The sequence below is a fragment of the Lissotriton vulgaris genome, chromosome 2_1 (genome assembly GCF_964263255.1).
Source record: "Lissotriton vulgaris chromosome 2_1, aLisVul1.2, whole genome shotgun sequence".
NCBI lineage: Eukaryota > Metazoa > Chordata > Amphibia > Caudata > Salamandridae > Lissotriton > Lissotriton vulgaris.
In genome coordinates, this window is record NC_141687.1 from 1978984313 (window position 1) to 1979056401 (window position 72089).

The following is a 72089-nucleotide window of genomic DNA, read 5'->3' on the forward strand; positions in this document are numbered from 1 at the left end:
TTCACCCATCCTTACTGCCACTAAACTTGCTGTATAATGTTTTGATGAGAAATGTTACACCAATCGGACCACCTCCGACAGATGCCAACACTCCCCAAGTTCTTGAAGGACATAAAGACCTGGCTCCTTGATGGAGTCCTGTGAACTTCTGGGAGCTGCCTCCCCACCTCTCCCCCCCCCTTAGTTTCTTGAGACCCATTTTCGGGTGAGTAGCTGCGCTTTATAACCCCCTGATGGATTGATTGTATCAGAGGTTCTCTAAGAAGTTTTCACTTTGATAGAATCCAAATTTAAAACTTGACAAACATATTTCTTTTTAGAATTTTTTGGATTAATGCAGAGATTTTGTATATTAGTGATATTTGCTAAGGAGATATGTTGTATTCCTTTGTCGAATTACAATTGAAATGTGTTCTTCCCCAATCAGATTTTTATAAATATGAACTCCTATGCAATTTTATTTTTACTGCTGATTTCAAAGCAATACCATCAGCTTCTAAAGTTTATTAAAAAACTCACGACTAATCCCTGCACTTTTAAGACTATTGCGAACAAATGAAATCCTGACTTAGATGTCCAACTATTGCCAGACCAATGGAAATCTATTTAGATGAGAAATATCAATAGCTTTCTCCCAGCTTCTATTTTACGGACTAATGTCTTTCTTTTACAAAATTGTTTCTGGTCTCCAGCTAAAATGTTCAAAGCAAAATTACTTGACACACCAAACTGCTGGAATTGTAAACATATAAAGGGATCTATAAAACATATGCTCTATGATTGTTAATTTATTTCTGTTTTTGAAGTTTGGAAAATTGCTGGAAATGTTTTTAATCTTTAATTCCCCTTTTCATTCACTGTCATTATTTGTAAACACCATGCTCTTCCTTACCCACTTTCTCATGATGCTTGTGTGCTTTTTAACTGTCTTATATCTACAGCTGTTAAATAAGTTACATCACTTTGGAAAGTGGCAGTTTAAAATCTGTTCATGCTTGGTGGGACTACATCCTTTTTGCTTAGATGCGGATATTCCTCATTATTATCTCCACGTAAGGACTCTTCCAGGCTTGTTTCCACTACATAGCATACTCTTGTCTCCTATATAATTGCCTCTAATGCATTACAATATTCAGAATGTCCCTCTCTCTCTTTTCTTATTGTAACCCACATCATTTTATTTTATTTATTTTACATTTTTACTGATTTCTCTATTATGCTTGTAGGAGAGTAGGGTCTGCAATCCTATGATCACCCCAGATTTTTGCTTTTTGCTTCACTGGTTTACGACTTCTCTGGCTGTGGGCCTGCTAATCAGACCCACAGCCTTGCTGTTCTCTCACTAAATTGACACGTGTACCTTAGGTGCATTTACCAATTGGTACTGGGCCACCTTATCAGACCCTGTGACTCAGGGCATAGGTGTACCCAGGGCCTACCAGGGGCTGCAGCATGTATTATGCCACGTCTGGCTGGCCATCTAAATCTGACACAACTGGCTGCACGACAGCTGGGGCAAGGTGGTGTAATCACCCTTTGCTTTAGATATAGTATACCTATATCTAACCCTAAAACGGACACCCGTATTCCTGTCAGTCACTCCTATGGCAGGCCTTAACAATCCTGAAGGCAGAGTGCTTGGAATCGAGTGAGATGGTGCTCTGGCATGAGCTGAGCCCGTTTGCAGCTTGCGGAACCAAGTCCTAATAGCTGTTCCATGATAACGCATACCATATACTCTTAAGTGCATTATAATCCTCGCGGTTAAATGCCAACTCTGGTATCGCTTTATCAAAACATGTCGAGTAAGGTGTCATACGAATTGGAATACTAACCCCACGCCAATTCTGGCGACAGGGTTAGCATTCCACCCTTCTAGAGGGACACGACATGTATGTAACTGTGAACCCCGGTTAAAGTTAACTCGAGCCTCAGCATCACAAAATGGATGCTGCCACCACAGACACAAGTCTGACCTCCTGCTGCTGGGAGTCCTTCCAGCGAGGGAGGCTTGGACAAAGGGTTTCCTGTCAGGGGCGGTGCTAGCACCATTCCAGACAGGGTTTTGTGTATCCTGGGTAGACAGGGCTTTAGAGGAAGGTGACTGCAAGTGGCACCCGGGTGCTCACTATGCATCTGGGGGCTAGAACCAGTTCCAGGGGCACACCAGCCCCTGAGCTGGGGAAAGTCCGGCATGGGAGAGGGGTGTAACCACCCCCCTTCCTGGTCTCACCCATGGGCAGGACCTAGTCGCGTGCCAGTCCCTTTTCCTAGTATAAAGATAGGAGCGGGCCCCCTTCCAAATTAGATCATCTTTGAATCCTGAAACTACTTTCTACGAAAGGAACTCAAGACTTCTTCCTAAGATTTCTCCCTTGTGACTAAGGAGTAGTCACCCTGCATCTGCAGGCACCATCCAAGCATCGCGGTCTGCTGTAAGTCTCTCCTCCGGATCAAGAGTGCCCAGCTCGACGAGAACCGGCTTCCCTGGCACCTCTGACCTCAACCTGCATCATCAGCCCAGCTGAGATTCGTGGGTGTGACGAGACCTCGAGGGACCGGCCATCTTCAGGACTGCACGACGCTTGCCCAGCACGACCGCCGAGGGATCCTCAAGTGAGTGCTTTGGGGTGTGAGAAGCCCCAACCCTGAGCAGCTCCAGCACCGAAGTTCAGCCTCCCAGCCTCCACGAGATCTGCGTGGGGCCCTTCTGCTCTTTGCTGCTCACCGCGTTGTCTGGCTACTAGCCTGCTGGCTTGTGGCCTTCCCGACGACGAACGACGACATCAACACTGCTGGTCTGGTTGCTCCAGACTGGCCCTAGCTCTCCTCCAACAGAGGAGCACCCCGGACCCTCCTGGTCCACTCCAGACGCCATTTTGAGTCCACTGCGTGGGCTTGCATTTGCCAAGACTTGTTGCCCCAATCCTGGGTCCAGCAACGTCGACAGCAGATACCATCGTGGGACAGCTCGCACCTCCATCCTGGTCGCTGACAACGCCTCCTGGTCCGTGAGACAGCAGAGCCCAGCGTCGCCCACTCACCTGGTCGAGGTGACTCCATCCGGTGCCATCCTGGTGCACATCTAATCACTGGCTAGTGATTCAGAACTTGGTCCCCTCTGCTTACAGGTGTCTTCCATCTTCGATCCAGGCTTGGATCCCTCCGAATCTCTTCACTGGTCGCCTGCCAGCAACTTCTTCTTTCAGGCTCCATAGACTGCAAAGAGGATTCCCGGCGTCTTTCCAGACCTATGCAGCAGCAGCCCCTGGGCTAGGTAACCTCAGCATTTCGGTGCTCCAGCATAGCCTCACTATCCAAGGGTCCAGATCCTTTTTTGTTTCAGCTCTACCTAGTCAGATTCGTCCGATAACACTAACTTTGTAAATTCTAGAAACCATAGACTTTGTCCCGCATCCCGCGTGAGAGTGCACACTCTGCACCCGATCCCCTTAGGCCTCCTGCTTGTAAGCTGAAGGTTCAGTAGTCAAGTCCTAGCGATCCTAAAGTCTAATAGAGTAGTACTTACCTGCTAGTAATTTCGCATTCCACTTTTGAAGTATATGGTTTTCCGTGCCCCTCGGGCATTTGCGTAACTTGTGCGATTTTGAGTGTTTTCCTAAGAGCTTTGTATTGTGCTTAGCGCCCTGTCCTCATAAAGAGTCCAGGGCTGTTGTGTTCTAAATAAATATACTTTATTTTCATAACAACTTGTGTGGTGTCCTTTCACTTGGTGTTCAAGGGGTATATGTGATGGTATAACAGCTGGCTTAACACGCCCTCTAGAGTCTAGCCTAAAGACTGCTCTTGTCCACGCTACTAGGATAGCTGGTCTATCGGTTGACTTACAACCAATCATCAATAAGGGTTGTTTGGACTGATACATAGTGATCACTAGAATAGTGAGCACTGCATATCAGGCCAACTTCTCACATTGGTGAGCAGCGGTTGGGATTTGAGCTTGCTGTTGTTTTACCACACGTATCCTAAGAATATCATTGTGAAAGATCACATAAGTATTAAGGTACATATAACTTAGCTTAGAATACTCTGAGTTCTACTGAACCAGCTGTTGTAGTTCAACAGGGCCTAGCACACCCTGACTACAACTCTTAGCAAGGGATCAGTAGGCAAACAAACAGTGTAGGTAGGTGCATCACTTACACCACACTAGAAGCATGTCGGACAAAGGAGGGAACTCAGAAGCCCCCCTTGTGTCAGTGGACCCTCCACAGGTCACTTCACGATATGCTGCTCTTAGCTTCCAGGAGATGAGACAGATCTGTACATTGAGGAAGCTAAAACAGGGTTCTAACCCTACCATTCCTTTTCTGATAGGTCTCTTAGAGACTTATGATGCCAGGAGGACTGCCAACACAGATCCTTCTCATCCAGATGGGAATATGCCCCCCTTAGAGGGAACCCTTGGGGACCCTGACCTCCAAAACAATGGAACAGTGAGTGAAGGTGAGGAGGAGGATCAGGAGTTGTCAGAGGATGAGGCAGACAAGGGTCAGGGAGAAGTCAGTAGACTGACCAGGACCAACTTAAGTAGGCATGAGAATGGATTTGGGGGACCCCCAGGGCCACTCTCAGGCGGACTTAACATTGGGAATGGACGAGTTAGGTCTCCATCTTGAGGCTCTAACAGATCCATTCAAACCAATGGCTCTCAGACCTCTTCTCATAGAGGGATGTCATCCCCTAAGAGGAGAGAGCATGAAGCAAAGAGGAGGGAAGCCAATCTGAGGATTGAAAGGGAAGAACTTGCCCTGGCCAAAGAAAGGCTTGCCTTTATTAGAGAGCAAAAGTTAAGTGGGCTAGATCTCGCTGGTGGCAGCATTTTACCTAGAGAAAAGGACAGGAGTTTAGACACCAGACACCTGAGTAAGATAGTGCCCCCCTTTAAACAAGGGGATGATATCCACAAATGGATAACTGCTTTGGAGAGGGCCTGCACTGTCCAGTGCGTCCCCCAGAGTCAGTGGGCAGCTGTCTTGTGGCTCTCCTTTGAAGGCAAAGGCAGAGATAAGCTCCTCACTACTAGAGCTGAGGATGCTAACAATTACCAAGTCCTGAAAAGTACACTGATAGATGGGTGTGGTCTAACCACTGAGCAGTACAGGTTGCTGTTCAGGGATACCCAGAAAACTCAGTCTCAGGATTGGTCTGATTTTGTGGATTGTGCCACTAAGGCTTTGGAGGGCTGGTTTCTGGGCAGTAAGGTTACTGATTATACAGGATTGTACAATCTGATCATGAGGGAACAGATTTTAAACAATTGTCAGAACCAGTTGTTGCATCAGCACCTTGTTGATTCAGATCTGACCTCTCCCCAAGAATTGGGAAAGAAGGCAGACAGATGGGTCAGAACAAGGGTCAAGCAGAACCAGGGTCAGAACCAGGGTGGTCAGAAGAAAGCAGACCAGAAGGGTAATAATACCAAAGGTGAACAAAATGACCAGAAGTCTTCGACAGGTCCCCAACAAACCAAAGAGGGTGGGGGTCAGGCTTCCCAGAAGAAGGAGACTCAAGAAGGCCAGTCTAAAAGGTGGTGCCAATACTGTAAAAGTAAAACTCACTGGTTTAGTGAGTGCACCAAGAAAGGAGGGCAAACTCCTGCCACTGCAGCCCTTAAGGCACCTGCAACCCCTCGTACAGTCAGCAGTGGTAGTGCACCTCCCAAGGGATTAGTTGGGTTAACCTTGGGTTCTGAGGGGTATGACAACTTAGTTGGCACACTCACTCAGGCTGTCCTTGTCTGTACAGGGGATGTGGACATATCCCCTGATGCCAGTCCCAATACTTTGGGCAAATACAGACAGACACCTTTTATTAATGGCAAGATGGCTCAGGCCTACAGGGACACTTGTGCCAGTGTCACAATGGTGACACCTAACTTTGTGGATCCTGGACAGATCATGCTAGGACCAGAGTACCTAGTGACCAATGCCAGCAATGTCACTACCCACCATAGTATGGCAATTGTTGATTTCTCCTGGGGAGGGGAAAGTGGCCAAAAGAAGGTTGTTGTTAGTTCAGACCTCCCAGTTGAATGTTTGTTGGGCAATGATTTGGAGTCATCCCTATGGTCAGAAGTGGAGCAGAGGACTCACATGGAAATGTTAGGCTTGCCAGCACATGTGCTTGCTGTGACTAGGTCACAGGCCAGAAGATGCCCCACTGAACAGGTGCTGGATCCTGGAACAATGGACCAGACACCTTCCAAGAAGAAGAGCAGGAGGGTTAAGGCATTGCCTTCCCCCTTGCCCCAGGTTGTGGATCAAGTCTCAGAGGAGGCTGACCTCAAAGAGCTGAGGGAAACTGAGCCTAAAGAACTTGAACCTGATCAGGTTAAGTTTCTGGGTTCAGGGGGACCCTCCAGAGAAGACCTGGGGAAGGAACAGTTAGCCTTCTCTTGAACCCCTCAGACAGCAGGCTGCTGCTGAGGCTGCAGGGAACGCCACATGTGCCCACAAGGTATACTGGGAAGATGGACTCCTGTACTCTGAGTCAAGAGACCCCAAACCTGGTGCAACCAGGAGGCTGGTCATCCCCTTGTCTCTGAGAGGTTTCCTTCTCACCTTGGCCCATGAGATTCCCCTTGCAGGACACTTAGGCCAGAATAACACTTGGGACAGAATTGTCTCACACTTTCACTGGCCTCACATGAATGAAGATACCAAGGAGTTTTGTTGCTCCTGTGTCACTTGCCAAGCCAGTGGTAAGTCAGGTGGCACAACAAAGGCCCCCCTTATACCAATGCCTGTGGTGGGGGTGCCCTTTGAAAGAGTGGGGATTGACATTGTTGGTCCAATGGAACCCCAGACAGCATCAGGGCACAAGTTTATACTGGTGGTGGTGGACCATGCCACCAGGTATCCTGAAGCTATTCCCCTTAGGACCACTACAGCACCTGTTGTGGCAAGAGCCCTAGTTGGAGGGTTCTCGAGAGTGGCCTTCCCTAAGGAGGTTGTCTCTGACAGAGGTACAAACTTCATGTCAGGATATTTGACTGCTGTGTGGAAGGAATGTGGTGTCAACTACAAGTTCACTACACCCTATCATCCACAATGCATTGGGCTTGTTGAAAGGTTCAACAGGACCCTAAAAGGGATGATTCATGGACTACCTGAAAAGCTCAGGCGTAGATGGGATGTCCTGATACCCTGCCTTTTGTTTGCTTACAGAGAGGTCCCACAGAAAGGGGTTGGCTTCAGCCCTTTTGAACTTCTGTATGGGCATCCTGTAAGAGGACCCCTGTGTATGGTGAAGGAAGGATGGGAGAGACCTCCCAAAAAGCCTGCAACCAACATAGTGGACTATGTACTTGGTCTCCGCTCCAGGATGGCTGAGTATATGGAAAAGGCTTCCAAAAACCTTGAGGCTAGCCAAGAACTCCAAAAAGCTTGGCATGACCAAAAGGCTGTCCTGACTGTGTACAAACCTGGACAGAAGGTGTGGGTGTTGGAGCCAGTGGCCCTAGCAGCACTCAGAGACAAATGGTCTGGGCCCCACACAATCCTTGAGCAAAAGGGAGAGGTCACCTACCTGGTGGACCTTGGAACTCCCAGGAGCCCCCACAGGGTGCTCCATGTGAACAGGCTCAAAGCATATGTTGACAGGAAGGACATGAGCTTGCTCATGGCCACAGATGAGGGACAGGAGGAAGAGAGTGACCCTCTCCCAGACCTGCTCACTCAGAATCCTGATGATGGATCAGTAGATGGTGTTGTCTTTTGTGGCAGCCTCTCTGACCATCAACAGAAGGATTGTAAACAAGTTCTTCAATCCTTCAGACATATGTACTCTCTGACACCCAGTCAAACAAATTGGTGTACCCATGAGGTTGACACTGGTGACAGCCTGCCAGTCAAGAGTAAAATCTACAGGCAGCCTGATCATGTTAGAGACTGCATTAAGACAGAAGTGCAGAAAATGTTGGAGCTGGGAGTCATTGAGCCCTCAGATAGCCCTTGGGCTAGTCCAGTAGTTCTAGTGCCAAAGCCTCACACCCAGGGTGGTAAGAAAGAGATGAGGTTTTGCGTAGACTACAGAGGCCTCAATGCAGTCACTAAGACTGATGCCCACCCAATACCAAGGGCAGATGAGCTTCTGCCAACTACTTAAGCACATTTGACCTGACAGCTGGGTATTGGCAAATCAGGTTAGCTGAGGATGCCAAGCCCAAGACAGCATTTTCAACCGCTGGTGGACATTATCAATTTGTGGTAATGCCCTTTGGTCTGAAAAATGCACCTGCCACCTTCCAAAGGCTGGTGAATCAAGTTCTCACTGGGCTGGATGACTTCTGTGCAGCATATCTGGATGATATAGCTGTCTTTAGTTCCACCTGGGAGGATCACCTGGTCCACCTGAGGAAAGTGTTAGAGGCACTGCAAGCAGCAGGTCTCACTATCAAGGCCACAAAGCGCCAGATAGGGCAGACACAGGTTGTATACCTGGGCCACCTTGTAGGTGGAGGCCAGGTTCAGCCACTGGAGAGCAAGATACAGTCCATCAGGGACTGGGCTCCTCCAACCACCCAGACTCAGGTTCGAGCTTTCTTGGGCCTGACTGGTTATTACAGGAAATTTGTCAGAAATTATGGATCAATTGTGACTCCACTTAATGAACTGACAAGTAAAAAGATGCCAAAGAATGTTCAGTGGACAGCAAGCTGTCAAAAAGCATTTGATGACCTAAACCAGGCCATGTGCACAGCACCTATCCTAAAGAGTCCAGACTACTCCAAACCATTCATTGTCCAAACAGATGCTTCTGAGTTGGGTGTGGGAGCTGTTCTATCTCAGCTGAATTTGGATGGTCATGACCAGCCCATTGCTTTTATAAGCAGAAGGCTGACCCCCAGAGAGAAAAATTGGTCAGCTATTGAGAGGGAGGCCTTTGCTGTGGTTTGGGCCCTGAAGAAACTGAGGCCATACTTGTTTGGCACTCATTTCAAGATTCAGACCAACCATAAGCCCCTCTTGTGGCTAAATCAGATGAAGGGTGAAAACCCCAAACTGCTTAGGTGGTCCATTTCCCTACAGGGGATGGATTTTACAGTGGAGCATAGACCTGGCACTGATCATGGCAATGCAGATGGGCTCTCCAGGTATTTCAACTTAGAGCAAGAAGACTCACCTGGTCAAGGTTAGTTTATTGTCCCAAAGTTTGGGGGTGGGGGGTCATGTAGGAGAGTAGGGTCTGCAATCCTATGATCACCCCAGATTTTTACTTTTTGCTTCACTGGTTTACGACTTCTCTGGCTGTGGGCCTGCTAATCAGACCCACAGCCTTGCTGTTCTCTCACTAAATTGACACGTGTACCTTAGGTGCATTTACCAATTGGTACTGGGCCACCTTATCAGACCCTGTGACTCAGGTCATAGGTGTACCCAGGGCCTACCAGGGGCTGCAGCATGTATTATGCCACCCCTGGCTGGCCATCTAAATCTGACACAACTGGCTGCACGACAGCTGGGGCAAGGTGGTGTAACCACCCTTTGCTTTAGATATAGTATACCTATATCTAACCCTAAAATGGACACCCGTATTCCTATCAGTCACTCCTATGGCGGGCCTTAACAATCCTGAAGGCAGAGTGCTTGGAATCGAGTGAGATGGTGCTCTGGCATGAGCTGAGCCCGTTTGCAGCTTGCGGAACCAAGTCCTAATAGCTGTTCCATGATAACGCATACCATATACTCTTAAGTGCATTATAATCCTCGCGGTTAAATGCCAACTCTGGTATCGCTTTATCAAAACATGTCGAGTAAGGTGTCATACGAATTGGAATACTAACCCCTCGCCAATTCTGGCGACGGGGTTAGCATTCCTCCCTTCTAGAGGGACACGACATGTATGTAACTGTGAACCCCGGTTAAAGTTAACTCGAGCCTCAGCATCACAAAATGGATGCTGCCACCACAGACACAAGTCTGACCTCCTGCTGCTGGGAGTCCTTCCAGCGAGGGAGGCTTGGACAAAGGGTTTCCTGTCAGGGGCGGTGCTAGCACCATTCCAGACAGGGTTTTGTGTATCCTGGGTAGGCAGGGCTTTAGAGGAAGGTGACTGCAAGTGGCACCCCGGTGCTCACTATGCATCTGCCGGCTAGAACCAGTTCCAGGGGCATACCAGCCCCTGAGCTGGGGAAAGTCCGGCATGGGAGAGGGGTGTAACCACCCCCCTTCCTGGTCGAACCCATGGGCAGGACCTAGTCGCGTGCCAGCCCCTTTTCCTAGTATAAAGATAGGAGCGGGCCCCCTTCCAAATTAGATCATCTTTGAATCCTGAAACTACTTTCTACGAAAGGAACTCAAGACTTCTTCCTAAGATTTCTCCCTTGTGACTAAGGAGTAGTCACCCTGCATCTGCAGGCACCATCCAAGCATCGCGGTCTGCTGTAAGTCTCTCCTCCGGATCAAGACTGCCCAGCTTGACGAGAACGGCTTCCTGGCACCTCTGACCTCAACCTGCATCATCAGCCCAGCTGAGATTCGTGGGTGTGATGAGACCTCGAGGGTCCGGCCATCTTCAGGACTGCACGACGCTTGCCCAGCACGACCACCGAGGGATCCTCGAGTGAGTGCTTTGGGGTGTGAGAAGCCCCACCCTGAGCAGCTCCAGCACCGAAGTTCAGCCTCCCAGCCTCCACGAGATCTGCGTGGGGCCCTTCTGCTCTTTGCTGCTCACCGCGTTGTCTGACTACTAGCCTGCTGGCTTGTGGCCTTCCCGATGACGACATCAACACCGCTGGTCTGGTTGCTCCAGACTGGCCCTAGCTTCCCTCCAACAGAGGAGCACCCCGGACCCTCCTGGTCCACTCCAGACGCCATTTTGAGTCCACCGTGTGGGCTTGCATTTGCCAAGACTTGTTGCCCCAATCCTGGGTCCAGCGACGTCGACAGCAGATACCCTCGTGGGACAGCTCGCACCTCCATCCTGGTTGCCGACAACACCTCCTGGTCCGTGAGACTGCAGAGCCCAGCGTCGCCCATTCACCTGGTCGAGGTGACTCCATCCGGTGCCATCCTGGTGCCCATCTAATCACTGGCTAGTGATTCAGAACTTGGTCCCCTCTGCTTACAGGTGTCTTCCATCTTCGATCCAGGCTTGGATCCCTCCGAATCTCTTCACTGGTCGCCTGCCAGCAACTTCTTCTTTCAGGCTCCATAGACTGCAACGAGGATTCCCGACGTCTTTCCAGACCTATGCAGCCGCAGCCCCTGGGCTAGGTAACCTCAGCATTTCGGTGCTCCAGCATAGCCTCACTAGCCAAGGGTCCAGATCCTTTTTCGTTTCAGCTCTACCTAGTCGGATTCGTCCGATAACACTAACTTTGTAAATTCTAGCAACCATAGACTTTGTCCTTTATCCCGCGTGAGAGTGCACACTCTGCACCCGATCCCCCTAGGCCTCCTGCTAGTAATCTGAAGGTTCAGTAGTCAAGTCCTAGCGATCCTAAAGTCTAATAGAGTAGTACTTACCTGCTAGTAATTTCGCATTCCACTTTAGAAGTATATGGTTTTCCGTGCCCCTCGGGCATTTGCGTAACTTGTGCGATTTTGAGTGTTTTCCTAAGAGCTTTGTATTGTGCTTAGCGCCCTGTCCTCATAAAGAGTCCAGGGCTGTTGTGTTCTAAATAAATATACTTTATTTTCATAACAAATTGTGTGGTGTTCTTTCACTTGGTGTTCAAGGGGTATATGTGATGGTATAACAGCTGGCTTAACACGCCCTCTAGAGTCTAGCCTAAAGACTGCTCTTGTCCACGCTACTAGGATAGCTGGTCTATCGGTTGACTTACAACCAATCATCAATAAGGGTTGTTTGGACTGATACATAGTGATCCCTAGAATAGTGAGCACTGCATATCAGGCCAACTTCTCACAATGCTTATGTAGATTTTTTTAATATTCTTAATTAACTACCTTGCCTATATTATATTTAACAAGATTTTTAACAAACCACGTAGTTTCTTGTGTTTCTATCAATGTGGTTGTATTGTAGTTAGCACTGAGTTGGTAGCTTTCCTTAGGATGTAAAAGATTAGGTAACACATAACATAAAATGCATTCATTTGCAAATGTTTGTAAGCCAAAAATATGTAAAGCATCTGAATTTTCAAACGTCTTTTTTTGCTTCTTATTTTTTGTTTCTTGTGCTGCCAAAGCAAAGCAGATCCACACACAGCAATGCGTATTTCCTTCTGGTTAGCATTCTCAAGAATGTTTTTAAAAAATAGTTATGTGTGGCCAGCATGATTAATTCTGAAGAACTTAGTGGCCCAAAAGAGGAGAAGTTCATTTAAGGATAGACTGGGCTCAGAGTATGGTGGTTTCAAGTTCAGTGTTCCTTATTGATTTACCTCATGACAGTAACAAACCATCTGAGCTAAACAAGTTCACAGTTGAGATACCATTACAGAAGTACAGTTGAGTCAATTTGTTTCAGTTATATACTGTGTCTCTCTTACACCAAGTGTATGTCACAGGTTCGGGCTGTAAAAATAAAAAACATGTTAAGTCTAATCATGTAATCAGTAGCAGCCATCTTTTGATAACCTAATTAATGTAGTAAACCCAAGTCTAAGACTTGTGGTGAAGACAAGGGTTGTACTTAGCACACAAGATGCGAATTTTCATAATTAATCAGTGTGCTGAAATAATGAGGAGCTGCCCTCACGCTTGGTGCTACTTTTTCTCATGATCTCATCTTAGCTCACCTGCCTCCTTGAGAAACAATACTCATAACCAAGTGAGTCTTTTCCAAGAGTTTCCTATATTTTGCCACATATGTGTGCTCTGCTTGGCATCTGAAAGCTTTATCTCCCTGGTGGCTGCCTGAGAAAATGCTCGAGGAGTAGTTGCTTGTGCTCAGTTGGTATTCGCAGAACTCGCGGAGTTACATGAAAACTCAGCGAGATTCTGCAAAGTTCCATGAAAAGGGGAAAATTTGGCATGTTGCACTGCACACGCTGATTTTTAGCACCAGGAGCTCAATCCGCGCTGAAAAATCTGCGTGATGGCAACACACAGGGCACCAGAGAGCGCTGCTTTTCGAGTTGATTGTGGGGCAGCTTCAGTAGATTTTCTACTCGAGTGGCAGCTTTCTCACCGCGAATGGTCTTGACAACTCACGCCCACCCCCATTGGGGAAATCTCGCTGGGTTCCCTCCTTGTGTCTGGAAATTGTGCTAGGGGAGCCAAATCTGACTCGTACTCATTAACTTACTGTTGCTGAGGTGAATGCATGAAAAACTCCACTAAGTGGTGCTGGGCTCCCTTCGTATGACCGGAAATTGTGCTAGGGGATGTCAAATCTCACTCGTACCCATCAGTTTACTTTTGGCTGAGGTGCGCGCGAGAAAAACTCTACCAAGCGTCGGTTGGCGGAATTTGGCTGTAACTCAGTGTTATATGCATAACGCAAAGTGGGCACAGCAAAATGTATCGCCCGCCCCTAGTGCTCAGTTCTAGTTTTTTTTTACAAGAATATTAAGCAATGCTTTTTTCCAAATGTCAGATGTAGATGGAAGCTGGCACTATTGCATCTCTCCAGTTTATCTAATACAAAAACTAGGTTTGTTATACATGCAAAGCAGATCCATAGCTACGGCAAGCTACAGAGAACGAAAAAATCCTTCTCGGGCTTATTAACATATGTGCAAAAAGGTGAGGTGAACACACATACTTTGTAAGTCTGTCAAAAGCTAAGAGGGCCACATTAGGATTGATAATCCCTCCCTTCTGAGCCTAACCTACTGTTCTGCACCTTAACAAATTTAATGCACAATCAACACCCATATTAATACATGGCCTCATGTGATATTACATAAATATGCCCCCATGGAAATGAGAGAACACCCCCTTGTGGTGATGCTGGCTAAAAAATGTGCACCAGTACGATCCATGTTATAGAAAGAGCCCCACTAGAAGGGGCTGCACAAGCATCTATAGCTCCTTTGAAAATACCAAATTTCCCCAGGGACACAAGAAGTGGATGAAAATGACAGCTGTGTACCTGGGGTGTTATTTGTAATATCGTCCGTAGTTTATATATTTATATTAGCAGCTTTGAAGGAATTAAAGACTGACCCTGATTATTAACTGTGGATAACAATCTTTTCTTTATTGCAGCACACTGGTGACTATGAGAAATCGGCCTTTTTCTTGGTGGCACCCTGGATTGTATGCCTTTTTCTGGACCCTATATTTTTGCTGGCTTTAGAACTTTGTGCGCTTTATCCCTAAATACCAGTGGCAATGTGCATGTGCTCCCCCTTTAAACATGGTCAAATTGATGTATTCCTAAATGGTATATTTAACTTACCTATATATCCATAGTATATGGTGCAAAGAGTACCAAAGGCCTGAAAATTAAATCCCACCAATGTAGTGCAGCACCTGTTGTGCGATCCATTTTAGTATGTATGTATGTATGTATTGGCATTTATATAGCGCACTACTTACCCATAGGGTCCCAAGGCGCTTCGACCGCTGCGAAACCCTTCCTGGCTTCCCTGAGAGATGGTCCCTTAATGGGCATCTCCAGGGTGAGACCAGGCATCCCCGGCGGTCTGGTGGGGCCGTTAGTGAAGATGAGGTAAGATAATGCCCAGAGTTGCCGAGTGTGATCGCTGATCAGAGTGGGCACCGAGGCGAGAGAATTATCGAGTCCGCTGACCCTGGTCCAGAAACCTGCCGCGCCGGGAATCGAACCCTGGTCCCGGGCCGTCCTCTGCTCTCGGGTCTGCCGCCTCTAACCAGTGAGCCACACTACTTCACCTTTTAGTGGCACATTTTAGTGGCAGTGCAAACATGGCTCCAGGCCGACCATTGTAGCCTGACTGAAGCAGTGTAAAAACTGCAAATCCACCTGCCAAATAAATACTTTTCAAGGTCCAAACACCTCTTGTAAATATTAATAAGTCATCCCTTTGTAGACCGTGAAACCACATGGTATTAAAAAGTAGGACATTCAGAAATGTAATGTTAACAGGTCCTTACATTGGCTAGCACCCAAAAGCAATTTTTCACTGTGGCAGGCCTAACTTTGTAGAAAACCAGAGTATATGCTAAGATCGAATCTATGATGGAACAGCACATTCTATTGCAACATATGCCTTTACCATGCATGTGTTACAATGAATATGCCTTTACCAGGCATTCCTGTACAACACATTTTGTTGTAAAGGCATGTCTGTTAAAGGCATATGTGTGGCAAAGGTTTTCCTTGACCCCTGCCCTTTGCCCTCAACCCACTCTCTGTCACCCCCGCAGCCCTATTTAAAAATAACCTACCCCTTGCCCTGAGCCTTAAAACCAGACCCCAGTACAACCGTTTACCCCAGTCCTTGTTAAAAATACCCTACCCCTACCCTAGACCTCAGCATGACCCCCCCTCCCGGCACCCAGCCCTTGTGAAAAATACCAGACCCCTTTCCTTAGCCCTAAAACCAGGCTCCTACGTGACTCCCCCTCCCCACCATCCCGGCCTCCAGCATCTTTTTAACCTCCCACCCCAGCTCCAATTTCCCTTACCTCACGACTATGACGAAGCAGCTTTTCTCAGGCATGGCACATGTCATAAAGAGGAAGCAGAAGGCTCTCTCCAGTTCCTCTAAAGGTGCTAATATCCTTCACAATGTTGGTGCCTTTACCACCACGCATTTGCCCTTACCACCAGAACCACGCATATACCCTTACCATTCATACCTTTACAACATTCATTCGTTGAAAAGGCATGCAAGGGCATATGTGTTGTAAAAAAATGTGTGGTGAAGTCAGATTTTTAAATATTAAGAAAAAGTAAGTTTTAGAAAGTTGCCCTTTTCTTGCCTGGCCTGTACTCGGCATAAAACCCTGGCCAGATCCCAGCCAGTGATAAGCCTTTGAATTGGTGTGAAATGCCTCCCAGGAGCAAAGAAAAGCCTGAACCTGAATTTGCAGAGATGACTCCTCTGAGGTTGTCAGAATATGCTCAGGGATTTAGTGCTAGATGTGAAAGGACACTAGGATTACCCCCACCCCCTCCCCGCCCCAACACACACTCACATACATCCTTACAAGTCCACTTTAGTGTAGCTAAGACTTTCACTGTCTTGAAAATACCCAAACTGGGTAGAGTTGGCCCCAGGAACTTTTACCCCATTGGTTAGGGCATGCCCAGTAGTCATTACCATTCACTAGCTAGTGCAAGTATGAATGCTGTACCGCCAGTGACCCATCCAGAGTACTTCATAGACCTGCTGAAGATCAGAAAAGGACAGGACCTTCTGTCTGTGACCTGAGAAGAGCCCTGAAGAACTGGACCTGCTGACTCTTGTACAGGAGGATAAGTGGAATGGACTACGGGACAAATACATGAACTCCAAGGATCATAAGGATAATTTCTGATTGAAGCTACAGAATGTACAAGAGGCCCTTTCCTGGAGTGCCCATGTTGGGATGGAAATGACCTCCACAAGGTAAGAGACATGTACCCCTGCCTGGAGTGCCAATTGTGCTGTTGTCTGGATCCCTCATGCAGATTTTTTTGTCATAGGCAGACACGCAGACCCGGACCATGCGTATGTATCATGACATAGGCCTCTCTCATGGACTGCAGTTTTATTGGACCAGGAGGGGCACCCAAAGTGCTGCCCATAAAGTGGCGAAAGACTACTGCATTCACCAGGAGCTAAGCAAAATGAGTGTGGTGGTGGCAGCATAATGTGTAGTGATCAGTAGTAGTGAACAGGACCTTTTTACCCAATGTCACTGGAGTGAGGCCCTCAGACTCACTCACCTTTTCAAAAGTTCTGCTGCTGTGTGCTTAACTCACCCTTGGCCTACATCAGGTAGATGTGGAGTAATGCACAGTGCTGGAGTAGTGATTCTGCATTGGTTGTATGTGTGCCTAGGAAGGGTACAGTAAAAGGATGGAGCAGTAAACGTTTGGTTAGTACAAGTACTAGGCGAATGTATGCCTGAGAGGAATACATTACATTAGAGAAGTAGTGCTGTGCAGTGTGTGTGCAGGAACAACTTGTGCTGAGTGTATCCGTGCTTGTGTGAAGTACAATATAAAGGCTGAAGTGTTTTGCAGTCCGCACAAAGTGAGTGTATGTGCTTGCAGTATGTGTGTTTGTAAAGAGCACATCCTGTTTAAACATAGAAAAGCTTTAGTGCTTAACAATGTGCACAGAATGAATGAGTGATCATGATGCATGAGTACATGTAATGGTACAATTCATGGAGGATCAGTGCTGTACTGGAAGTGCGCTGTGAAAGTACACTGAGTGAATGTGACTTCAATGGTACATTGTATGGAGAACCTTGAGTTCCATTTTTGGAAGCCCAGGCCTGCCTGGTTTTCACATTAGGAGGAGATGAATCCTCCCAGACAGATTTGTGGGTATCTACAATCTTATGAGCTGGTTGTGGGGAGAGACTCCTTTAACATTTCAAAAGACTGTTCTTTGATTCAGTGATAGATCACAAGGAAGGTGCCTGGACAAATCTTAGGATGGAAGATGGGGCTGATAAGAGCTTTATAAAGAGTAGGACAGGGGTCTAAGATTAACCTTTTGATGCACATTTCACTGTGACTGACATGCAAATGTGAACTCTGATCACTCCCTGAAATTGTGCTGCGTACACTCGGCGTCAGAGTTGTGCTTGTTGTGACAGACATTTTTAATGAAGGAAGATGGAAAAGAGAAGTGCTCACTTCAATAGTAGAAGAAGCCCAACATAAAACTTTAAAGACCCAGACCCTAAACCACATTTGATGTCTGGAAAATAACTATAAGAAGAGGAGATTGAGTCCCAGAAAATGTGTCATCTGCCAAGAAGCCAGACTGGCTGTGGGATAACAAGAAGCTCTGCAACACTTCTGCCTGTGACAATGACTGGGGGCAAAAGCCTGGCAGTCTTCTTGCTGGGTGAAGGAACATCATCCAGGGAAACCGAGATCACCTTTCCTGGAGTCAGGAGCACAATTTCCTGCCTGCTTGTCAAGATCAATGCGCACTGTAAGGATTAGAAGAGCATTGGAGGGAGTTAGTCACACTGCGGAGACCTACCGATAGGAATCGCTGAGTGAGGCATAAGGAGAGCAATTGCACACTGATTGGGTTGTTACCAGTGTGCAGGAACAGTCCAACAACCCGTGTAGGCCAGGAGAGGTCTGCCGTGATCCCAGCCATGTGAGGTGCCCATCAAGTCTAGCCTGCAAACTGCACCTGACTGTTTTCCTGAGTATCACAGGGTGGCACTGAGGACGTTGCACCATCACAGGAGCTCCAGTCAGGACCTGGAAAATTCCCCTCTTCCCTTTTGTTACAGGAAGAGCAACTTATCTTTTGTGTCCTCAGAGGGGGAGCAGCTTCCATTGCTGGAAACCGACGGGCAGGGCAGCTCGACAGGAAGAGCATGTGCTGCCAAGTGCTGCTGCATCAATCTTGAACGGCTCGACTATGTCGCACACTGAACACCGCCATATCATCAGAGAGGGTAAGACTGAACCCTGGCCTTTGTGGCCCAAGGGGACTGGCTGCTAATGGTGCTGAAGCACCATAGGAACGTTTGACTAATTCTTAAAACGACAAAGGTAGAAGTCTTGAGTACCACCAAATATCTTGCATTTCCTGAGGTGTCGACCTATGAATGGGGAACAACCCTGAACATGTTACACAATGGAGTATGGGACAGGTATTTACCTGACAACTACTAGAGCCCTGACCTCAAGGGTGGCTGTGTTGTTGCATTTGAATGTTGCATTTATTTGCACGTGTAGAGTTAGACATAAAATGATACTTTTTCTTATAAAAGCAAGTATTTGGCTGGACATTGATTTATTGTTCATACTTTTTGCACTTTGAGTTATGAGTCATGTTCACTGACCTGAATCTTCAATCCCCTCAAGGGAGTTTTGACTGCTCGACCACAGCTACAACTGAGAGTCAAGTGAAGAAAGGGTACTTGATCCATTTGACCAGGATCCATAGTAGGTCAGGCCTGGAGTAAAAGTCCTCAACCACCATGGTTGGGCCCAGTAACCCTTGCATGCCTCATGTTCCTCTGAATGAGGTTCTGACAATCCTGCTGATCAGTGGCAGCTGGACCTGGACCCTGCGGTTGGCCTATGCCTGACACCCTGTGATTCTCTAAGTGCCTTCCTTGAGGTCCTGGATGTTTCAACATGTACTCCTGTGGTGGATTGGGACTAAGCATGGGCGAATTTTGCGAATCTGGCGTTTGCGAATTTTGCGGATTTGCGAACTCGCAATCCGCAAAATCTGCGAATTCTCGCGAATTTTCGGATTTTTTTTTCTGTTCGCAAGGATTTCTGCCAGTTCGCAAGGATTTCTGCCAGTTCGCGAGGGTTTTGTACCAGTTCGCAATTGCGAACTTACATGTCGGCTCGCAACGGTCACGATTATGTTGTTTCTACATCTGGTTCATCATCACAGGTTCCCAGCACCCTCTGTTTCACCCCTGCCACCCTCTGTTTCACCCATGCCACCCTCTGGTACATCAATGCCACCCTCTGGTTCATCATCACTGTAGATTATGGGGGGAAAAAGCAAGCACACCTGCCTGCTTCAACTGACATGAATTAATTTGGGGTTGATTTATTAATGTGTCACTGTTTTAAAATTCCAGACTGGCACCTGCTTCCTTATCTGTAATTTGCTTTCTATTGCAGTGCAATTTTTTTTCCAGGACCTTTGTGGCCTAATTGTAGCTATTCTATGAGCCTGCTGTGAGGGTCAGAGCAGGGTCATACAGTTGTTGCAACTAGCAACTGAACTCTGGAGGGGCCCTTGTCAGGAAGCACTTCAGGGAATGGTTACTAATGATGAGTTTGAACTTTTGAACCTGCTGAATGCTTTCACTTTTGCAAAACTCGTTTTTCTACAGAACAGCATTACAGCAACTGTAATGCCCCAAACAAGCTTATATGAGAAAGTTGATTTCTAATCCAAAAGTTATCCAAAGAAAATCAAAAGGCCTCAAATCCAAAAAAATGCAGGCAAATGTCAACCTGAGGAGTTATTCTGATAAAAATCATCATTTTCAGAAGGTCTATGCTGCTTGCTAGTAGATTTCTTGTGCAGAATTGCAATTTTTGTAATTTCGCGAGTCAATCAATCAATCAGTGACACTTATATAGCGCGCTACATACCCGTAGGGTCTCAAGGCGCTGGGGGGGGGGGCCGCTACTGCTTGAACAGCCAGGTCTTCAGCTTCTTCCTGAAGGAGAGGTGGTCTTGGGTCAGGCGCAGGTCGGGAGGGAGGGAGTTCCAGGTCTTGGCGGCCAGGTGGGAGAAGGACCTTCCTCCCGTAGTCGCTCTTCGGATGCGGGGGACGGCGGCGAGGGCGTGGTTGGCTGATCGGAGGTGGCGTTTGGGAGCGTAGAAGTTGATTCGGCTGTTGAGGTAGCTCGGGCCTTGGTCGTGTAGGGCTTTGTGTGCGTGGGTGAGGAGGCGGAAGGTGATTCTTTTGTTGACGGGGAGCCAGTGAAGGTCTCTCAGATGTCCGGTGATGTGGCTGGTTCGTGGGATGTCGAGGATGAGTCTGGCTGAGGCGTTCTGGATCCGCTGGAGTCTCTTCTGGAGCTTGGCGGTGGTACCGGCGTAGAGGGCGTTGCCGTAGTCCAGTCGGCTGGTGACGAGGGCCTGGGTGACGGTCTTCCTGGTCTCGGTGGGGATCCACCACAAGATCTTCCGTAGCATGCGTAGGATGTTGAAGCACGCCGAGGAGACGTTGTTGACTTGCCTGGTCATGGAGAGGGAGGAGTCCAGGATGAAGCCCAGGTTGCGTGCATGGTCTGTCGGTTTGGGTGCGGTGCCCAGGGCGGGAGGCCACCAGGAGTCGTCCCAGGCGGAGGGTGAAGAGCCCAGGATGAGGACCTCCGTCTTGTCAGAGTTCAGTTTCAGGCGGCTGGTCGTCATCCACTCGGCTACCTCTTTCATCCCTTCGTGCAGGTTGGCTCTGGCGGAGGCGGGGTCGTTGGTCAGGGAGAGGATCAGCTGGGTGTCGTCGGCGTAGGAGATTATGCTGAGGTTGTGTTTGCGTACGATGGCCGCGAGGGGGCTCATGTAGACGTTGAAGAGGGTGGGGCTCAGAGATGACCCTTGGGGGACGCCGCAGATGACTTCGGAGGCCTCTGACTTGTACGGTGGTAGGCGGACTCTCTGTGTTCTTCCGTCGAGGAAGGAGATGATCCATTCCAGCGCCTTGTCCTGGATTCCGACGTTGCTGAGGCGCTGTACTAGGGTGCGGTGGCAGACAGTGTCGAATGCTGCGGAGAGGTCTAGGAGAATGAGGGCCGCTGTTTCTCCATTGTCCATCAGGGCTCGGATGTCATCGGTGGCGGCGATGAGGGCGGTCTCGGTGCTGTGATTGGCTCGGAAGCCGGACTGTGAGGGGTCGAGGGATCCGTTCGTCTCGAGGAAGGCGCCCATCTGCTTGTTGACGGTCTTCTCGATGACTTTGGCTGGAAACGGGAGGAGCGAGATGGGGCGGTAGTTCTTGAGTTCGGTGGGGTCCGCTGTTGGTTTCTTGAGTAGAGCGCTGAGTTCGGCGTGTTTCCAGCTCTCAGGGAAGGTGGCGGTGTCGAAGGATGTGTTGATGATGTCTCGCAGGTGGGGTGCGATGACAGCGTCGGCCTTGTTGAAGACGTGGTGAGGGCAGGGGTCGGTCGGTGATCCGGAGTGGATGGAGTTCATCGTGCGGATGGTGTCTTCGGTGCTGATCGGGGTCCAGGCGTGGAGGGTGGTGGTGGGGGGTGGTTGTTCGGTCATGGTGTGCGTTGGTTGGTTGTTGAAGCTGTTGTGTATGTCCGCGATCTTGTTGTGGAAGTATGAGGCGAGGGAGTTGCAGAGGTCTTGCGATGGGGTGATGTCGTTGTTTCCTGCGCTGGGGTTGGAAAGCTCTTTCACGATGTTGAAGAGCTCCTTGCAGTTGTGTGCATTGTTGTCCAACCGGTCCTTGAATGCTGTTTTCTTGGCGGCGCGGATCAGCTGGTGGTGCTTCCGGGTGGCAAGCTTGAAGGAGGTCCTGTTGTCCGGTGTAGGTTCCCTTCTCCAGACTTTCTCGAGGGCTCGGCAGTTCTTCTTGGAGCTCTTGAGTTCGTCGGTGAACCACGGGGCTTTCTTGCTGCCGGGTCTGCTGGGCGGGGTCCTCAGCGGGGCGAGCTCGTCCGCGCAGATGCTGATCCACTTCGTGAGGTCGTCGGCGGCCTGGCTGGGGTTCGCTGAGCTGGCAGGAGGGTGCTGGCTCAGGGAGGTGGCGAGCTGGTCTGCTGTGATCTTGTTCCAGCTTCTGCGGGCGGCCTGTTGCTGGTGGTGGTGGGTCGTCGTTCTCTTGAAGGTGAAGTGGACGCAGCGGTGGTCCGTCCATTGAAGCTCTGTGGCGTGGCTGAAGTCGATGTCTGTGCTGGAAGAGAAGACTGCGTCAAGTGTGTGTCCGGCGAGGTGGGTGGGGGTGGACACCAGTTGCTTGAGTCCAAGATTGGCGAGGTTGTCGAGCAGGGTGCTGGTGTTGCGGTCGTTGTTGTTCTCCAGATGGAAGTTGAGGTCCCCCAGGAGGATGTAGTCAGCGGAGGGGAGGGCATGCGGGCTGACGAAGTCGGCGATGTCCTCGCTGAATTGTGTGCGTGGTCCAGGGGGTCGGTAGATCAGGGTGCCTCTGAGGGTGGTGTTCGGGTTGGTGTGGATCTGGAAATGCAGGTGTTCGGCGGTGGTCAGGGTGTTGTCGGTGCTGGTCGTGAGACGGATGGTGTTCCTGTGGATGATGGCGATGCCTCCTCCCATCTGGTTGGCGTTGCGGTCCCTCCGGATGATCTTGTAGCCCTCTGGGATAGCGATGGCGATGTCGGGAGCTGAAGAGGCGTTCATCCAGGTCTCCGTGAGGAAGGCAACGTCAGGGGCTGTGGCGTCTAGAAGGTTCCAGAGTTCGATGGCGTGTCTGTGGACGGAGCAGGTGTTGAGCAGGATGCACTTGAGGTGGGTGCTGCTGGTGTTCGACTTGGCGGGTGCTGGTGCGAGGCAGGTCCGGATGCAGGTGAATTTGCAGGCGTGGCAGCTGAAAGGTCCGTGGGTACGTCGTGGAGTGGCTTGAAGGCATTCTGGGAGTCGGCCGGTGTTGAGTGCGATGAGGGTGGCGGCGGAGTACGTCAGGCGGGTCGGTCGGGGTCTTCGGGGGCCAGGGGTCCTGGCGCTGGTCGCGATCCGGTCGCGGATGGGCGCAGACGGGCTTACCTTTGGCGCGCCTTCGGCGCACAATCGGCGCGCCCGCTGCGCGTGACCGCTGCGCGTTCGCACGGTCGCCATTTAAGGCGAAGTGCGCGGGTGGGCGGAGCAGCTGGGAGGCGGGAGCGGGGAGGGAACAGAAGAGAAAAGTGTCGGGGCAAATGGCGGTGGCGGGAAGCGGGAAGCGGGGAGGGAGAGCGGAGGGCGGCGAGGTAGGCGGGCAAACAGGAAGGAAACTGAACACGGCACAGAGGTTACATTAAATTAAACAGGCACAAATGGAGGGCAAAATAAAAGGCAAAACAAGAAGGAAAACGATGTTACGGCACAAAAAAATACAGGCACAAATGGCGGGCAAAACAATGGTAAAAACAGCTAAAGAAACAATCACACGGCACAAAAGAAACAAGCACAAATTTAGGGCAAAACAACTGGCGAAAACCAGAGGGGAGCGACCAAGGCGGCAGCGAGGCCGGCGGCGAGGCAGAAGGCAGGCAATGGGGCACACGCAGCAGCTGGTGGCCGTGCGGCGTGGGGGTGTCCCACAAGTGCGAGATTGTTGCTGCCCGCCGCACCTCCATGTTCGCAATTGCGAACTCACACCGCACGCCGCAAAATTGTATCACCAAGAAAAAAAAGTCCGCTGCATGCGAATTTGCGGATTTTCGGTAAATTCGCGAGCGTTCGCGATTTGCGAATTTACCAAAAATCCGCAAAATCCGCGAGCGGAACGGATTTTCCACCCATGCTTAATTGGGACTTAAAGGACAACGTCAGAAGTTAAAAACTTTGGCCAGGACGAACCTGATTGGCTCCATCACAGCTAGCCTCAAATTGTGTCTTGGGGGCAGATGTATCAAGATTCCATTTTGCGATTTCTAAATAGCCATTTTTAAGGAATCGCTATTTAGAAATCGCAAAATTGGATGTATGTAAAAAATCGCAATTTTTTAGTGATTTCTTAATCTTCCTTAATTGCGAATTCGCAATTTGCAAATTCGTAATTAAGGAATCATTTCCCATTCATTCCTATGGGCCAGGAGGCCCATAGGAATGATTGTGAAATTAATCTCAATTTGCGATTCGCAATTTGCTAATCGCAAATTGAGAATAATTTCAAGGATGCAGGGGTGTCTCAAGGACACCCTGCTGCACCCCTGATATGTACATGTGTGTGCATATGGCGCACATACATGCCTTACGTGCATGTGTGTGCGCCACATGCCACCTTCAAAAATGCCAAATTGTGCATTTTTAAAAGAATTAGCAAATTAACATCAAATACAAGTTGGTGTTAATTTGCGATTTCTTAACCAAAATTTGCAATTGAAAAATGCTACAGACATAGCATTTAAGGAATCGCAAAATTGCGATTCCTTAAATGCTATGGCAAAATAAGGAATCGCAAATTTATGCGATTCCTTAATTTTTGCAAATTTTTGATGCATGCCAAAATAGACCGTTTGCGATTCGCAAATGCCGAAATTCTGCGAATTTCTGCCTTTGTGATTCGCAAACGGCTTGATACATCTAGGCCTTGGTCCTTGTCTGAAAAACAACAAATTGGGAAGGGTCAAGGGGATTATATTTATAGACCATCCATACTCAAATACCCCTACTGAGACTACGAACAAACAAGAAGAGTTGGAGGGTCTGTGAGACAAAAGGCTGAGCCTGTAAGGTCCTTATGGAGAAACCACACTGTTGGATTGCACTGGACCAGACCAAGTGGTCACGCGATACTAGATGTATAATAGATATCCTATCCGACCACCCACTTGGCGGAGCCTCGTCATGTAGGACGTCTAGAACCAGGGTGGTGTGTCCAGGCCCAGATGAATTGGCCAGACAACACACAATTCTGGTTCATACAGTGGAAGTGTCCATGCCACTGAGTGGTACTGGTAAAGTGCAGTGCAAACAAAAAAGTGAATAAGTGATGTTTAAAATGACGTTCCAGGCAAAAAAAAATTCTTTATTGATATTCACCAGGACGTCAGATTAAAAAAGGGTGTAGAACAGTGTGAAAAAATCACTGTTTGCTTAGCTATGTTGTTAAATCGGCCAACATGTTTCTGCCAACTGGTGAAACTACACCGGCATTCTTCAGGGCCATATAAATAAGCTGTTGCTACTGCAAGGAAACACTCTAATGTTTTTCTATAAAGTGGAAAAGACAGACCAAGAATCCTCAAGGACTGTCAAACTAATGGTGTGGTCACGTGGACCATCCTACCGTATCCCCTTGTGCAAATGTCTTGATGGAGGATACATTCCTGTAAAAGAAACAAAAAAAGGCCAAAACTATTTTGTGTTCATTAAACAATGTAAGCTAGAAAATGTCATAAGGACCATCAAGAGACTCAGCGAGGCTAGTCCCTATTAGAACGGCCAATGAATATCATTTTGGTTGCAATAAGAGTAAACCATAGACACTGCTAAATGTAATTTAGCAAAAAGTGAACAGGACTTACCCAGCAGTATGTGGGAGTCAAACCTCACCTCACCCGGCAACGGCTCGGAGAATGAGGCCCCGCTCTAAGCACAAATAAACATATATAAACATGTAAGCCTAAGCGACTCAGAGGGCTAGAATAGTGTCCTAAGTCAATACTATGTTTTAAAGAGTTTGTGCGTACAGAAAACTGGTTGTTAGATTGCCCACAGTGATCAAAGTCCCATGGAGAGCAAAGGAAGGCTGGTTGGTTGGAACTAATATAAAAACTTGACTGACTGAAAAGATCCTATGTGAAAACCCATTCTTCACCAGTGACAATTGTCACATGGAAATGTACTGTGGTGTATTTAAATCAGAATACAGTTTAAGGTTTTAGGCTGTGAAAGAACAAACCTGGCCAATGCCTGCATCTAAAGCCTCATTGCAACAGTGGGCACATTTCAAGTCCTCACTCATAAAATAAATTGTAAATTATTATTTTTACAAGAGCAGGCTAAACTATTCAAAACTGAGTGATTAAACAGAGCTCCAGCAACAGTCTGGGCACAGCGCGGCGTTCCTACTCACCTCTCCGTCGGTACCTCTCGGCTGAATGCGAAGCCGAAGGGGAGGCGACGCGGAGAGGTGAGGCGCGTGGTTTTATACCCACCCTGATTGGAGCAATTGACCGTGATGCCAGACAGCTGCTTTCCTGTTTTCGCGTGTCTGATACAACGCGCATGCGCACCTCTTAGTCGCTGATCTCTGTAATGCGGTCGGTACCAGGGGCATGCGCAGAAGGATAGAGGCGTGCCCCCGGTTGTGTAAACATACACCGCTCAGTCGCGCATGCTCCGCTGCGTGTTTTACTAGTTTGTCAACACGAGAAGTGGCTCGCAAATTGAACGGGGCCACTCGTCGTGTTAGAGACAAATATAAAGAATGCACAAAGCATGCGATAGTCAACAGGAGACGCTATGGGTATTTCAGTGTCATCTCCATAGTCTAGAGACCTGAATGGGGCACTGTGTGAGTTCTGAAGGAAAGTTGCATTGCCTCATGTTACTGGCAGGTATTGAAAAGTCTTTAGATTTCGTTGAAAAGTATAATGGAGGGCGTTATGAAGTTTATGATGCGCCAAGGTTTGTAAAGTTGCTAAGAATCACCACAGGGCTACATTCAGAGTGTAGAGACAGTGTAAAAGGGATATGCTGAGAACAACCCTAACACTGATATTGGTCGTGTGGCTAAGTATGAGCCACAGGGGATACAATCTGACCACTACAGACCATAAATTTAGATCCTTAATAGACAGGGCGAACACAGCTTAGGGCACCAAATGAATAAAGCCACCCACGATGTATAGGCTAACCCACCAGATTGATTCCGATAGGATGATATTCATTGATTCCTGACGTGTGTTGCATATGGTTTTGATCAATGGAGGGGATCTATGTGATGAAATGTGCAGAAAGAATTCTTGTACTGCAGTTCAGAATGTATAGAGTTGACAAATCCTAAGGGTTATGTTACCATGGAGAATCACAGGTGGTCATATGGACACCCACGGGATGTTATCGTTCAACCCTGATATATCAGTCTTCAATTTGAAGATCCAGCGTTGTTCCTTAATAAATAGAAACCGTGAAACATCTGTTATGTGCGCTGGGATAAAAGGTTGTTCTAGTACCACCCACCTCAAGTCATCTGCTTTGTGCTTCTTAATTAGAAAATGGTTCGTCAGGCAGGTGGACTGTTTGTTGCACCGTATCGTGCTCTTATGTTCGCCGATACGCAGCTTAACTTTTCTGGTGGTGTGTCCGATGTAAGCCAGACCACACGGGCATGTGATCATATAGATCAATCGCTCCGAATTGCAGTTCGTGTGGTTAATCAATTTCCATGGTCTCGATGTACCGATGTCTATGGAAAGGGTCTTGCGGGTCTGCGGGCAAGCCGTACAGCTACCGCATGGGTAGTGCCCCTGTACCGGAGTAGTATTCCAGATGGTATCCAGAGTGGTAGTGGTCTCTCTCCTCTGTGTCTTCGGTCTCGTGTGAACCAGACTATCTCTGATACTGGGTCCTCGTTTGAAGGCAAACAAAGGCCTGGATATTGCACCAGAAGCTGTGTTGAGCATTTTCCAGTGCTTCAGTACTATTTTCTTCACTGTGTTAGATCGGGTACTGAAGGTGTGTACCATTGTAATCCTGTCAGACGGTGTTCTGTTTTGTTGATGTTCAATCAATGCCTCTCCAACCGAGAGGCATTGATTGAACATCAACAAAACAGAACCATCTGGAACATAAGAGCACGATACGGTGCAACAAACAGTCCACCTGCCTGACGAACCATTTTCTAATTAAGAAGCACAAAGCAGATGACTTGAGGTGGGTGGTACTAGAACAACCTTTTATCCCAGCGCACATAACAGATGTTTCACGGTTTCTATTTATTAAGGAACAACGCTGGATCTTCAAATTGAAGACTGATATATCAGGGTTGAACGATAACATCCCTTGGGTGTCCATATGACCACCTGTGATTCTCCATGGTAACATAACCCTTAGGATTTGTCTACTCTATACATTCTTAGGCTTACATGTTTATATATGTTTTTTTGCGCTTAGAGCGGGGCCTCATTCTCCGAGCCGTTGCCGGGTGAGGTGAGGTTTGACTCCCACATACTGCTGGGTAAGTCCTGTTCACTTTTTGATAAATTACATTTAGCAGTGTCTATGGTTTACTCTTATTGCAACCAAAATGATATTCATTGGCCGTTCTAATAGGGACTAGCCTCGCTGAGTCTCTTGATGGTCCTTATGACATTTTCTAGCTTACATTGTTTAATGAACACAAAATAGTTTTGGCCTTTTTTTGTTTCTTTTACAGGAATGTATCCTCCATCAAGACATTTGCACAAGGGGATACGGTAGGATGGTCCACGTGACCACACCATTAGTTTGACAGTCCTTGAGGATTCTTGGTCTGTCTTTTCCACTTTATAGAAAAACATTAGAGTGTTTCCTTGCAGTAGCAACAGCTTATTTATATGGCCCTGAAGAATGCCGGTGTAGTTTCACCAGTTGGCAGAAACATGTTGGCCGATTTAACAACATAGCTAAGCAAACAGTGATTTTTTCACACTGTTCTACACCCTTTTTTAATCTGACGTCCTGGTGAATATCAATAAAGATTTTTTTTTGCCTGGAACGTCATTTTAAACATCACTTATTCACTTTTTTGTTTGCACTGCACTTTACCAGTACCACTCAGTGGCATGGACACTTCCACTGTATGAACCAGAATTGTGTGTTGTCTGGCCAATTCATCTGGGCCTGGACACACCACCCTGGTTCTAGACGTCCTACATGACGAGGCTCCGCCAAGTGGGTGGTCGGATAGGATATCTATTATACATCTAGTATCGCGTGACCACTTGGTCTGGTCCAGTGCAATCCAACAGTGTGGTTTCTCCATAAGGACCTTACAGGCTCAGCCTTTTGTCTCACAGACCCTCCAACTCTTCTTGTTTGTTCTTGGTCCTTGTCTACCTCAACCATTGACTATCATTGGCACTTTGTGCTTCTTGCCGCTATGTCTACTTAAAACTTATCAAATTCATATCTTCGGTTCCTCTTGTTGGATTTTTAGTATCATTTTGTTTATTAACATTTTCTCTATATTTCTAATTCAGTTTAGGATTTGTATTGCTTTACATTTTGATTTTACTGTTTTTGGTACTGCATAAATACTTTACTTATCGCGATAAGGTAAGCCTGTCTGCTCTGAGCCAAAGTTACCAGAGGGTTGAGCTCAGATTCATTAAGTGACTTTGAGAGTTCACTCTGACAAGGGTTGTGATTATTCCTTAAGAAAGGAAGTCACTCACTCAAAAATAACATTCTAATTTCTTATTGTGACTAATTATTGGTTATAATTGTTATACATAGAACTCCCTGTGAAGAAGCAGAAAAAGGTATCATTTTAAATTATGTTTTATTGTTCTATACAATCAATCAATCAGGAAATTTTGAAGCACGCTACTCAACAGTAAGGGTTCCAAGGTGCTGGAGGGGGGTGCAGCTCCGAGTCAGCCGAAGAAATAGGTTCTGAGACTCTTCCTGAAGGTGTGCAGAGTGGGGGAGCGTCTGATGCTGATCAGGAGCTGTCTTTGCCACGATGTAGGAGAAGGCTCTTTCACCTCCTCTGGCTGTGCAGATGCGTGAGGTTTCGGCGAGGTCGGAAGATCAGACGTTTCTCTTGGGTATGTGGAAGGAGACTCTTTTGTCTATTGAAGATCCTGCTCAAAACAGGGGAGACTCAGGAGAGAGTAAAAATGTGAGTACCATTGCAAAAACTATAAATAATACCACTGCAGCTGTAATGGAAATATATCCTCTACTGCACCCCTTGCTCAGTCTAATGTTTTTCCTTTAGAAAGCACGAATATGTTGAACTCTGGGGGATGTAGGCTGGGTACAAAAGGGGGTGGTGATGGACGGAGCATCTAAATCAATCAAACACTCACACCCAGTCAAAAGATCTGGGTTTAATCCATCACCGTTCTTTAGCCCACTCTGCCACCCCAGTTCAGACATGGCTATATGCAAATCAGTCTGACCCTGTTCCTCATGTGAACAGTCCAGCCCGAACTGCCAAGCCATGTCTTCCCTGGACCGGAAACAAGCTTCTGAGGACCGGTTTCTGGCATTCCAGCCGTCTTCAGCCCAGCTTGCTTGAATCCAGTGGCAAAGTGAGCAAGGGACTCACGTCTGAGCATACCCTGCCACACTTATGGCGGCCAAAAGCGGTACAAAAGGGGGTGGTGATGGACGGAGCATCTGAATCAATCAAACACTCACACCCAGTCAAAAGATCTGGGTTTAATCCATCACCGTTCTTTAGCCCACTCTGCACCCCAGTTCAGACATGGCTATATGCAAATCAGTCTGACCCTGTTCCTCATGTGAACAGTCCAGCCCGAACTGCCAAGCCATGTCTTCCCTGGACCGGAAACAAGCTTCCGAGGACCGGTTTCTGGCATTCCAGCCGTCTTCAGCCCGGCTTGCTTGAATCCAGTGGCAAAGTGAGCAAGGGACTCACGTCTGAGCATACCCTGCCACACTTATGGCGGTCAAAAGCGGTACAAAGGGGGTGGTGATGGACGGAGCATCTGAATCAATCAAACACTCACACCCAGTCAAAAGATCTGGGTTTAATCCATCACCGTTCTTTAGCCCACTCTGCCACCCCAGTTCAGACATGGCTATATGCAAATCAGTCTGACCCTGTTCCTCATGTGAACAGTCCAGCCCGAACTGCCAAGCCATGTCTTCCCTGGACCGGAAACAAGCTTCTGAGGACCGGTTTCTGGCGTTCCAGCCGTCTTCAGCCCAGCTTGCTTGAATCCAGTGGCAAAGTGAGCAAGGGACTCACGTCTGAGCATACCTTGCCACACTTATGGCGGCCAAAAGCGGTACAAAAGGGGGTGGTGATGGACGGAGCATCTGAATCAATCAAACACTCACACCCAGTCAAAAGATCTGGGTTTAATCCATCACCGTTCTTTAGCCCACTCTGCACCCCAGTTCAGACATGGCTATATGCAAATCAGTCTGACCCTGTTCCTCATGTGAACAGTCCAGCCCGAACTGCCAAGCCATGTCTTCCCTGGACCGGAAACAACCTTCCGAGGACCGGTTTCTGGCATTCCAGCCGTCTTCAGCCCGGCTTGCTTGAATCCAGTGGCAAAGTGAGCAAGGGACTCACGTCTGAGCATACCCTGCCACACTTATGGCGGCCAAAAGCGGTACAAAAGGGGGTGGTATTGGACGGAGCATCTGAATCAATCAAACACTCACACCCAGTCAAAAGATCTGGGTTTAATCCATCACCGTTCTTTAGCCCACTCTGCACCCCAGTTCAGACATGGCTATATGCAAATCAGTCTGACCCTGTTCCTCATGTGAACAGTCCAGCCCGAACTGCCAAGCCATGTCTTCCCTGGACCGGAAACAAGCTTCCGAGGACCGGTTTCTGGCATTCCAGCCGTCTTCAGCCCGGCTTGCTTGAATCCAGTGGCAAAGTGAGCAAGGGTCTCACGTCTGAGCATACCCTGCCACACTTATGGCGGCCAAAAGCGGTACAAAAGGGGGTGGTGATGGACGGAGCATCTGAATCAATCAAACACTCACACCCAGTCAAAAGATCTGGGTTTAATCCATCACCGTTCTTTAGCGCACTCTGCCACCCCAGTTCAGACATGGCTATATGCAAATCAGTCTGACCCTGTTCCTCATGTGAACAGTCCAGCCCGAACTGCCAAGCCATGTCTTCCCTGGACCGGAAACAAGCTCCCGAGGACCGGTTTCTGGCATTCCAGCCGTCTTCAGCCCAGCTTGCTTGAATCCAGTGGCAAAGTGAGCAAGGGACTCACGTCTGAGCATACCTTGCCACACTTATGGCGGCCAAAAGCGGTACAAAAGGGGGTGGTGATGGACGGAGCATCTGAATCAATCAAACACTCACACCCAGTTAAAAGATCTGGGTTTAACCCATCACCGTTTTAGCCCACTCTGCCACCCCAGTTCAGACATGGCTCTATGCAAATCAGACTGACCCTGTTCCTCATGTGAACAGTCCAGCCCGAACTGCCAAGCCATGCCTTCCGTGGACCGGAAACAAGCTTCCGAGGACCGGTTTCTGGCATTCCAGCCGTCTTCAGCCCGGCTTGCTTGAATCCAGTGGCAAAGTGAGCAAGGGTCTCACGTCTGAGCATACCCTGCCACACTTATGGCGGCCAAAAGCGGTACAAAAGGGGGTGGTGATGGACGGAGCATCTGAATCAATTAAACACTCACACCCAGTCAAAAGATCTGGGTTTAATCCATCACCGTTCTTTAGCCCACTCTGCCACCCCAGTTCAGACATGGCTATATGCAAATCAGTCTGACCCTGTTCCTCATGTGAACAGTCCAGCCCGAACTGCCAAGCCATGTCTTCCCTGGACCGGAAACAAGCTTCCGAGGACCGGTTTCTGGCATTCCAGCCGTCTTCAGCCCGGCTTGCTTGAATCCAGTGGCAAAGTGAGCAAGGGACTCACGTCTGAGCATACCCTGCCACACTTATGGCGGCCAAAAGCGGTACAAAAGGGGGTGGTGATGGACGGAGCATCTGAATCAATCAAACACTCACACCCAGTCAAAAGATCTGGGTTTAATCCATCACCGTTCTTTAGCCCACTCTGCCAACCCAGTTCAGACATGTTCAGGATGTAGGCTGGGTGCCATACCAAAAATTCCAGGGAGGTTTGCAAAAAAGAACTCAAGACCTCCAGTATCCTTAAAGAATGCACCTAATCAAAATAATATGCAAAATAACACCTTTGTAGATGAACAAGCTATGACGCATATTGAGACATTAAACCCAGTTTTGGATAAATCACACAGGGTTCCTGAGTACCCATCAACCATAACTTTAACCGAAGAGGCAGAATCCATTGACTCTGCTGGTAATTTTTACTCAATGACAGACCTGTCTCAGGCATTAGACTATGATGGTGCCGAGCTAGATAAGGACATAAATGACTTAAATGACTCTGAAAATTCACTCTCTGATCCCGGGCAAGATTATCCAAGCAATGAGGAGGACTCAGACCCTGAGGAATCTCCAAATAGACCGGACTGGGGCGAAGAGGAGACTCCAAATATTACCGTGCAGGATGACAATGTATCTCGCACTCCAATGCCATCAGAAACATCAAAACTGCCCTCGGAGGGTGCAGAGAATCCTGTGGTCACACTAGATGTACTATATCGGGTTATGCTTCATCACAGAGAGGAAACAAGAGCAGAAAATCTTCGTACGCAGGGAGCAGTTCGTAAGCTACAAAATAATTTAAGAAAAGTGATAAAGGCATCTAATGAGACTATTGCACGAGTTACAGAGACAGAAAGCAGGATTTCAACAATTGAAGATACTATGGCTCAGCAAAAGCATCAAATATCAGCAATGGAAGGGTTAAAGGAAGAGCTCAATTGGAAGCTCGTGGATTTGGAGAATAGATCACGTCGGAGCAACCTCCGCGTTTTGGGAATACCGGAAGGGAATGAAGGAACTAATCCTCGGCAATTTATAGCTGAGTTATTCACAGAGGCATTCCCTGATTTAGCTCAATGGAAGTGGGAGATTGAAGTTCAGAGAGCCCATAGATTTCCTTTTCAAAAAAATCCTTGACAAGACTTGGCTCTAAAACCTCGTGCGATTTTGATTTCTTTAAACAATTTCTTGGCCAGGGAAGCTCTTTATGATTTGGCTAGACCTAATAGGAAACGCAAAGGAAAAGGCGTATAATTTTTAGTGCGTCCTGATTACTGCCATGCTACTGTTCAGCTACGTTGGCAACTACGCCAGTTCATACCCCTATTACAAGCAAAGGGTGTGCAAGCTTTTCTCTTAAACCCTGCCAAACATAAAATAATACATAAAGAACGTTCTTATTTTCTAACTTCTGAAGTGGCAGTGAAAGAATTTTTAGATTCGATATGATTTGCACCTTGGATAGTTAGTTATTAGACTGGTCTTTTCTATATATAGAAGAAAACGAGGGGCAGGGGAAGGAGAAAAAGAAGAGAGAGGAATAATGCTTTTTTCTATTTCATTCTTTTTTCTATTGTGATATATATCTAATTGCATTTTATCAACAGGGAGGGATGAGAAATTAGTGTGTCCGTTTCTTTCCCCAGGGTAGTAGATGCAATTAATCAAGAAAAAATGGACACTTGTAACACTACTCGACCTTTGGTTCAGGGAGAATAGGAAACCCTCAAAAAAATCAATGTTAGTTGGAATGCGGTATATATGTTTCATCCGCCCCACATTGAGATTATGGCAGTTATCATAGGGTGTTCCTGTTTGTGTCGACTGACAGCCTCATCCAGAGGCACCTCTAGTCTCGAGTGCAGTGTCCAGAGACAAAAAGGATTTCCCCACAAAAAAGAAATTAATCAAACAAGTGATACACATAAGAAATATTGTTAAAAAAAATTGAAAAAATGCCCGAATGCTTTTATTACTGGGTAAGTTTCCACTTGTTAAAAATGGGTTGTATACTATGGACCGAGTTACTAGGTCCTGTAGTATTGCATGAAAAAAATTGTCGACATGTTTCAGCTCCTTGGGCCAGGAGGTCTGTGGAGCTTTCGTCAGGACTTACAAACACATAATCTACTCACACAACTTGTGCGGTAATCCTTTTCACATACTAGTTGTTATGGAAAATACGCTCTCCACAATCTGGAAGAAATGGGAAAATAAACATCAACTGGTTTATGCAAACTTAAATTTTAGAGTGGGGGAGGGTTTGTTCGAAGTTCACAGGTAAGCTTTTTGTTACCCTGGATATTTATAACGGAAGGTTATTAATTAGGATGTTGCGGGATAAGCTACGAAGTGACCATGATATGATAGTACTCGAAAGCGAGTGCTAGTGGTAAGGCACTGGGGATTGATTCTCATAGGTTTTCATATAAAAATATATGGATGTATAGGGTTGACTAAATAGTCAAGGTGGTAAGAGGTAGGCGCTTTTTAGAACGCGGTGTTCAATAGTGCTTATCTAGGGAGTGGTGTTTACTGTGCATAAACTTTATCTAGCAAGCGAAAGCGCGTAAGGAAGTACATTTTAAATGTTGGGAAAAAGCACTCGCAACCATTTACATCAAGGTCTTACCTGCTGTGTAAGCGTTCGGTATTTCAACGGGGACCGCTTATTCAAAGCGCAGAGCTGGATTAAAAAGATAGGTGCCTGTAAATATAAAGCGGCAGTTCTGCATCTTACCCATATCTTCAGAAATAGTATTAGAGGCGCCATTACCCGCGTGGTGGCTACACATTGGCCTTGTGCTGACTCTGCCCCCGAAACCCGGATGTTAGGCTACTGCTTCCTTTTTTTAAAGGAGGCTGGGTTCACAGATTTAAAGGGACAGTAGAACATTTGTTTTGAACAAGAAAAAAGTGTAATCTGTTCTTTTCACACAGGTGAAGGAGCCTAATTTCATTCCGAAAATAATTTTAAGGATTTTATTTTGCAAAGTGGTACCAGGCTATATTGTCGTTAAGGCCATGTTCAAAAGTACGTAGTCGGTCCACCCATCTTTGCTCTTTCTCATATAGTATCTTCTCTGCATTTCGGGATTTGTCAGTCAGCATCTCAATGACTGTCCATTGTATATCTTCACATGAATGATTCATTTCCAAATAATGGGTGCACAGTTTTGTAGTGTTCTTTTTCAATCTGATATTACTTTTGTGCTCGCCTATCTAAAGTTTGATTTTGCGACAAGTCATCCCAATATATTGCTTTTGACAGGGGCATTTGATCATGTAGATAACATGAGAAGAGTTGCAATTCGTAAACTGCTTTTGTGTCCAAACAAAATTATCTGTTAGTTGCAAAGTCTTTGTGGCTGTCGTTGTTTTACAGGCAACGCATGTACCACAGGGAAAATGTTCTGACAGTGGGGTCATTGTGATACTGTTAGTCATAGGCATAGGTTGGCTTTTCTGAGGACGAGTATGTACAAGGGTATCTTTTAGATTCTTTGTCCTTCTGTTGGCGAATCTGGGTTTTGGCCAGTCAAATTGTCTTGTATTCACTATTTGCCAATTTTTGTTGATCAGTTTTTGAATGGCATAAGTGGCTGGGTTAAAAGTTGTCACACAGGTGGTCAAATCTTTTATGGGTTCTTTGGGGTAGGTTTGGAGAAGACATTCTCTTGGTTGATTATCAGCTCTTTTTTTGCACTTTTTGATGATTTGTTCTGTGTAATCTCTATTCCTCAATCTTTCGCTTAAACCCTTTGCTTGAATTTTATAGTCACTGTTCTTGCTGCAATTTCTTTTGAGGCGCAAAAACTGGCTATGTGGTAGGTTGTCTCTGAGAGGCTTCGGGTGATAGCTTCTGTATGATAACAAACTGTTTTTAGCCGTAGGTTTTGTATATGTTTTGGTTTGTAAAGTTTTGTTATCATTGAAAATTGTCAGATCCAAGAAATCAAGTTGATTGTTGTTTGATGTGTATGTGAACTTCAGCCAAGGGTCCAAGGTATTGAGCCAGGTCATAAATTCGGCCAGATCTTGCTCTATGTTCCAGATTAAGAGAATGTCGTCGATGTATCTCTTCCAGTTTATGATACTGGAAGAGAAAGTGTTTGTTCCACCAAAGACAAATTGTGTTTCGAATTGGCTCACATAAAGCCCTGCCACCTATATATCTATCTAATTGTAGCAGTATAGCCACTCTGTTTAACCAATGGCTGAGCTGACCTTTCCTTTTTTCTTCCTCTTAGAATTGTTTTTTTTCTATCCTCCTCAGTCTGATTGAATCTCCTGTTTTTGTGTAAGGATTATTGGTATAGATTAGTCAAATGAAAATTATAGAGCATAGAATAGAGCCAAATTGAGGCGCGCCACCTAGTGCTCTTCACATCATCAATGTTAGGGACTAGTAAGTCCCTATGCCCTGATTGGGTGGGGTTGCTGGGAAGGGTGGGCTGGCTCGGGTCGAGCCTGGGGTGGGGAGGGTTTGGAAGGGTGGGTGCAAACAAAATCAGAAAAATGAAAAAAAATCTTATTTTGATTTCGATTATTCCTTGTGTTCACCTAGCTTATCTCATTACACAGTATCTTATGTTTAATATTATTCAAAATGTGAGTATGGCGATTTATATGGCTCCCATCTGGTGTGTTTATTCATCTTAAAAAAATTCTCTGAAGGCTAAGCATGCAATATTGATAATAATTGTCTAGATGGAAAAGTTACGTATTTGTTCTTGGAATATCTGCGGGTTAAATAATATAAAAAAAGGGGGATTGCAGCACAAATTATTTTGACCATGAAAATTGATATTCTGTGTATTCAAGAATCACATATAACCTGGAATGATAGACACTTGTATAAGGATCTGGGGTTAAATCTAGTGGTATGCACACGTCAAGGAACAACCACAAAAGGAGTGGCAATTTTAATTAGGAGAGGCATAGGGAATTCTATTCGGAGTAAAGCCGATCAGTATGGTAGATGGGCAATTACTGAAATCAGAATTAATCAGAAAATATGGACTATATGTTCAGTATATGCCCCAAATGCAGATGACCCAAATATTTTAAATCTCCTAAATCTCGAATTAGCTGATTGGTCCCCGTCCTTAATAATATGTGGAGATCTAAATTTGAATATAGAAGTCAACATGAATATACGTTATAATGTTATTTACCAAGAGGTGAAGAAAAAATCGTTTAAAGCTCTCCGCTCTATGATACTAGATTATGGCTTATGTGATGTCGCCCATGAAAAAAATCCTTTAGCACCTGGATTTACGTTTTTTTCCTCGCCACATAGGAAATTTGTGCGCTTAGACTACTTTTTTATTAAAAAAACACTACTTGATGACACTAAATTCGAATCTTACCCACGTATAATTTCGGATCATAATCCAATAGTGATTGAAATTAAAACTAATATGCTTCCCAGACCCCAAGTCAGAAGCTGGACATTCGATCGTAAACTATTAATTGATCCTGACTGTCTGAAGTTAATTTCAGAATGGATAAAAGAGTTTTTTGTTATTAATCGGGGAACAGCTTCTGTACAGAACGTTTGGGACGCATTTAAAGCAGGAATACGCGGAGAATCACTGTCATACGTTATTAAGAAACAAAAAATTATTAGTCAAAAAGTAGATCTCAGCTATAAAAATGTTCTGGATTGGGAAAAGAAATTGGCAACAGCAATTGCTTCAAGACAGCCAACGAACGATATAGAAAACAATCTAGCAATCCATAAGGCTAAGATATATGAAACCTTTGCAATCAAATTTGCAGAGCAGTTGGCAACTTTCCGCTCCCAGATTTATGAGATAGGTGAGAAAACAGGAAAAATTCTTGCTAAAAGAATTAGACAGAAAGAAATCTTTAACACCATAGATTCAATACAGGATAATAATGGGCAATTACATAATAGACCTGAATCAGTTTTGGAAGTTTTTCGACAATTTTATTTAAAACTATATCAATATAACAATGAATCTTACTCCCCAGATCTCCTTTTGAATTATGGAAGAACTAACTTTCTACCGCTACTTTTTTAGTGATCAGAAGTAAGCTCTAGAAGCAAAAATCACATGGGAGGAAATCGAACAAGCTATAGCTTCACTAGCAATAGGAAAGGCTATGGGACCGGACGGTATCCCATTAGAATTTTACAAGACTTTTAGAAGCTGTATAAAACCAGATATGCTCACGACTTTTCATGAGGCCCAAAAGGGTATACCACCAGCTTCTTGGGCACACTCTGTGATTATGACCTTTCAAAAAAAAGATAAAGATCCCCTCAATGCTGCATCTTACAGACCAATTTCATTAATAAATGCTGACAGCAAGATATATTCTAAAATACACGCCTCTAGACTCTCAAAAATAATACCTACAATCGTCTCTCGCTGGCAGCAAGGGTTCATCCCAAATAGAGATACCTCGGACCATGTCTGAAGAATCATTGCTTTTATGGATTGGGCCAAAAGTACGAGTACATCAATCGGGATCACCCTATTGGATGCTGAAAAAGCATTCGATAGGGTGGCCTGGCCCTATCTCTGGGATCTGCTTTGTATGAAAGGATTTGGCCCGGGCATAATAACAGCCTTAAAAAGTCTATATCAAAACCCGTTATCCTGTGTTAAAGTGGGTACTAATAAATCTTCTTCCTTTCCTATTCAACGAGGAACGCGTCAAGGATGCCCATCCTCTCCACTTCTCTTTGCTATTTATATCGATATCTTCCTTAATCAACTAAATCAAGAAGTAGACATTATTCCGGTAGAAGTCGCAGGAGTTAGTTATAGGGCTCTTGCATATGCAGACAACATTGTAGTGGTAACTAAAAATATAGAGAAAGCTTTCTCCAGGATCGAAGGACTGGCTATAATCTTTGGTTCCTTTTCTGGATACAAGCTAAACTTATCAAAAACGCAAATACTTTTTGTTGGACAAAACCCCCCCTCTAGAATCAATGTAGTCTCTGAAGCAAGTTATCTTGGAATCAAATTAACCACTCCAATTTCTAATATTCCTAAGCTTAATTATGCTCCAGTCCTGGAGAAAGCAAATACTACCCTGGAACGAATAGACCATCTACACCTTTCACTACACGGTAGAAATAATGTACTAAAAATGGTAATTCTACCAAAATTTTTATATTTATTTAGAACAATACCGCTTGAATTTCCACTGTTTTTTTTCAAACAATTAGAAAAAATGTCAGTGAGATTCTTATGGGGATTCAAAGGTACTCGCAGAGCTTATAAAAAAATGATTCTACCAAAAGCTAGAGGCGGTTGGGCTATTCCACATTTCTTATTCTATTATTTAGCAGCTGTGCTACAATTTATCTCCCCCTTAATTTTGGGGCATAAAGCTCCACTGTCATTGGCACATACTCCATCGATATATGAATTTGCATTAGGCACCGAAGCCCGAGGTTACTTTCTAAAAATATTAGAACCAAGTTACTACAAGAAAACAAAATTTAAAGTTATAACAGCTGCATATAAAACTTGGAAAATTGTAAAGAAACTAGTTGGGATTCCAAAATTATCTCGATATACCCCTTTAAATTCACCTCGTTGTTTTCCTCCCATATTTAGAGATTCAGTTATGAACAGATGGAAAAACAACGGTATCCAACATCTAAGTGACATATGGTGTGAGAATCGAATAGTCAAATTTCCTGAACTTCAACATAAATATAAACTTTTACCATATGATTACTTCAAATATTTACAGATTTACAGCTTTTTAATTTCGCTATCTGTCAATGAACATCATGGTTTTCAAAAAATCTTACTCATAGATGGTCTTCATGTTAAAAGAAAAATAGGATATTTCTACAATATACTCATGACATATATTCCAGATGACTTAACTGTCTCTCAACAGAAATGGGCCACGAAATTAGGAGTGAATGAGGTTATGCTGAAAGAATCGATCGAACTAGCTAACACTATTTTACTCTCAGGACGATCCCGGACTCAACATTGTATGGTAATGTTCGATCTATATTATACACCTGCTAAAATCAAGAAGTGGGGGCTACTGTAGGTATTTGTTGCAATCGCTGTACTCTGATAGGAGCAGATGTAATACATATGTTCAGTTCATGTACTAAACTGTCCAATTTATTATCAGAAATGCAGAAATGTATTCAGATCATTCTAGGTAGAACAATAAATCTCACTCCGGATATGATTTTATTTGGTTTATCACCAGACCACATAGAAAAAGAATATACTTCTCTGATTTTTATTATGATGTCTGAATATCGAGCATGTATCACCCAGGAATGGATCAATCCCGAACCACCTACCTTTTCGATATGGAGGGCTCGTTTATTAGCCAAATTTAATCTCGAACTAGCAATCTACTCAACGAAAGGCCGAAAAAGAAAACATCTAGGGATGAAAATCTGGGCCCCGATACAACAATGGACTCTAAGGGATTGAAAGTGATAATGACAGTCTCTTTCTTTAGTTCTCAATCATGTTAAAAATTTTAACTTTTGCATATTTGATTTCTCTTCCTCTATCAGAGAGTCTGGTGTTATTTGTCATTATTCTCTGTGGAATTTCATGATGTCCAATGAAATATTCTGATTTGTTTGCAAAAAAAATATATAATAATAAAATAAATAAAAAAATTTAAAAAAATGAAAAAAAGGAATCGCAAAATTGCGATTCCTTAAATTTTATGGCAAAATAAGGAATCGCTAATTTTTGCGATTCCTTAATTTGCGAATTTTTGATGCATGCCAAAATAGACCGTTTGTGATTCGCAAACGGCTTGATACATCTAGGCCTTGGTCCTTGTCTACCTCAACCATTGACTATCATTGGCACTTTGTGCTTCTTGCCGCTATGTCTACTTAAAATTTATCAAATTCATATCTTCGGTTCCTCTTGTTGGATTTTTAGTATCATTTTGTTTATTAACATTTTCTCTATATTTCTAATTCAGTTTAGGATTTGTATTGCTTTACATTTTGATTTTACTGTTTTTGGTACTGCATAAATACTTTACTTATCGCGCTAAGGTAAGCCTGTCTGCTCTGAGCCAAAGTTACCAGAGGGTTGAGCTCAGATTCATTAAGTGACTTTGAGAGTTCACTCTGACAAGGGTTGTGATTATTCCTTAAGAAAGGAAGTCACTCACTCAAAAATAACATTCTAATTTCTTATTGTGACTAATTATTGGTTATAATTGTTATACATAGAACTCCCTGTGAAGAAATAGAAAAAGGTATCATTTTAAAATATGTTTTATTGTTCTATACAATCAATCAATCAGGAAATTGTGAAGCACGCTACTCAACAATAAGGGTTCCAAGGCGCTGGAGGGGGGTGCAGCTCCGAGTCAGCCGAAGAAATAGGTTCTGAGACTCTTCCTGAAGGTGTGCAGAGTGGGGGAGCGTCTAATGCTGATCAGGAGCTGTCTTTGCCACGATGTAGGAGAAGGCTCTTCCACCTCCTCTGGCTGTGCAGATGCGTGAGGTTTCGGCGAGGTCGGAAGATCAGACGTTTCTCTTGGGTATGTGGAAGGAGACTCTTTTGTTGAGGTATTGGGGTCCGGTGTTGTGGAGGGATTTGCAGGTGTGGGGGAGTAGCTTGTAGGTTACTTTCTTCTCGACAGGGAGCCAGTTGAGGTCTCTCAGGTGTTGGGTGATGTGTTCATGTCGTGGTATCCCGAGGACAAATCTGGCTGTGGTGTTCTGTATGGCCTGGAGCTGGTGGAGCAAGGATTTGTTGATTACTGCATAGAGGGCGTTTCGGTAGTCCAGTCTGCTTGTTATGAGTGCATGGGTGATGGTCTTTCTGGATTTGGGGGGTATCCATTTGAAGGTATTGCGAAGAATGTCTGTTGGGTCATGGTGAGGGAGGAGTTGATTATGATGCCAAGGTTTCGGACATGGTCTGTGGAGTGGAGGGTTGCTGAGGGCGGTGGGCCAGCAGGTGTTGTCCATGCTGAGGGGGAGGGTCCGAGGACAAGGACTTCTGTCTTCTCTGAGTTAAGCTTCAGCCAGCTGCTGCTCATCCAGGATGCTACATCTTTCATTCCTTCCAGGAAGCTAAGTCTGGTGGTGTGGGGAGGTCATTTATAAGGTAGAGGAGGAGATGGGTTTCGTCGGCGTAGGATACTATGCTGAGTCCATGCAGTCTGATGATGGCGTCGAGGGGGGCCATGTAGATGTTGAAGAGTGTGTGGCTGAGCGATGATCCTTGGGGTACTCCGCAGTTGATCTCTGTGGGTTCGGAGAGGAAGGGCGGTAGTCTGATTCTTTGAGTTCTGCCAGCGAGGAATCAGCAGAGCCAGTCGAGGGCGGTTCCCTGTATCGTGGAGTCTGGCTGTGAGAGTGCGGTGGGAGACAGTGTCAAAGGCTGCAGAGAGATCTAGTAGGACGAGGGCCGCGGTGTGGCCTTGGTCGAGGAGAGTGCGGAAGTAGTGTGGCGGCGTGGAGGGTGATCTCGGTGCTGTGGTTGCTGCAGAATCCAGATTGGGAACGGTCGAGGATGGAGTTCTCTTCAATGAAATTCATCAGCTGGACGTTGATGATCTTCTCAGTGACTGTGGCCGCGAAATGGAGGAGAAAAATAGGTCAGTAGTTTTTGTGGTCCGTCCAGTCTACAGCGGGCTTTTAGTCTGTTATTGTGCCATTCACATTTTAATTCTACCCACTACAGCCTACAATTTGGGGAAATTGTTTAGTTTTCTTCACACATTGACTAACGTGACTGTAAGTGACAGCTTTCTTCCCTTCCAAAAAGAGCTAATCCACACACAAAGTATTTTCTTACGGAAAGAACAGAAATAATTAAAGTTGAATAAAATATGAATGACACAATAACAAACCAATGGATGAAGAGGGCTGGCTGCCTAAAAGCCCCTGTAAGTAAGCATAGTATAAATATAACATCAATAAAATCAAAGGTCTTTTCTAATGCCAGATTGAAGAAGTGATGTCAGCAATATGCAAATCCCATCTTCATTTTTAACAGCACCACTTTCAAAGTCAAGATCACAAAGATTATCCAGGAGAGGGAGCTCTACTCCTTTCTATTGCTGCTTGAGATGTGACTCTACGTTTGGCTTGGTATGGTTTGCTTTTAGTTAGCATTTTCACCAGCACTTGCTGTAACATTTTTGAAGGTCCCTCTCTTCTGGTTTTTGTTCTATTCTTCCTTTCCTCTCCTGTCCTTCTCCCTCTTCCTCTCTTCTCTGTCACGAGAAGAGGCCAAAGGGCCTTTAACAGCTAGACCCTGGGTACTCCCAAACATTATCCCGGGGGCCAAAATATTTGGAATGTGATGTGACTGAGGGCCACACTGAATCCAGCAGTGTTGGTTGGGGAGCAGGGGTGGCAGTAAGGTGGGTGTAGGGAAGAGACGCATATACATACAGTGACTGAATTGCATAATGAGTGTGATCCTAGGCAACTGCTTTACTTCACTTTACCTCATTTTTCTTTGTTACCATACATAAGAGGACCTCGAAATACATGACTTTAGGATGGGTGCTGTACAAAACCTTTTCCTATGTTTGATTTAATAAAGTACAGTGTTGTTCATGTACAGTAATAATCCAGGCCACCCAAAGAGTGACATAACAACTGACTTGCCTCTTATTTCATTATTGCCATTGTTGTCAGGGTGGGGGGGGAATTAATATTTCAAAATTCATGTTTGGAAACTATCACTTTAAAAAATAAAAGGTTTCAATGCATTGAAAATGCCTGATGTACTAAAATGCAACTGTATATTAATGAAATACAGTTTTTGAACATAGAAGAGACTTTATCAAATGCTTACGCTTTTGCTGCAAGATGTTTTTAAGGTGTTCCTAAAGTGAAGGGGTGCTGGACTCCCTAGTTATTTGTTTCATTAAGATCAATTAATCTTTAAATAAATACTTGCCTGTTTATTTACATCTTTTTAAGGTTTACTGCTGAGTCGAGTAAATGGCAGATCAGTGCTGTTGTGGTCGCATGTAAAGGTCAGGAGGACCGCATGTGGCCCCTGGGCCGTACTTTGAGTATTAATGCAATAGACAAACAACCAACATCATGACATGAAATGTAACAAACATTCTACATCACTATTCTTATCACGTGCTTTTTTCAGATTACATTATTACTCCGGGATTCAAACATGTTGGGGTAATTAAATCAGGCTATCATAAACATTGGGTTTAATACAAATCAGGAAGGGTACAGCTAAGTAACGATTGAACTGCATTGCATTCTTGAATTTGTATAGCTATGTTATACTCCTATCATGACCTCAATGCGCTTTCAGTACATAAGTAACAGCTCAGCATGTTGTGCATGGTTGGTAGTTTGTGTGGTTTATGGAGTGGTCTAGATTGGAAGCAGTTGGGTGTCATGCATGAGGTTTGCAGGTGTGTTCCAATCATGCTGCAGCAAACTTGTGGCTGCACTTAAGCACTGCATGAAGCGAAGGTGGGAGAGAGAGTTGGGATTACACGTTTCTTAGATTTAGATGTGTAGATATTAGAGAGGTCAAAATCTCTGGTTCCGGGCAATCCCCACAAGTTAAATCTAAGCAGTGCTTGATTTGTAAAATAAAAAGAAGTGCCAGGTCCCTGTCAGGAGCCCACTGCAGCCTGCACCACCCAGTGCTCCCACTGGCGCTGCCAATGACAGTACTATCACTACTAGCCATCGCACTCCTACAAGTGTGACAATTCAGACGTTAAATACACATTAAAATGACTAATACATGTCGCTCAAGCTATTCTATTACCTTTGGATGGCAGGTAGTAGTCATTTTAATGTATATTTAATTATTAGACAACAGCTGTTAAAAAAATTAAGACAAACATCGCCACGATGCGGCAGGTTGTCATAAGTGCTGATGTTGATAATAAGTATGGCTCTGCCAAGCACAGGAAACCAACAGCTCAAATTAAGCACTGAATCTAAGGATTCAGCGTTATTTTGGGAATAACGTGTAGATCCGAAATACTGGGTTAAAAACCACGTTTTCCCCTTCCCAGGCCAATACTTTGCCTAAATCCACATTCATTTACCATCTGCTTGACGCTGGTGATAAATGGCTGCAGGGGTTTTCTTCAAGCCTTTTGTGCAGGTGTATAAGCATGGGGAAAGCAGAGATGGTGGGGTGTGAAGTGCTGCATGTGTGAGGGGCAGATGCTGGAGCTGTCTCCAGCCCCTGCAAAATCACAGACAGGTGTTGGTATAGTGTCCCTGGGCCCGGAGTTTTTTGTAGGTCTGGAGTTTATGGATGCAGTTACTCTGGGTCCGGAGACTCTGGCCAAATTGGGATGGCTTAGAAAGGTACACCCTATGAAGATACCACTCTGGGCCTCAGTCACGTTTACATACAATTACCATACTTACCATTTAGGTCCTGATTACAAGTAGGTGGTTAAATTCCGAGCCCTGTGCAAGTAGACGTTTTTGCACCACCATCAGCTCCTTTGACCCATTCTAAACTTTCAACCCCGACATTAGCAGTTTCCACCCATTTTAACAAGTATTCAGCATGATAAGAGCATTAATAAAATTAAATAAAAATAGAGCAGCATTCTTGCCTCGCGGGTGGCAGGTTTGGTGGGGGGGAAAGTCGCGCTGGGATTCCTGCGGAGGGGGACTTAAAATTAATTTTAAAAATACCTTACTGGGTCCTGTGCCAGCTGTGATCCTGGCCGGGTCCCGTGCCCACGTTTTCCAAATGCAGGAACAGGATGCAGGCATCCTCCTTCCCCTCCCCTAAGCCAATCACAATGCTATGATGGCGGTATCGTGATTGGTGCGGATGGCGTCCAGCCGGGCTCCTCTAGGGAGGCCATTTTCTCTATGTAGGCTGCATGTAGCCTACACAGAGAAAATGCAAAGTGCCCAGGGCCGACCAAACAGTCAGGGCCCACAGCATTGGGCAAGCCACTCCTCCCCAAACCGCCCACCCCAACCAGGCATACCACTCTGGCATTCCAGCCGGGCTGAAGACGGCTGGAATGCCTGAAACCGGTCCTCGGAAGCTGGTTTCCGGTCCAGGGAAGACATGGCTTGGCAGTTCGGGCTGGACTGTTCCCATGAGGCACAGGGTCAGACTGATTTGCATATGGCCATGTCTGAACTTGGGTGGCTGAGTGAGCTAAAGAATGGTGATAGATTAAACCCAGATCAGTTGACTGGGGGTGAGTGTTTGATTTGCTCAAACGCTCCGTCCATCATCCCCTTTTGTATGGCTTTGTTCGCCTTCTATTTGGGCAGCACAAGCCATCTTAACCTCCTCTTCTTTGGCCGGACGACAGACCAAGTACTGATTGCTTCAGATTTATTATGGTCTTTCTGCTGCTGGTGCTGTGGCACTATTTTTTGTTTCTTGCGTCTCCCCCTCCCATCTCCCTTGTCTGTGTTGCTTCTTCAACACCGCCCACCTGTGTTGCTACTTTGCCCTTCTGTGTTGCTTCTTTGACCGTCCACATTGCTTCTTATCCTGCTCCTGTCTGTGTTGCTTTTGAGGTTGCAGCCTACCAGACAGCACAGCGGTCTAGTTTGCTATAAAGATCTTGGGGACCTTCAGAAAGGTGGTCCAGAAATGCATTATGCCTGTTGCTTGGCATTGGCTTTGTGGTTTGCATGTCACATGTTCTTGCTTTCCATTTGCTAGCTTTTTTTAGGTCGAGCTGGACTAGCATCCGTAGGATGCTCCAGTCCAGTTCGACAACTATAGTGATCGACTTCGGGGGGATTAGGACAAGAGGGTGCCACGCGCTTTAGCCTGTGGATTTCACCTCGTGCACGCGCACGTCGGCTCCGTCCACATTCACCGTGCACATCACCACACATACACACATGCATGCGCATACACACAGACAGACACTCGCTCGCTCACATACACACACTCTCCCCCCCCCGCAGTCACCACACACGCATACACACACGCATACACACAGACTCCAAGACACATACACACATGCACGCTCACACACATACAGAGCCCCCCGCCGCCCCACGCACACACACATGCCCCCCGCCCTTGCAGCTCAGCAAAGGCCCCCACTCACCGGTACTCGTCTCCAGGCGAGGGCTCGTTGCAGGCGGCGGCGGTCTCATCCTTCTGTGCGTGCGAGGCTCTCACCTCACGGGAGCCCGCCCGGGTGTGTCTTCACGTCCCGCCCCCGGCCTGCCTGATTTCCGCCCGGGACATAATAACAACTACGTTTGAAGGAGATCATGTGACGTCGCACAGCCCAATCAGAAGGCGCGCATCGGAATCTGATCTCGCAGTCCCGCCCCTTCTCGCCGGACCGGCACTCGCCCTGCACGTCTTGCTAAGTAATGCATCTTTCTGAAGTGCCGGGCGCGCTTGTGTGCTCTGCGAGAGGTGCCTGCGGCTGCCGCGCTGCCGGAGAATTCCAGAGCTGTGCCCTCCGCAAATAACCAGCAAACCCGATTTATATAATGACATCGTCTGTTTATTAAATGGTAATGCTGTTTTGAGTTTGTATAATGGTTTTTCAGATACATTGTGTGCCTCACTAACGACATCGCCGACACATGTGTGAAGAGAGTGGTGCAGTGAAACCCATAGAGGGGGGTGTTTTGCAATTAAGGACGTCTATTTTATATAACCCCGGAGCAGACATATCAAAGTTCTGTCCGGGCAGCTCCCTGTGCAAATCTGCAGAACTCGTTGTGCGAATGGTGGGAAAAAATGCACTAAATTTACAAAGAGCCAGGTGCTGGTGATGTCATCGGTTGCACTTGTGCACAGCGTTGCACCATTGTGAAAAGGTGATCTAGCAGTGTCTTGTTTTAGCATTTGTATATATGGTAGATACTGACTCTCCAGTACACATTTCTAAGCAATGACAAACGTGCGCGGGTAAGCTCCGGAAAATGTGCAATTCATCGTTAATTACGCAGGGGCCATGGCATATACCTCTTCCTCCTCCAAATCCAAGTTGTGTTAGTTTAACAGATGTGAAATTTGATACAATTTATGGGTATTGCCCTTTCCTATATTTCATACATTATCGGTGGTGTGCCCTTGCGACAGCCACCTTGTGCCATTTGGCGTTATGTTTATGTCGGGGGCTGTGTTATGCACAGTGCCCAGACAGCACAACGGGATCTTGTAGGTGCATGTTGAAACCCTTCCCAAGGGGCTGCAGATCATTTCATAACCCCTTCTGTATCACAGGTCTATGCCGGTGGTAATGTGCAGGGGGCAGGCAAAGAGACTATTTGGGGTAAACCGACATTTTGTCCTATCAAAGAGGTACACAATCAGTAAACACAGTGAGCACTTCCTAGAGTCGGGAAATAGAGGTCTCAGGGACCCAGAAGGCACCCCCACAGAGGGATGCTGTCACTCACTGAACTCATCTGCAGGGTATTTCTGCTCCCCTTTAAAAGTGAGACCGGTTTGTGCCTGCACAGTGAAAGGCAGGCCAGCACCTTCATGTAGCTGATCTATGTTTCACTAATGTGCTGTTGCTAGTGCTGTCACAGATTCACACATTCACTCTGCACCTGGTGCACAGACTTAAGTGTGTGCGGTATCTGTGCGCGGGGCAGTGCAGTGCATCTGTGGTGCAGTCTCGGGTGACACGTCTGCATTCCAAGAGGTCACCCATATTCGAACTCAGGGGGAGACTCTTAGCTGCATTAAGATCCTGCACACATAAGAGGAATACCTAATGCTGTGGTGTCCAACAAAGGTCCAGGAGGGCCTGATCCGTGCCAGACTCCTGCGTCAAGCACTATGTAGATCACTTCCACTTAGATTTGTTCAGTGTAAACTATTCTCATGTGTACATTCTGAGAGTCGGGCATGGACCAGGTCCTGCAGGAGCTGCCTTAGACGTCACTCCCTAGGAGGGATCAGCGATCAGCTCCTGTCACTCTTGAGGGGGCAGTGAGGTGCATGCAACTGCCATGCTGCAAAGACCCCAGAAATACCAGAGTGCACAGGGAGAGTCAAAACAAGAAAAAGAGAATAACACAACGTAGGATAAAAAGTGTAGGTATCGAAAAGAGGCAACGAGGCGTCAATATGAATTACTTCCATGAGGTATGGCCTAGGTACTTGGGGGTGTAGCTTAAAGCATGTTAGCTAAATTCCTGCACTTCAAATTGTGTGCCACCTGGCTAATATTTGAGTGCCTCTCTGTGAGCTTTCTGTTATACCTGCTAGACATAAAATCCAATAACGGACATGTGTCTGAGAGAAGTCAGACCTATTGGGTTTGCCAATACTTGTTAGTAGTACCAGATAGGTGTGTAACAATGTGGCTGGGCTCTAGACCACAGTACCATCAATACAAGATGAACATTCGATATGAGAATAACTACTACAGAAAAACATCACCCTGGAAAAGCAAGTACTCATAGAAGTAAGTTAAGGAAAACATTGCAAGGTAAACAGGCGGGAAATCAACCAGTGTTCGCCTCCCCACTTAAAGTCCTGACCAAGACTTCTGGCATGTGAGCTCTGGCAAGGGATACGCTAAAACCCTTGTCTGTTTTTTCTCTCCTCTGATTGATACTCTATGCAGCCATTATTTTCATTGCATTCTTATACTGCATTTGTGCAGCAAGCTCTGCATCAGTGCATCATGTACTGTTCTAGTGCACCAAACTCTGGCCTCATTTATGGGTATTTGGCGTGGGGCCGCGCAGCAAGTCACCTTGCCAAATTGAAAGGGCAGGAATGCACTGTATTAATCCAATACTGTGCATTCCTGTCTTTTCCCTTTGCGCTGACGCCATTTAGACAGCCTGTGCCAATGGAGGCAGCCCTGTAAACTTGTTGTCCTTAGGATTGTTTGGTGCAGGAAAGGGCACCAAACACGAATTACATACATTTCGCGCACTCTTAGTACCAGCTGCAGAAAAGTTGCACAATATGGCCTGGGGTGAGTTGAGAGGCAGTTCCAGGGTGTAGAACCCCGGTGTTTGCAAAATTCGTCCACCACAGTGTCTGTACCTCACAGCTGTAAAGTGTGTTTTTCAAAAACCAAGCTTAGACATTTGATTGGATGGTGCAATTAGAACAATCTCCACAATTTTCGTCTGTACTGATAAGAATCATGGTTTAATTGCAAAAGCAGATCTGAACTGCAGGAATTGTGCAAGCATTGTAAATTCTAAAAGCAATATAACATTTTGAGTGATGAAAGCTACCCATAATCTGAAAAAAGTCCAATTATTTATGCCTTCTGTACCAATTTGGTGCTACCTCTAGGTGGCGCTCTATGGCTACGGCTGTGTTTTTTTCTTATTGAATGGTCGATTCTGTTGAGATGATAAAGAAGTAAACATTGTGACGCCTAAGAACGTGACTGTGGCTGCAGAGACCGGTTTGTTGGCATGACTTTTATTGACGAACCGTAAACCTGAGGCATCGATTATCAGTACAGTATTGATATAGTATAGACATTTAAAATCGATGTCAGAGAAGCATATTTTAATCTAAAAGACCCTGTTCTTTGATTTTCGTCACAATAAAATACACTGAACATAATCTTCACAAAAGTTATTTACAAAACTTTAAGCTATTGCCATTATAAATTACAATCAGTTTTATTTAAGTGTTAATTATTTAAAAAAATTAAAAACCATTGTTATTTGTAATATCAAATATATGTAAGTCACATAAATACAAAACATGTAGCATTACAAATGCTATAGGTGTCACGTTTGCGAAAGTTATAACTATTGGCATTGTAAATGACAAAGCTATTAATTTAGATAATTTCAAAAACAACACATAAATAAAAAAATTGTCATTTACAAGACCAATAGCTCAAACTTTCCTAATGCGAGACCTATTGCATTGCAAATGCTTGTTGTTTTAAGCTGTCCAGCTTGAGTTCATACCGTTTCTTGCCCAAACCTTATTTATAGCATCCTTCCTAGTGATCCCTTTCTGTAAACAGGCCTGCAAATCTACACCACTGCTCTCTGACACTCTACTCTGAAACACTGCACTCTCCACCACAGAACTCTATGCCACTCTACTCTGTACTTCTCCACTCTACGCTACTCCACTCTACCCCACTGAACTTTACAGCACTATGTTCTACTCTGCACCCCACTATGCTACTCTACTCTGCACCACTCTATGCCACAGCACTCTATACCACTCGACTCTACTCTGCACTCTGTACTCTAAGCCACTGTACTCTAAGCCACTCAACTCTACTCTGCGCCATTGCTCTCTGCATTACTCAACTCTACACCACTCCCTTCTGCACCACTCTAAGCTACTCTACTCTTCGCCACTGTACTCTATGCCACTGCACTCTACGCCAGTCTACTCTACTCTGCACCACTTTACTCTGCACTACTCCACTCTGCCCACTCAGCTCTGGACCGCTACATTCTGCATCACTTAAATCTAGGCCACTGCATTCTACGATACTGCACTGTACACTGCTGATTTCAATGCCAATGCACTTCATACCACTGCACTCTACACCACAATACTCTACTTCAATGTACTCTACAAGAGTCCACTCTACTTTGTGCCACTCCAGTGTATGCCACTCTATGTGACTCCACATTACACTATGCTAATCCAATACACAGCACACTATTGCACTCCACTCTACAACACTCTACTCCACTCTTCGCTATTCATTGGCAAAGCCATTAGCTCTTGCATATGCAAGACCTAATAGCTTTGCCAATGCCTGTTGACCGTCTGTCTTGCTTTTTGCCCTGCCCCCTACCCCATCCCTGATTATTTTTTCTTTCTAATCCACCCCTGCTTCTTCTTTTCCTCCCCCTCACCCTTCCATTTCTTCTCCCACCCGCCCAACCGAGAGAAGGTAAAAAAGCTCTATGACACAGCAAGCTCTGGATGCGTTACAGTGCTTTTTTAGGTCGAGCTCAGGCAACACGCATACGCTGTCTGCAAAACCTGCTGTATCTCCTCTTTGGCTTTCAAGCACATCCATCAATTTCTATTCATTCTTTGTTGTGCCATTCACACATGCTGGATTTTGATGGGTGCATTGGTTGTAATTGTCCCTCCTTTGTGTGCTTGGTACTCTCCCATCGGATTTCACCCATTGTTTCTTCTGGTTGGCCATCAAAACACTCTCACAGTTCCTCCTGGTTAGCCATCAAAATGCGTTCACACAACAGGAGTAGTATTGCGTATGGTTGCCAAATGACTCTTTTTTATTTACACTGATATCCAAGAGGTAAAATAAAATGACTCCTGCCGGGCGGCTCATTCAATCTTAAGAATCTGGCTTTAGAAGGGTTTTGACATGGCTCTAGTAGATTTACAAGATGATGGCGGGTCCCGCCAGGTATGGACGCCGCTTCTCACCTGTTGCAGGTGGACGGGTGGCAGAATTGGTTGGTGCAAGCTGTGACTGGAATTTACTTCCCTCTCCGTATTGGCATCAGGCATGAAACCCTGCACAAGTAAGTGATTTCCCTGTCTCGTCAGTAAATAGTATTTCTCCTGAACAGCTGTGCACTCATTGGGGAAACGCCATGGCTGGAAGACTGTTTTCCAGTGACTATCTCAAAGTCTATGTCATTCACACTGCTATCTCAAATGACAAAATGGAACTGGGTGTTTCAATTGTGTGACAGGAAGTTTCCACGTAAGTCATGTGACTATTTACATACTATCATCATTTTTTAGTAAATTGTGCTTACTATTTGTATTACCTTACAGAGTTCTTTCCATTTTCAATATGGGCTTAGCAGGGGCTTAGTTGCCATTGACGCAGCAGGTACAGTACACCGGGTGTACAGAGTCCCCAGGGGCCCATTGATCCCTGATTACCGTACAAAAGCAGTTAGCTTCTCCCATTGATCCACCAACCTTCTTTTTATAGGCTATTCAATACTCTAGTGATGCCGTCAAACACGGATTGTTATAATGGCGGTGACTTGCATCGAGGCACTTGTCTTTCTGTCTGTGCGTTAAAAAGCCTTATTAAACTTGATAACACTGTCTGCGCATTGGTTGCACCTCATTAGTACCTAAAAATGAAATATAAACAGGAACAAACTTTGCTATGTTATGAGTACAGTGCTCCTACCACTGGGAGCTGTTTCTCCATAACCATAGCAGAAGTGACAGCAAATGCCCCTCCATAACATATACAAAGAGCCCAGGTTCAGTTCTGGAAATGTAATTAACCGTTTCCACAGCTCGGGAGACTTTTTTCTTATAACTTTTCAAACTGCGACACAGCAGTCAAGCTGCTCTACAACATAGCTTAATGACATTGTCAAAGCCAATAGCTCTCGCTTTACACTTATTGTTATGCCAATGCTTGTTTTTACCATCCTGTTCTCAATCCCCACCCATTGTCCGTGGTTAAAAAAAGAACGTATGAATAATGCACGTCATGCATGTGCTTTGACAGATTTTAAAGTCTGAAGACATTCACAAGATGCCTCAGTAGGTTTTACCTTCATGTGAATTGCAGGGCCTTAGGTGGGGTAATGTTTAACTTGCTAGCCTTCCAAATTCTTCACATTTCCTTCCTGAGCTTTAAAGGCTCTCGCACTCGCTTTCTCTGCTCCCCTCTGTAAAGTTTATGAGTTGCAGGGAATGGTTTGTACTTAATTGCTTTTAATCCTTTTTTTAGGTGTGGTAGTGGCTGGCTATTTTTGAACATTTTAATGAGTGCTAATTTTATGTCTGAGTTTGAACTCTCGGGAGGTAGCTGTGGTTACGAAATTACTCCTTTAATTTTCTTTTTTTGTGGCTGTTTTTCATCCTCACTGAAAGATTCTGCATATTTTTCCTTTGTAGAAATGGTATATTAAAAATTGATCGATAATAATTGCCCTTCCGTTCTCCATCCACACCCTATTGGCAAAGTCAATAGCTCACCCATTGGTGAGACCTATTCGTTTTGTGAAATCTTGTTCAAGATAACAACCAGTGGGAACATTTACAAGCCCCTTGTGCCACCGGAGAGTCACTTTTTGTGATGCTCCAGCAGCGCAAATGACAAAATCATATTTATGAGGCCACGCAAAGACACCATGCGTGGCTATGAATGGCCTCAGATATGGAGTAAGGAATGGCAGTGCAAATCACTGCGTTGTCTAACTCTGTGCTCGGGAGGCGTTATGGGTGTTGCTGTTGGTGTTCCAACGCAACACCCATGGATTTTAACGCTGCCCCAGATTTACAAGAACATGTAAAACTGGAGAAGTGCCAAATCCATACGCTTCGTAACATGAGGCGTAACGAGGAAAAATATCATAATTTTTCCTTGTTTTTTTCTCGTTGTTTGTGTGCTGCACAGAAATGTGCCCCTTCATGCACAAAAACAATTCTGCCGATGAGACAGGTATCCTTGCACCATGGTGCTAGGGGGCCTGCGTCAGCGCTAGGCTGCTAAAACAGCACCAGGGCAGGGGAGAAACACAGGAATGCAAAATAATGCTTAAATACTGCGAATTCCTGCCCTGCACCAACTCCACATAAATGAGTGCCCAGATTTTCAGAAGAAAATAATATGCAAGAGAGGCTAACAATAACTACTTTAATTTTGAGATATAAAAATTATATTCATTTTACTTTACATTTGCAATGAGTAAAACTTGCACCAAAAACACCACATCAAAAACATTGCACATCAAAGATAAAAACTACAAAAAATAAAAAACATTGTTGGACTATCAAAATCATCTCATGATATGAATGATGTGCTAGAAAATGTATATGTGTTTGTCCAATCAATGAAGAACTATTAATGTTTAGGCCCACTCCATTAACTTCCATGAACCATCATCAGGACAGTAGTGCTCTGCTAACCCAGACAATTCAATCTCATTGCCAATTCAAGTATTCTGTACAAGGACAATAAAAGGACCAATATGGAGATAAGAAAATCACTCCCAAAGGATACCATGAATGTACTTAATCAAATCTCCGCTAGTAAATTATTCTATAGTTATACCAGGCACTCAATTACCATGCACATCGCGAATATAAAGAACCCACCAAGAGGAATGCTTTTCAGAAAGGAAGGGAAGAGCTGCCCCCACCAAGCATAGAAGGCGCAATTGCCGCTTTCATAATTTTGAGGCTGCTGTATAAAATGCACACCTTTTGGGATGCTATAAAAAGTGCCATTGCTGTTGTCATTGGAGGTGCCGTTGCACCTGTGCATGTTGTTGAAGTCGCAGATGATGCTGTTATAAATTATTATGGGGCCTATTACGATGGCGGGCGGACTTTGCGTGCCACATTGTGTATGCAAATGAAGGGGGGTACCATGGGTACACCAAAAGTGCACCCCCAACAGCCCCCAAATCCTGGGAGTCCGCCACGGACCCCCAAAAGTGAACTCCGCCTGGCTTTCCATGGCGGTCTCCGCCATGTAAATCCCTGCACCGTCGCCCTTCCTAATATGCAGACACTGCCACCATATTTAAGTCCTTTTCCGCCCGGTCACCTGTCTGACCGACGGAAAACTGACGGATGGTCTTTCCGTCCGTCGGGGTCCCCACCGATGTGGCTATGATAAAAGTTGGTTAACTGATGTTTCAAAAACCTGTTAAATTAAATTCAAAACTAAAACAAAAGATTTTAGACTAAAACAAATAGAATACCTAAAGAGCATGCAATGTCATTTTTGAACATTTGTTTTGCTATTTTTGTTCTCATGACATGACCAAGACATATGTTTACATTTGAGTAATTATAACTTTACTGCAATGCACAATGAGCTGATCTCTTACAACAGGGTCTCATATTTCAGACTTTCTAAAGTGCTTGTCTAGTGTAGTGTATAAAACACAGACATCTAACAGAAGACTGATGTAAGAATGCATCACTTTTAAAGTGCACACACTCAGCCGCGGCTTCACATCATCAGCTCACAATCCTATTTGCATAGATTAGGTGTGAGAGAGCCAAGGCTTTGTTTAAGAGCAATAACAGCATCTTGGATTGCAAGGCACTCAATTAGTTCGTATTCGTGTTCCTTGAGTACACACTTGCAAGCAGATTTGTGGGGATTTGGAATAGGGTAGCGCAGCAGGTCACCTGGCTGTGCTACTCTACCTCAAGGTGAAAGGGCAGAAAGGCACCGTATTTATCTAATATGATGCATTCCTGTTCTTTCCCCCTGCACTGATGCCATTTCAGCAGCCTAGCGCCAACGCAGGCACCCTTGCACCACAGTGCAAGGGTGCCTACATTATCGGCAGGATTGTTTTCGTGCAAGAAGGGCACCTTCCTGCACAAAAACAATCCTGGGAGACTTTTTCCTCTTTCTATGTGTGTTTGCACATCGGGCATCATCAAGTTGGTGAAGTGTTTTAGTGGTTAATGAGGCATATCATTTTGCAGCAGGCAGAGTGCATTGAATTAGGTCTCCATCAATGCTGGAGTGGTGTAATCTGTGGGTTTCATTCTTGGGTTGGGGCAGACCACATGAGAAAGTCGAAGAGTGGATATCATCTTGTTGAGGAGTTACAAATGTATTACATTGCAGGAGTACATCCCCGGGGGGACCAATGCATGAATGAGAGTGAGCCCTAGCAGCAGGAGTAGCAGATCCAATACTCCATGGAGGACATGGAGGTGGTAGAAAGCATTCTTGTGTCATGTATTCGGTACATGGCCCATTGTAATTTTCCCCATGTTAGCCTAACTGTTCAAGACACAGGACTCATTCGCTTTGCATGTTACTATATAAACACGTTTGCTTTTGTGCCACATTATATTTTCAAACAGAATCTGCGATTGTTTTCTCGTATTGTTTTTCCTGGGATTTAGTCTGAACACAGAGGACAAGGACAAACAACAGTGTCCCTTGTTATTTTGTTCTGGTCAGGCACTCACCCATAGACAGAACACGGAAATGCAGCTGTTGTTGATGAACATATATACCTTGTCATATAGGTATGCACAGCAATGCAACAGACAGAGAGAGAGATTTTCTGAGAGAAGATCACGGCTGTTTCCGAGATGTAGAACATCCATCTGTGTATGCTATGGTACGGGGTGTGCTACTAATCTCAGAGATCTTTGCTGTATAATCAGTTTTCTTCTGTGGAAGGAGGGGGGGTTGGGCTATTCTGTCTTATAATATGACAGGAATGTTCATGTTATACGGTTTATTGACTATGCTGAAGGTATTTTTGCTAGGCAGGTGTTTCCTGATTGTGGCACGTATACTGCATTTTAGAGCATGATAGTTTAAATAAACATTTCAAACTTCCTTTGTGTCTTTGTCATTGCTTACTGTGGATGAGTTCAAGTGCGTGAGCGAAAAGTTGTATCCTGTTACCGCGCTCCCTGAGAGGGTTGAGGGTGTTGTGTTCTGGGGTGTCAGTTCACATGTCTCTCGGGATATGGGTAGGAGGGCAAGTGAGACACTATAGCTAGTCAGACTTGGGCTCATGGTGTTGGGGTGGTATGGTGTCTCAGTCCCTATCCACTAATGTTCTATGGCCCAAAGCATAGTTCTGTTCCTGAGCAGAATCCCTGCAGGACTTGGTGACTTTGTTCATCCGGTGGACCAGGGACAGGATGTCATCCAGGATGCTTTCCATTATGCAGACTTTTTTTCATGTAGTTGAATAGACACTTAAACTTGAAGAGCAATCCAACGTTAGTGTTGAGGAGTCCAGTGGTTGATGGAGCCAACTTTAATCTGTCCTTAATCAGTGCATAAAGGAACAACCTTTCCACAGTCTTGTTCCCAAAGCCCTACTGCTGCTTCAAAGAAACACTGATTTAGCATAAACAGTTCTTCAGTCAACAAAAGTAATGTAAGGTGAGCTAAACTAGCTCACCCCAAAACCTTGTTAGGTGATTACAATCAGTGCCAAATATGCAGAAAGACTGGTCCTCACTTGAAGGAAATGCTACCACATCAAACCCATCCAAACACCCACAAGCCTGCATTTCATTGCATCATGACGAATATTTATTTATTAAAACAAAACACAACAAAGCAGCAACACACACCATAATTAGCAAATAAAAACATAATGTGGACATACACTTTACTTAGCAGAACACCAAACAATCTCTCAACTGGTGGGGATTCTAGAAACATCTATAAACAGAACACGTCACAGTTCAGGAAATCTAGAAGCTCAGAACTGGGACCAAGAGGGGGATGGAAAGGAGCATCGAGAAGCACATTAGTTATAGAATGTGAATCCTGGGTGGATGCTCTCTGCCATATCCTGAGCACATTTTCGAACTAACCAACCTGTGACACGTAACAAGAGAGAACAGCTCAAATCTGGCATCAGCCGCAACTCCCCACTGCAACTTTTTCTGCATCAGCATCAATACTCCAATCATCCTCCGAAGACTGGGGGCATTCTCTCCAACCTTATAAAGGGGGAAACGTTTCTGCACCACGTTGTCAAGTAGCACTGATAAGTCCCTCCATCCATCAACCATCACATTGGGACGACATGGAAATATATTAACACTGCAGCAGCTGGCCTCATCTGAATTCTGAGATCAGCAGTGTTTCTGCAGATCTGATAATTTACACACAGAATGCGGCTGCCCGAGGCCACCCGGTGGCCATCAAGAGGGCGGCATCTTAGTTACAGAGGTCCTCCGCCCCTGCCCTCTATCTCTTGCCTCGTCATGCGACAAACATGATACAGCCGGAGGCCAGCAGAAACAAGATAAATAGCAGCCCTGACTTTTTCTTTCCAGACCTCTCTCCAGTGCCATCTGACCAGTCTCCCGCTCCTCCTCTCTACCCTATGTCACAACCCGTCTGGGCAGCCACCCCAGATGTTCGGGCGGCCAATGATGTTTGTCCCCCCCATTCGAAAGGTCCTTCCCCAATTGTGGTTCCCAACCTCCTACCCCTGCTTAGGTCTTATCCCAATGCGAAAGACATGGCCACGTTGTCTGAAGGGTTTTTAGAAGGTTTTAAAATCCCTTACCTGGGGCCGAGAGTTAGTAGGGACGCGGAAAACCTGAAATCTGCTAGAGACCTCCCCGAAGTAGTGTCTGAAAAAAATCCATAAAGAACTGTCTTTAGGGAGGGTTGCAGGCCTGTTCAACCTCCCCCCCTTCTAGATTTCATGGTCTCCCCCTTAGGAGTGGTCCCCAAGAAGGAACTGGGTGTGTTCAGACTCATCCACCATCTATCCTTCCCGGAGGGGGACTCTGTTAACTCCTGGTTGGCGGAGGATGCATGTTCTGTATGTTATTCGTCACTAGACATGGCCATAGACATCATCAGGAGAGCAGGGAGGGGGGCTTGGTTGGCGAAAGCTGACATTGAGGCAGCATTCAGACTCTTACCTGTTCACCCGGAGAGCCATCACCTGCTGGGTTTCAAGTGGGGAGGCAAGTATTTCTTTGATAAGTGCATGCCCATGGGGTGTTCAGTTTCCTGCGCATTCTTCGAGGCTTTTAGCTTGTTCTTGCAGTGGTCACTCTCGATGAGATATGGGGTCAGGGCAGTTACTCACTACCTGGACGATTTCTTATTCATTGGGAGTGAAGGTACTGAGGAATGCAGCAATGGGCTTTCATGCTTCATGGATCTGACAGGACACCTGGGGGTGCCTCTGGCCCCAGGCAAGACCGAGGGACAGGCACAGGTGCTCACGTTCCTGGGCATCGAGTTAGACACAGTGAATGGGGTGTCGAGACTCCCTGCCGGGAAGGTGCAGGACCTGCAACGGGACATCCGTGATCTGCTCGGGAGGAACAAGGCACCACTAGGCGTCATCCAGAGCCTCCTTGGTAAACTCAACTTCGCGGCACGTGTCATCCCTGCGGGCCAGGCGTTTAGCTAGGGCAACTGCGAAGGTAGTCAAACGCCACCACTTTGTGAGATTGTCAGCAGGCTTGAAACAGGACTTGAAAATGTGGGATGACTTCCTGGACAATTTCAATGGCACTGTCATCTGGAGGGCTCTTTGGGCTGACAGTCCTGAACTCAGCATGTTCACGGACGCTTCAGGCAGGGAGGGCTTTGGCGCAATTCTGGGCGAACAATGGTGTGCGCAGGAATGGCCCAACACCTGGCGCAAGCGAGGCATCACTGCCAACATCACAGTGTTGGAGCTTTTCCCTATTGTTATTGCTTTGCACCTCTGGCCCGGCATTTTGTCTAACACAAAGGTACTCTTTTGGTCGGACAATATGGGGGGTTGTCCAAGCCATCAATGGGCAGACTGCTAGTTGCCCGTTGGTCCTCTCCCTGCTGAGGGAGTTAGCGAGAAGGAGCCTGCGCTGCAACTTGGAGTTCAGGGCGCGACACATTCCTGGGGTCATTAACGTTGCAGCTGATGCACTTTCTCGTTTTCAGTGGGACCGTTTCCGCGCGGCCTGCCCGCAAGCGAGAAAAGAGATGACCCCCTTCCCACCGGCACTCTGGCGCATCTTGGAGTGGAGCAAGAACTGAGACTTATGGGGCAGAGAGCATTGGCGCCAAGTACCAGGAAGCATTATGGGAGTCACCTGTTGAACTTCAATGAGGCCGTCATAGGCATGGGTCTGGCGGGACTCCCCCATGAAGATAGAGTGCAGGCGTTCACTGTTCGGGCTAAGAAGCAGGGCAAGTCCCACTCCTGGATTTGTAGCCACTTAGCCGCTGTTAGCCATGATGCAAAGCTGAAAGGTTTGAGGGACCCAGCCCAGTCCTTCGTCATCAGGGCGGCCCTCAAGGGGTGGGCAAGGGACGAACCTAGGACACCAGACAATAGAGCTCCCATTGATTTCCGCACTCTGCAGTCTATGCTGGTGGTGTTGCAAGCCGTGGCACACACGCAATACGAATCTTCTTTGTTCGCGGCAGCTTTCTGCCTAGCTTTCTTCGGAGCTTTCCGCAGCAGTGAGTTGGTGACATTTCAGGGGATGCGCTGGACAGGAAAGATGTCAGGGTAGACACCAGCCTGACCATCACACTCAGGAAGTCGAAGACGGACCAGGCTAGGAAAGGGGTTGTCATTGTTCTAGCTCCATTAGAGGACCAGATAGGCTGTCCAGTCTCAGCAGTCCGTGCCTACCTCACCCTTCGTCCAACAGTATCAGGTTACCTCCTCATGCATGAGGATCTTAACCCGCTCACCAGGTACCAGATGGACAAAGTTATGATGGCATGTCTCTCCAGAGCAGGTTTTATGAAGTGGGGAATGAGGTTTTCCAGCCATTCTTTTAGAATAGGGGCGACCACGGCGGCTGCCTGCGCTGGCATGTCAGCGGCAAGCATGCAAAGAGTTGGGCACTGGGAATCCGTTTGTTATAGGCGGTACATCGCCCCTGAGTCGGTGGTCAATGTTTCAGTTTGCAGTGTTGGATATCGAAAATTTTGTTTGCAGTGTTTGCTGTGTTGTATCTTTGGTGTGAATAAAAGAACAAAAAAGTGAACTTGTGTCCTTTGTTTCAACAGGTTCAAGAGTGTGGGTTTTGGGGCATTCAACCGTCGCAAGGTTAGGCCGATGGGCGGCCATAAGAAATTGGATGCGTGGTTTCACCAACACTAAGTGCGTGTGGATGGGTTTTCCTGGCATGCGCTGGAACGGCCTTTTGCCGCTGCTCAAAGACTCCCTAGCTTCAAGGGGGGCTCCTCCCCATCATCTGGTCATCCACTTAGGGGGCAATGATATCACCAACCTGGGAAGGTCAGCCCTTTTGAATAAAATGAAAATCGACCTGGGAGAAGTGTGCAGATTATTTGGAAGCTGTGAGGTTTGGTGGTCCGAGCTGGTACTGCGCAGGGTATGGCAGGGCGCCAAGTCAGGCGAAGCAATAGAGAAGTCAAAGAGAAGAATAAACAGCGACATGCGTAAATTCACCTTGCAGATGGGCATTGGTTTCATCAGGCATGAAATGATATAGGATAAGATAAAAGGTTATTTTGAACCTGATGGCGTTCACCTTTGCCCGGTCAGTATGGACCTTTTTCTATTGGACTTACAGGAAGCCCTGCAGGGTAAAGGCTGCAAATAGTAGAAGTCTTTAGGTGGTGGGGGGCCCGGGCAACCGCGGCTGCTGCCGGCCGGGCTGTGGCGGAGTTACAGGGCGATCCGGAAGCAGAGAGGTGCAGCATCTGTACCTCAGCAGGCACATAGGGGTGCCAGAGCCTAAGACCTGGATCTCAGGGGAGGTCCGGGAACCCGTGTCGGCGCCCCAGTAGTCCTTCGCGCGGTTGTGGGCCTGTGCAACCGGGGGCTTGCCTAACTGCGCTCCGTCCCACTAGGGGCGCGAGTATATTAATTACCATTAGGGGCAGCACTCCGGTGGTTCGCCACGGTGCTGCCTGGCTCATCAGGCGGGCAGGTGGCGAGAATGCGGCCTGCCCTGGGATTGCCCGTCAGATAACCCACCATTATTACATATTGTTGTATGTAATAAACCTGCAGCAAGTTTTTTTCCAACATAACACTAGTGTCTTGTGTGTTATTTGCGGGTATGTGGTATGTTGTGGGGCGGGGGGGAGTCCTGTTGCCATGATGTAACTATGCGGCTGCCTGAGGCCACCCGGTGGCCATCAAGAGGGCGGCATTTTAGTTACAGAAGGCCTCCCCCTCCGCCCTCTATCTCTTGGCCAATCCCTCCACTGTGAGGGGAGGAGTCTTTACAGGCAAGGGGATGGCTGTGCTGGTGACGTGCTCTCGGGGCGGGAGGCAGGGCGAGGGGGTATTTAAGTGCCCCTCGCCATTTTAGAGGCCTCTTTGCCGCCCCGGACGCCTCCAGTCGATGTGTGGACACTCTTTTCCCTCCCTACCTCTTACCCGGAGTGTCAGTTGGGGGGGAATTGGTTGAACTTTATAATGTGTTCCTTTTTCGTTGCAGCGGAGTTACAGGGCGATCCGGAAGCAGAGAGGTGCAGCATCTGTACCTCAGCAGGCACATAGGGGTGCCAGAGCCTAAGACCTGGATCTCAGGGGAGGTCCGGGAACCCGTGTCGGCGCCCCAATAGTCCTTCGGGCGGTTGTGGGCCTGTGCAACCAGGGGCTTGCCTAACTGCGCTCCGTCCCACTAGGGGCGCGAGTATAATAATTACCATTAGGGGCAGCACTCAGGTGGTTCGCCACGGTGCTGCCTGGCTCATCAGGCGGGCAGGTGGTGAGAATGCGGCCTGCCCTGGGATTGCCCGTCAGATAACCCACCATGATTACATATTGTTGTATGTAATAAACCTGCAGCAAGTTTTTTTCCAACATAACACTGGTGTCTTGTGTGTTATGTGCGGATATGAGGTATGTTGTGGGGCGGGGGGGGTCCTGTTGCCATGATGTAACTATCTCCATGTGCAAATCCAGGGGTTCATGAGGAATTACCAGTGGAATCGGAGCTGGAAATGCGAATCCTTCCGGTAATTTCTGATTTCTAAGGAGGCCTTCACTGCTCTAAAGGCACTGGAGCAATGCTCGTCTTTTTTAGCACTTATAGTGTTGTGCAGCTCGAGACAGAATGAGAACAATATTGTGTGTAGGAATGTATGAAGTACACTGACTGACATATGGAATTCCTTTAAAGCGGTCACGGTGAAGTTTTTTTTAACGATTGAATTAAACTTTGGAAGCAGTTACTTATATTGATGTATTGATTTCATATAACTTAATATGTAACCATTGACATTTATTTAATTATATAATGATGTGAATAGTGACTGTCATCCTGCAATGGCATCATTCTGATGTGTATTATCATAGGTGTAAATTAAAGAGTATTTTTCAAGACCAATGGCAAGTTTCTTAAAGAAACATAATGAAGACACCACGCTTGTTTATTGTAAATACCATTTCAGTTGAACATAGAGAGATATATTTCTAACATATTTTTAATGGTTATTGATTGTATAGCAGTTTATGCATCTTTTAATTATTCATGCAGTTGGTGATTAAAAATTACAACGGCGTCACGAAGCCACTTAATTGCAGAGCCTGGTTTGAATTAGAAGCAGAATTTCCAGCCGGGCCTTTTACAGATAAGGCGTGGTAGAGGCACATTTAGGAATGCATAATAAACTTGTCAAAGTAGTTCCACAACTCTCCGGTCCAGGCTGTTGCTGTTTATATCACTGAATTCGAGTGGACGAGACTCGAGTCAGATTTCACTCAAGACCGTGCCTAACAGCCGCTGCCCTGCACGCTCCCTGCCCGGCGACGCGGTGCACGTAGGAGCGGCCTACGTCATACACGTCTTTGGAATGAGGAAGAGGAGGGCTTCGCATGTAAACCTGTCGACGCTGCTCCCACGTGCACCTCAGTCTGGGCGGGAAGCGGCTGGGAGGCACCCGAGCAAATAAATACCTGCGGTTTCACTAAGTGCATATGCTTTTCACCCTGAAACCTGAAATCTCGATGTCTAGGGGCGGGCCCAGCGTCCAGGCACCACCATCTGTGGCAGGCACACCAAGAAGGCTAGGGCTGTTCGGTCGGAAGAGAGATGGGTGGGTCTGAAGCCCTTCCATCTGGGTGAACTCCAAAACCTCACTTTCTTTGTTTATTGGTGAACTCCAAAACCTCCCTTTTTTGGGTGAACTCCAAAACCTCACTTTCTTTGTTTATGGGTGTACTCCAAAACATCACTTTCTTTGTTTAATGGTGAACTCCAAAACATCACTTTCTTTGTTTATGGTTCTTACTATTGACCTCCTCGGTACCTAGTATGTACATAATGTATCTTTTGGCACAAATATCACTTTGAAGCTGGGGAACCGGGTTCGAGTCTTGGCATCGGCTCAACAACCTGTGATTCTGGGCAAAGCACTTAATCTCCCCGTGCCTAACAAAAACAAACATTGGCATAGCCAATAGGTCTCACTTTTGGGACAAAGGCAAACACAACGTAGGCAGAAACACTAATGGAGAGACACACACACACAAAGACACACAGGCAGACACACTGATAGAGACGCACGTGGATGGCACATAGACAGACACAATCAAGACTGATTTGCATATGTCTGGGTGTAAACTGGAATGGCATGGTGAGCAATAAAACGATGGATTTAGGCCCAGATCCTTGTGACTGGGGGTGAATGCATCACATTGTTCACCAGTCTGTCCATCAATTGTTGTTTTTGCATTGGATACTGATTGAGACACTCATAGAGATGGACACACCGGCAGACACAACAAAGGCTGACACACTTATAGAGGGACACACACAGAGAAGAGCACACAGACATACAATGAGAGGCAGACACACAAACACATACACAAGATGGGTACTCAGAGATGCGCACTGTAGGAAGCTGGGAGTCCAGTGAGGTAAATCCTTCCACCGCCGTGCACAGCTAGCTCCTAGAAGGCAAAGATTGCCTCACTGAGACAGCTCAGTCTACCACCCCTTAATGGCACAGGACGTAGAGGGAAGAAAACTTCAAAGAATGTGTGTTAAGGTTCACAAAACCAGCACAACACATACATCCATAAACAGCTCAGTAAAGCTCCCAGACCAATTTAGTCAAATCAAAACCATGGCAGACACATAGATACAGACGAACAGACAGACATGCACACACACACAATACCAGACACACAAATACAAACACACATTCACACACAGATGCACGCAATGACACAGAAACATATGGATGGACATACATCACACAAAGATAGACGGGTAAAGAGACATACATGCAATGACACATGGATACAGACGTGCACAAGGGCACACATACATCTGCGCCATGATAAAGTGACCCACAGATACAGGTGCGCAAACACACTCACTGCAATTCGTCTATATCGTGGGTAAAACAACATTTCTAGCCTGACTGAAGGATGTGTGCAAGGCCTGTCTGCTCCAGGAATGTTGTGGTGTGTAGAGGTGTGCGGTGGGTAGTGACAGGGGGTATCTAATAACCCCTCCCCCCTCTGAGCCCCTTCCGCCACCCCAGCACCAACCCCCAAGCCTATCCAGCCACGACGTGTAATATCCTCGCGGGCTGGTGAAGTGCCCTCACAGCCCTGACCTTAGAGGAGGGTTTTTGGAAGTGGGTACAAAGGCGGGGTGGGATAGGAGGGGAAGGCAGAAAGTGAAGGAGAAGCAGAACGGGGCGGAGGGAAGCGAGCTTCGGTGCGCTGTGTGTGTAAAAGTGAAGCCTCTTTACTGTGAGAGTAAAACGTCTTCCGGTGTAGGGCTGTGAGTAGGGAAGGAGTAAGCGAGCGCTGCTGGGGTGGTAGCAGAGGGTGGTGCAGGCATATGGGACAGTCCGCATGCTGAGAGTGAGTAGATAACAGTCTTGGAACTGGACGGCAGCAGAAGGGGAGGGGGTGACAGAAATAAAGAGCAGGCTGTATTACAGGTAGAAGGGGAGACTCTGGCTGCAGTCCGGGACGGGCAAAAGAAACCGAGAGAACGCCTGAGGGGCCAGGATATAGGGCAGAGCCAGGCTCCTGACGCTTCATGGCTTGTCGGTGAGGTACAGCTGGAGTCCAAGTATTTCAGGGCCTCATCTTATGGCTGAACATAGAGCTCGAATGGGAAGTAAAGCAGGGCCTCTCAGCTGGGGATAAACCTGGAATGGAAGTGTGCATGGCCTCTCCGCTGATTGGGAAGCAATGCAGAGCCTTTTCGCAGGAGGACGACCTGGAAAGGGAAGTGGTGCTGGTCCTCTCAGAGAGGGGACAGAGGGCAGTGGTCTACAACTCCGTGGAAAGCTGGAGGTCCTAAATACCCCCAGAGACCGAGAGGCGGAGGTTGTTAAGTTTCAGGCACAGCAAAAACAATAAGTTTGCTGGAGGAAAGGGAGAGAGTCCCTGTGAGGTGGGCTGCTCATCTGTTAGGAGGCACAGATTCAAAGTGGGTTGGAGGAGAGAGAGGGGGTTACTTACAGTTTTCGTGGCAGGATTCTTCAGGCTCCAGAACATGTATAGATTCCTCTGTCCTTTCCTCAGTATGTGCCATTTCAATCTCGGCTTGTTGGGAAGTTGGGAGTCTGTCCTGGGGTCGGGACCGGAGCAATACCCTCCCTGAATCATGTGAGAACTTGAGCAGCTCGCCGGCTTCAGTGATCTTCGGTCTTACGGCCTCAGCTCTCCAACTTCACTGGTGTCCGCCCTTGTGCCCTTCCTTCACCCTAAGTCAGTGGTCTTCAAACTTTTGTAGGTTGAGCCCCCCATCTGAATTTATTTAGATGTGGGGCCCCCCACCACTTGACAAAAAATTCTGGAACCTGGTATTCTACATAATCGACCGTCATCCGCATTTCCCAGTCCATATCTGGCTAATATTGTTAAACACAGTAAGAGTGTTTAGAAAACTGCAGGTTTGCGAGTTAGTGCGGTGAAATGACAGAGGCTTACTACACAGTCCAAAACTACATTTTTCAAGATAAAATGTGTGCAAATTGTAACGGGTTCTCCACTTAATTCTTGCAAAGCCTCCTCAAAGAAACTTCTGTGGTCAATAAAATAAGTACCATTCAAAGACTATGCTCTCCACTGAGAAGCACTGTAGAGTTACATTTATGTCACCTCATTTATTCATGTCGTACTCGCATGTTTCCAAAGCCTCCTGCTTGTCTTTGGCATCGCAGGAACCTCAGGAACAAAGCCTCGTGCTTATGTTTAGTTTTCATGCCGTACTTGCATGTTTTCAAAGCCTCGTTCTTGTGTTTGGCATCGCAGCATCCATGCATCCATCCATCCACCCACCCACCCATCCATCCATCCATCCATCATGCACCCACCCATCCACCCATACATCCATCCATCCATTATTCATCCATCCATCCATCCATCCATCCATCCATCATGCATCCATCCCCCCATACATCCACCACCCACACATCATGCATCCATGCACCCATCCTTCCACCCATCCATCATCCATCCATCCATGCATCCATCATGCACCCATCCATCATGCATCCATCCATCCATATATTCAATCATTCACCCATCCATCCCCCCATACACCATCCACCCATCCATCATCCATCCATGCATCCATCATGCACCCATATCCATCCATCCATCCATCATTCATCCATCCACCCATCATGCATCCATCCATCCATCCTCCATACATCCACATGCACCCATCCATCCATCATGCATCCATCCATCATTCACCCATCCACCCATCAGGCACCCACCTATCCATCCATCCCCCCATACATCCACCACCCACACATCATGCATCCATGCACCCATCCTTCCACCCATCCATCATCCATCCCTGCATCCATCATGCACCCACCCATCCATCCATCATGCATCCATCCATCATTCATCCATCCACCCATCATGCATCCATCCATCCCCCATACATCCACATGCACCCATCCATCCATCATGCATCCATCCATCATTCACCCATCCATCCCCCCATACATCCACCAGCCACACATCATGCATCCATGCACCCATACATCCACCCATCCATCATCCATCCATGCATCCAACATGCACCCACCAATCCATTCATCCATCCACCCATCATGCATTCATCCATCATGCATCCATCCATCCATATATTCCATCCATCATTCATTCATCCATCCCTCCCCCCATACACCATCCACCCATCCATCATCCATCCATGCATCCATCATGCACCCATCCATCCATCATGCATCTATCTATCATTCATTCATCCATCCACCCATCATGCATTCATCCATCATGCATCCATCCATCCATCCATCCATCCACCCATCCATATATTCCATCATTCATGCATCCATCCATCCATCCCCCATACACCATCCATCATCCATCCATGCATCCATCATGCACCCATCCATACTTCCATCCATCAGGCATCCATCCATCCCATCACCCATACATCCACCACCAACCTCTTGGCACACAATAATGTAATGCAGAATTATACTTATTTCATGCATAATTATAGTTATTTCACAAAGCCTCGTGCTTGTGTTTTGTTTTTCATGCCGTAGTTGCATGTTTCCAAAACCTCGACCAGAGCAGGAACCTCTTGTGCATTACAATAAGTTGACACTGTAGGAACCTAGCCTCGTGCTTGTGTTTGGCATTTGACACCGCTGTTGTCGCATGCATAGTAAATGCATGCGATTCAAACTATACTGCGATGTCAAAGTCGTGGTGTGATGGCACCGCGATCTTTTGACATCGATGTAATGGGTGTTTCCGTCTTTTAAAGACCTTTCGACATGTTAATGAGGTGTTGATAGTCTTCACCCCTTCTTAAGGCCCCTGCAGCTCCACTCTGCCTCGCCGCCGTGCGAAACAATGAAAGGTGAAATTTTATGGTGCTGGTGGAGTGCGCGCCCCCCCTGAGATGGCATCGCGCCCCCCCAGGGGGGCACGCCCCACAGTTTGAATAACTCTGCCCTAAGTGCACGAGCCTCGCTTCACATGGGCTGCGTCACCTCACAGCCTCGGCTCCAAACACGGATAACATGGAAGAAAGTACAGCGATTTGATTTTACGACTCACGTCAGAGCTCTCAAGTTTCCATATTTTATAAGCGAGTAGCTCACAAGGTTCAGTTTATTTTCCTTTGCACTGTGGGAACACCAAAATGCAATATAAAAACAAGCCAAGCTCGCGCGACACCAGGAGGAGGTGTGCGCGCGCCTCGCGCGGCAGCAAGGGGGAGGAGGTGGGCCTGTGCAATTCACTTGCAGGAGCGATAATTGCTACCATATGACTGCGCTCGCTCCCGGAAGTGAATGACCACACGTGCACGTGTTGTCATTGAAGGCAAGTCGTGGTGTGATGGCACCGCGATCTTTTGACATCGATGTAATGGGTGTTTCCGTCTTTTAAAGACCTTTCGACATGTTAATGAGGTGTTGATAGTCTTCACCCCTTCTTAAGGCCCCTGCAGCTCCACTCTGCCTCGCCGCCGTGCGAAACAATGAAAGGTGAAATTTTATGGTGCTGGTGGAGTGCGCGCCCCCCCTGAGATGGCATCGCGCCCCCCCAGGGGGGCACGCCCCACAGTTTGAATAACTCTGCCCTAAGTGCACGAGCCTCGCTTCACATGGGCTGCGTCACCTCACAGCCTCGGCTCCAAACACGGATAACATGGAAGAAAGTACAGCGATTTGATTTTACGACTCACGTCAGAGCTCTCAAGTTTCCATATTTTATAAGCGAGTAGCTCACAAGGTTCAGTTTATTTTCCTTTGCACTGTGGGAACACCAAAATGCAATATAAAAACAAGCCAAGCTCGCGCGACACCAGGAGGAGGTGTGCGCGCGCCTCGCGCGGCAGCAAGGGGGAGGAGGTGGGCCTGTGCAATTCACTTGCAGGAGCGATAATTGCTACCATATGACTGCGCTCGCTCCCGGAAGTGAATGACCACACGTGCACGTGTTGTCATTGAAGGCAATGGAACGCGTGCGTGCACGGTTGTGGGTGAAAAAGGAGACCGATGGCTAAAGGTCTTCCCCTATTCAGCGCATGCGCGCTGCGTAGGCGAGATCTAATGTGAAAATGTGGCTCTATATGTACTGGACCAAAGTAAGGTACAGTGTGTATAGAGTCCACAATCCCCAGAGGTATAACAGAGGTTAAAGTCAGATGTAACCTTACTCTCTGAAGTGGTAGCTTGGTCGAGCAGTAAGGCAGTACCAGAGGACAGTTTATAGCATTTGTTGTACACATTCAGTCAGCAAAAGGTTTCACATACTCAAGAACTGAACTGTAGGCCAATTGTTTTTATATCAAAAGATATAGTTGTTTTATTTTAGAACCAACAGGGATCAAAATATACTTTTCTCAATATGAGCACTCTCAGGTAATTACTTTGCAATGAGGCAATAACTTTGTAAACACAATCGGTACAATGGTTGCTGTAGACAACACAATTCTAAACACAAGTTAACATTGAGCTCAATGGGTTTTTCTACATAAATGCAGCTGATTACTTTACAGATTACTTTTGTAACCCAGGATTGGATCTTGGATTCAGTCCTGGGGTCTAAGCTGAAAACAGTTTAGTAAAAACGTTTTAGTTATTGCAATGATTTTTAAGGAATAAAAAGGTATTTTAAAAGTTGACACTTAGAAACTTTTCAGGGAAAAACCAGCAATGTTATCCTATTGAGGGAAATTCAAGTCACAGGTAAAGTAGGTTCTCGTTAGTTTAGTAATCCAGGACTGGACTCCTAGGTTTAGTACTGGGGTCTCTACCTAAGACAGGTAAGTAATTATGTTTTAGTATTTGGTACGATTTTTAAAGAATATTTGTAATTTTCAAAAGTAGACAGAAGAAATTTCAGAGAAAAACAGTCAATGGTTTCCTATGGGAGAAAATTCAGGTTATGGTTAAGTATAGGTAAAAAACCTTTTGTGGTTCAGTACTGGGCTGAAAGGTACAGTACTGGCTTCTCTCCCGAATCCAGGTGAGTAA